We start from the raw sequence: 72,089 nt of genomic DNA on the forward strand, positions 1-72,089 counted from the left end.
TTACAATTTTAAAGAAAATAAATAAAACGATCTACAAAGCAACGAGCTAAGCATAGGAACAAATAGCTTAGAAAGAAATATAAGTGACTACTAGATTTTGAAACATATTGTTTTATGTTTGTGCATACAAATAACCAAAGAACTACATATAAAACAAGGATGACTTTCCAGTAATGAGTTCTGGTTAGATTTATTCCTTTATACTGAACTGGAAAAGACTTAGGATGGATAACAAAGTTCACTATTGCTGATCAGAAATAGGTCTTGGTGTTTTTGGAAATATAAATTGCCATAACCATCTGGATGGAAATTTGATGATTCATTTTCAACACATAATTGTTGTGTATATAAATTAAAATTTTAAATAAGCCTACTTTAAAATGAGCATAATTGCTTTAATATAGCAATTGAGCTTCTAAGAATGTAACCCAAGGAGAAAGAAAAGATTTGATAAAGAAAATCATGTAAGGGACTCCTGGGTGGCTCAGCAGTTGAGCATCTGCCTTCGGCTCAGGTCGTGACCCTGGGGTCCTGGGATCGAGTCCCACATCAGGCAGGCTCCCTGCGAGGAGCCTGCTTTCCCCTCTGCCTGTGTCTCTGCCTTCCTCTCTCTGTCTTTCATGAATAAATAAATTCATGAAATTCCTTAAAAAAAAAAAAAAAGGAAAGAAAATCACGTGAATAAGAATGATTACCACAAGAAATAAAAATAATACTAAGAGTTAGAAAAGTTCCAAGATATAAGATCAGAATACAGAATAAGGGATCCCTGGGTGGCGCAGCAGTTTGGCGCCTGCCTTTGGCCAAGGGCGCGATCCTGGAGACCCGGGATCGAGTCCCACGTCGGGCTCCCGGTGCATGGATCCTGCTTCTCCCTCTGCCTATGTCTCTGCCTCTCTCTCTCTCTCTCTCTCTGTGACTATCATAAATAAATAAAAATTAAAAAAAAAAGAATACAGAATAAATTAGATTTATATTAATAGAAATAAAAGATCCAAAATTACAATTTTTAGAAGTTGCTATTTAAAATAGCAAAAATTATAGTATCTAAAATATTAATGTAAAATATTTTTGATAAAATAAGGAGTCTTTACTGAAAGGCATTGCAGAATATCAAAATAGAGATATATCATATTCTTGAATGGCTCAAAAGGAAAATCATGAAAAATATCTGACAATCCTTCACATATCAATGCATATATTTAGCAATATTTCTATCAAAATTCTAAAGATGTTTTCTTTTCCTTTATTTTCATTTGTGACAAGTGACAAGCTGCCTCTAAATTTTATATGAAAGAGCAAAGGTCTGGTAATCACCAAGATAATCTTAAAGAGGGGAACAAAGTTATGGAACCTATGTGATATCACAATAGATTACACACCTATAGTAATTAAGGCAGCAGGATATTCTCACTGGGACAAACAAATTGGCAGTGAAAAGAATGATCAGGCCAACTATAGAGCTGTACAAATGTGGAAACTCAGTTATGATTGAGGAGGTATTTCAAATTAGTGGGGAAAATAAAATATTTGATTATCATAGACAACTGATTTTTCATTTGGAAAAAAATGTCAAAAAATATAAAATGTACAAAAATTCCATTCTTAGTTAAAAAAAACCCTTAATTTAAAAAAGAAAATGAGTTTTTACAGCTTTTTAAGGAAAACAAAATTCTGAACAGATTTCTGGGCTTACGGATGGTTGAGACTTCTTAGAGTCATGAAAAGTGCAAATAGCATTGTAAATGTTGCAGAGATAGAGCTATATTAAAAAGTGAAATATCTGCTCATCAAATGACACCATTAAAAAGCAAACAAGAGGAAAGATGTTCACAATTCATTTAATAATAGTGCCTTAGAAACCAGAATATTACAGATTCTAACAAAAAGAGACAAATGGAAAAATTTTAAGAGAACAGATAATTCACAGAAAAGGAAACCAAAATGATCAACAAACATTAAAAGATGCTCATGATCATTACTAAGCAGAAAACACATATTAAAGGTACAAGTGTACATCAATTTATATACATCAAATGGTAATAATTTAAGTTTAGCAACGATGTACAGAAAGAGTGATTCTTATAAACCCTAAGTAGAAACAGAAATTGAAAAGAGCAAATTTGAGGGATGGACATGATTGAAAATTCAACAGTTCCACTTATAGATGCATACCCTGGAGAGTCTCTCCAACACATACCCATGCAGACATGCACACAAATCCCCATAGCTGCAATATTTATACAGCAAATAGTACAAACAACTCGAATGTCCGTCCAAAAGAGACAGGGTATCAAAATAACACTGTACTCATAAGATGGATACTATAAGGTTCTAAAAATGAATAAAATGACAGCTACACAGATCAACTTGAATAATCCACAAAAAGAATTTTTAAAGAAGAGAGCAAGTTGCAGATGAATACCTCAAATATGATGCCATTTCTATAAAGTTGGAACCACGCACATTATAATAATAATGTGTCAGGATTACCAGGACAGAATAAAACATGAAGGAATATAGTAAGAACTTGGCTGGAACCCAGTTGTATGTAACCATTAAATTAACATTTGGGAGGAAAGAAAGGAAATTGGGGTCAGGGGTATGGGTTCCAAGAATGGGAGGCTAGAGTCCTGAGTGGCAGATGGTGGTAGGAATTCACTCTCAAACCCCATTTCTAAACAGCCCTATTACTACCCTGGGCCCTGTGGAAAGAGGCAGGAAGGAGATGCCAGTCGCTACCTGTCACAGGACCAAGTAGGTGGCAGAGGGCTGTCCCCTCATGCCCAGGTCCTATCTCACAGGCGAGGACAGAGCTCAAAGCCAAGATAAAAGGGCCTCAGAGAAGAACCCTTCCATGCACTCCTCTCCTGAGGTGCTGACAGATCCAGTACTGCCTGTGCACTGGTAAGTGTCCTCTGGGATGGAGAGCAGTTCCTTCCACAAAGGGAGCTCAAACCAGAGCAGGGGGTGGGGCAGGGCCTTTGCAGTGTGTGTGTGTGTGTGTGGTGGGTGAGAAGATGAAGTTGGGTTCATGTCACCAAGAAGTCTCAGGGACACTGAGGGAGGGGCAGGGAGCAAGGAAGCCTGGGAATATGAGCAGGAGGAACCATATGAGGGTGACAGTACTTTGGAGAAACCAACTGATCTGTAGTTGTTGGTCTCTGGTGGAAGGATTTGCAACATTGACCACTGTACCGACCTAAACTGTTGTCAGAAGAGGAGAAGTCAGAGCTGACTGATTTATTTTAAATACTGAGATTAAGGACTGCAGAGTTGAATAGGAACAATTCAAATCTTGATGATGAGTGTTAGTTTAAGGTGAGTGTCTGCAATGTGCCACAGCACCATACCCACTTAGGGACCTGGTGCAAGTCCCAGCTTACACTAAATTATCTTTTCCTCAGCTCTTTCAGCCAGTCAATCTCCAACGTCCTTGCAGCTACGAACATCTATGTCCCTACAGGACAAGGTTATCTAGAAAGTTCTCCAGAGGGAATGACTGGTTTCCCTAAGAAATAATTTCATTTCTAAACTGCTACCTAGATAAATTATTTCTGAGATTTTTATATAGATTAACTGTTCCAAGTGTTCTGCTGTAGAAAATTTCCTCTAGATGTTTGATTTTGAGAATGTTTCATAACATTTTTTGGCGGAAGTTCTCCACTTATATAACAGATGAAACAACTCATAACATTCGACTCAAAGAGATGATAGGAGAACATTTGCGGAACTATTAGAAATAATGAACTAGGAGGTAAAAATACTTGATTTCCTTTCTTTGAGAGAATACTTACATTGTGATCTGGTTTCCAGACTGGCCAGTTTGAGAGTTCTGGTTGACAAGATAGAAAAAATTACCACCTTCACTTACCAGATAATTAATCATGATAGATTTTGTTTCATACTGGTTTTGCCTCCATCTCCTTCTTTTTAAAGACAGAATAATCCCTGCCTACCTTAAAATAGAAATTGTGAGACACAAAGGACATAGTGGGAGAGAATATGCCTAAGTATTAGAAATAATGAAACTTCCAGGGTGGAATTATCAAGGACTCCATTTAAACAGTTCATCAAATAAAGGCACTAGAAATGATACTGAGAGCAGGAAGGGGTGGGGCAGGGGGGGCTCTGTGTCCTGGGTTTGACTCACTGTGTGACTCTCCCTCAGGTCCTGACCCTGCCCACTGAGATGTCCTGCCAGCAGAACCAGCAGCAGTGCCAGCCCCCTCCCAAGTGCCCCGCCCCCAAGTGCCCCCCCAAGTGTCCCCCAAAGTGCCCCCCAGTCTCTTCTTGCTGCAGTGTCGGCTCTGGGGGCTGCTGTGGCTCCAGCTCCGGGGGTGGAGGCTGCTGTGGCTCCAGCTCCGGGGGTGGTGGCTGCTGCCTGAGCCACCACAGGCGACACAGGTCCCACCGCCAGAGACACCAGAGCTCAGGCTGCTGCAGCCAGCCCTCGGGGGGCTCTGGTTGTTGCAGTCAGCCCTCGGGGGGCTCGGGCTGCTGTGGAGGGAGCAGCAGTCAGTCGTCTGGAGGCTGCTGCTGAAGTGGACTCTGAGCCAAGAAGAACATACTTGGGGATAGCCAGTGGCCAAACCCTTCCTCTTGGTCCTGCTCCAGCTCCCCCTCTGGGTCAGCTCAAGTGGCTGCGGGGTCTGAGTGCAGCCTTGAGCTCTGTCCCAGAGGATCCCTGTGCCCTGGTGTCCAGGAGCCAAAACCCCGTCTCCTAAAAACCCATTTCCTCACCTCCCCCATATGTGTGGCTACCCTGGGAACCCAAAGCACAGACCCTGCACCCTTCTGTAGCGTACCTTGTTGTCAACCCAGCCTGATGTGCAACAATAAAACTAGAAATCTTCATTCCCTCTTGCCTCGATTGTTGTTTTCTATTCATTCCTACTTTATCTTTCTCATACTGGCCTCGACTTCTGCTTCCCCTGAGGCCTCGGTGTCTACAGAACTTACTCAGATTTGCCCCTTGGCACCACTAATGTCCTTGAGAGCAAAACCAATTTTTATTGGTTCAGAATCCAGTTCAGGAACCAACCTTGCCTTTAGTTGCCAGAATTTGTTAGTCCCCTCCCATCTGTGACAGTCCAGGCTTTTTATGGTTTGAAGATTTTGAAACAGTTTTGGTTTTGGTGGAATGCCTGTCAATTTGGGTCTGTTTGATGTTTCTTCCTGACTAGGTTCAGCCATACATTTTTGCAAGGAGTGTCCTCCTGAGGGCTGATACCATGCCTCATATGATATCCAGTTGTTGCATCCCTGAGTCGCTGAAAATTGAAATAGAGACATTTGGGAAAATCCTGATAAAGCCGAGACTTTGAATTTCTAAATTCAATTCCATCAGGTTGTTGTTGTTTTGTTTTGTTTTGTTTTGTTTTGTTGGTTTTCTTTGTTTTTTGCCAGTAGAAGTACCTTTTCATATCATCTGAGGAGGTTAACCACACATCTCCTGAGGAAGCTGAAAGGCTCCTGGAAGTGGCTGCCTTCCAGTGCACTGTTGGTTCTCTTCAGGTCCCATCCCACCATCTCTCTTTGCTTCTGGAAGCGCACCTCATCTCAAGGCCCCCTAAGCCCCAAAGGTGAAGTACACCTTTTGTTGATAGGGGTGACCTATCAGCAGGTATGCTATACTCCAAAAGAGCTACATGAGTTTTTCCAATTTATACAGATATAAACCCAGGGAATATGTGTGTACTGCATATTAAGGGTATGAGATAATTGTGGAAGGGACATAAAGTTGGATCGAGCCAGATTTATTCCTATAGGTCTGCCAAGCAGATGTCCTAGACTCAAGGCTATGTAGTGTGGTGGCAGTGGTGATGGAGGGGGTTGACAGGGCTCTAACCGGGTGTTTGGTTGGTTGGCTGAATCATGGACCAGAAGGTGGCTGACACTAAATGAAGATGAAATGCCAGGACTTCCTTGGCATATTACAGAGGAAGGGGTCCAAAGGTTTATTGGAATGTTACAGCGGAGTTATCAGTTGGGATCTGCTCGTCTTCTCTGGAAGGGTCCATAGGACACATCTCTCCTGACTATGAGAAATAAATTTGTGAGGAGACCACAGCACCCTTGAAGAGCTAGCTGATAGTTCTTCTCTGTAGGTTAGAAACTACAGTGGAATCTGATGCCACTGAATTGGGAAACCTAAATGCAAGTAGGGATAACTGGACACCATTGGCAGCACTTAGGACCCAAGGACAAAGCGGGTGTGGTTACTATCCTGGAGAGCAGGGTCAAAGCAGCAATCAGAACATTCTGGCTCACAGAGCTGTGGCTCTGGCCAGTTCATCATGGTGGTTTGGAAGTGAAATTGATGGGAACGGTATTAATTTCTTACTTGATAGGTATCAGAGGAAAAACTCTAAGTGAACGAAACTCTGAGCCATAAAAAGAGAATAATGCTCCCTCAATCAATTCCCAACTTTGAGCTAGTTTATAGACACAGAACACCTTGAATGAAGGGGAGGTTGGGTCCTCTGGAGGAAGAACCCTTGTACTCTCCCAAAGACTTAAGCTACTAATATTTCCCCCGGCTTTCCCCAAAGGGAAACTTTTTGGCACTTTTTTCCAGGGAAATTGTGCACTGGGGAAAGAGAAAATAATCAGACTTTGGGGCTAACTGGACACTGGCTGTGGACTGACACTAATTCCAGGAGGCTCAAGACATCACTTTGCTCCACTCTGCTCCCTATTTGGTAGGACGGGAGCTTCTGGAGGTCAGGTGATCGATGGAGTTTTAGCTCAGTTTCATCTCTCAGTGGGCCCAGTGGGTCCTGAGCCCACCTCGTGGTTATTTCTCTGGCTCTAGAATGTGTGATAGTAACAGACACACACAGCAACTGTCAGAATCCCCACATTGGTTCTCTAATCAGTGGAGTGAGGGCTATTGGGATGGGGAGGTCAACTAGGAGCCATTAGAACCATTAGAACTGTCTCTACCCAGGAAAATGATAAATCAAAAGCAACACCACATCGCTGAATGGACTGAAGAGATTAGTGATACTATAAATTTAATCTCAAGGATGCAGGGGTGCTGATTCCCACCACATCCCCATTTAACTCACCTATTTGGTTTGTGCAGAAAACAGATGGATCTTAGAGAATGAGGGTGGGTTATTGCAAGCTAAAGCCAGTGGTGACTCCACTTGTAGCTGCTGTACCAGATGCAGTTTCCTTCCTGGAGCAAGTTAGCACATGCCCTGGTAACTGACATGCAGCTAGTAATCTGGAAAATGTTTTGTTTTGTTTTTTCCTTCATATCTGTCAGTAGAGACCAGCTGAAGTCGTTTATTTTCAGTTGGAAAGGCCAGCAAACAGAAATCAAAAAAACAAAAAATAAGGGGGAGTATCCTCTGATTCTGTATACTGTAAATCCCTCACCTTCCCCTGGAACTTTCCAGTGCTGCTTGGTCAATAATTTGTTTTTCCCCTGTCCGTCTAGCTGGTCTTCTGCGGGAGGGGGCTGCTGTGCTGATTTTCAGGTGTTAGCACTTGGGGGAGCTACTCAGCCCCCTGCCTGGTGCAGGGCTCAATGAGTGATGTTTAACCTGTTTATCCGGTGAGGCCACCGTGAGGTTCAGTGGGGGCCGTTTACCCTGTGAGGCCCCAGGAGGAACAACCGCAGTGGTGGCGGCCAGCTCTGGAGCCCTGGAGTCAGCTCCCGCAGTAACTACAGAGCTCTCGGTCTGCAGGGGCCTGGATGCTACGTGGGTGGGGGCTGCTGATCTGCACAGCTGGTGGCAGGAAGTGTCCTTGCTGTCCTGGGCATTCCTGGCCTCTGCCTGTCCCTGGAGAGCGCTAGATCCTGGGCTGTATCCCCAGCGCCCTGTGCTCCCGGGCCTGAGCTGTTGGAATCGCGCTCCTGGCCTCGCAGCCCCCTCCGCGGAGCCGCCGCCCGAGCCCCTCCGTGCTGCTCCCGGGTCCAGCCGCGGGCTGCAGCCCTTCTTGGGAGATCGGCGGCGGGGTGTGGCGCACTCTCCCAGGGCACAGGTGTCTGTTAGTGCCCCTGGGAACTTGAGGGCATCCCCGCCCTCCTGGGATCCTGCTCTAACTCCCTGCGAGCCCCTTTCTGCCCGGGAAGGTTGGTGCAGCTCCTGCTTCTCCGGGACGGGGCTCTCCTGTCCTGGGGACACTCGCCCCGACCTTAGCCCGGCTCCTCGCGGGGCCCCTCCCCCTTGGAGGCCTTTTGTTTCTTTATTTCTTCTTCCCCGTCTTCCTACCTTGATAGAAGCCCGAACTCTTCTCACTGTAGCATTCCAGCCCTTCTCTCTTTAAATCTCAGGCCGAATTCATAGATTTTCAGGATGATTTGAAGGTTATCTAGGTAATTTGGTGGGGACAGGTGACTTGGGGACCCTACTCTTTAGCCATCTTTCCCCACCCTCTTCCCTAAATTTTGTTTAAGGAGATGTATATGGGTTCCAGGTTGACAAGGAATGAACTGGGATGGTTAATTTTATGTGTGACCTTGGCTAGGCCATGGCACCCAGATTTTAAATCAGACACTCAATCTCGATGTTGCTGTGAAGGTTTTTTTTTTATGTTTCTCTCTCTCTTTTTTGTTTACTGTGTGATAACCTTAAATCAGTTGACTTCAGGTAAAACAGATAACCCTCCATAATGTGGATGGACCTCCACCAGTCAGTTGAAAGAATTAGGAAAAAAGACTGAGGGCTGCCCAGGAAGAAGGACTTCTGCCTGCCGGCTGCCTTCAGTCTGGGGACTGTAATGTCAGCACTTCCTGGGTCTCTAGCCTGCCAGCCTGCTCTGCAGTTTTCCAACTTGCCAACTCCCACAACTAGTTGAGCCAACTCCTTCAAAAATATCTCTCTGGGTATGTGCACACATCTTACTGGTTCTGTTTCTCTGGAAAATCCAGACTAACACAACGTGTGTGGATATGTGTGCCTATGAGGGCAATAACGACACAAGGGGGTTGAGGGATTAGGAATGGGCTCTCTGTATCCTTTACTCATTTCATTGTGTATGTTCATTTAGTTTTGAATTTGTAATATGTATTTGTATACCAGTGGTATCAACTTCTTACCAGGCAAATGCATTGTATCATTCTGTAGTTGTCTTTCTGCCTTATATATGATACTTTATGCTCTATAAAATTTATATTATTTCTGTAATTCAATTGGTCAACTCTTTATATGAGTTTTGTGCCATTCTTATTACACCTTGCCCCACTTAATACTTAAGCAAGAATCATGTCTATGTTCTACTGATTTTAGAATATCGATTTATCATTTATTTTTAAAAGAAAGACTTGCAGAGATGAAGAAAACTACAATTTGTTAAGTGCTCATTTGTAGCTCAGAAGGGAGCAGAGTGGGAAGGCCCAGAGGAAAATTAATTCAGTCTGAAATGCTTCCCATATGATCTCAGCAGTGCCCCCCTCCGGCTGCCTGAGAGATGAGAGACAGACTCCTTGGGTGAAAAGGTAATGTCAGAAGGCCTTCGGTAGTCAAACATGTTTACTGAATGGTCCCAAAGCCATTGATAGCTAATATCCAAGGCCAAAGTGTCAGTCCAAGTGATATGCTTGCAACCACGTGGTTGACTCACCACTAAGTCCAAGCAGCTGGATGGTTAGGGCACTGCCCTGCCTGGAGGCAGAGGCAGGAACCAGATGACCTCCTTACCCCATCATTCTAGGAATCAGGAGCTGAGCTCCCAAGTGAGCCAAGGCATGGATATCCTGGCCACCCCACCCCACCCCCATATGTCAGCCCACTGGAACAACTTGAACAAATGTCATGGCCAGGTGGGACAGTGGCTGACTTCTGAAGAGGGGTGTGGCCATTACATGTCACTAGGCCTATCTTGGAGCATGATCTCTCATGAGGGTGACCGGAATCATCAGGAATGGCTGTTTACACACTTCCAAGTCAGTGCTAATGCTAGTGAAAGGCTTTTAAAGGTCTATTAACCATGCATACATGCACAAGCGTGTACTAGTTGCAGAAGGGGAATGAGAAATATGAGGCATAGTTGTGTTGTAAAAGGATTTATTAAGAACTCCTTTGTAAGACAATGTTACATAAAGGATACTGAGCAAATGAGACTTGAACTGCATCGTCTCAGAAAGGAAATTATCATGGAGTAAAGCCCAGGAATGGGGTAGGGAGAGACATGTTTACAGTATAGCCATGTGCCAGTTCTTGGGAAGCCAACAGAAACTGGAATAGTTGTACAGAGTCATGCTGCACAGAGCCTTGCCTGTCCCTAAAAAATGCTGGCCTTGATCCTGAACACAGTGGAGCCCTGGATGAGGCTATCTTAAGGTCACGGGCAATTTTTCCTGGAGTGGGGGATGGTAGAGAGAAGCATGTGTTCTCCCCAGTGCATTAAGGAGAAACCATGACAGATGAGTGGCAGTGGAGCACCAGGGAAGGCCACGCACTCTGAGATATCTGATGGTTAGAGTAACAGACAAGGTGGATTCTCTCTCTCTCTCTCTCTCTCTCTCTCCTTTTATCTGTATCTGTGTTTATATCTACATCTCTATGTCTACATAATATATAGAATTATCCACATATGTAATACACACATGCATACATCAGTTACAGAGCCTAACATAGTGACAGTCATGTACGCACATACATTTCACAAGCTGTTGGTTCTCCTTGCCTGTTATGACCCAGGGATAGATATTATTGAGTCATGTCGGGTTCATCCCAGGCTCTGGAGAAGTATTGTGGAGACTTCTGGAGGGAGGACTTTCTTCTCACAATTATCCAGGTCTAATTTGTCTTTATCTAATTAATTTGCTTATTTTTTTAGATATGTTGCCCTCTAGACATGGAAGGAACACCTGCTACATGCCACATTGACATTAGTCTTTATCTTACTCTCCTAAAAACGTTCCCCCAAATTCCTTCAAAGAACCTTGTGTCCATGTAGAAGCAAAGCAGTGACACTGGAGATTCCTACTGAATGAGTCCCAAGCCCTCCTGTTCTATAAGGTCTTCCCACCTCCTAGGCCTTGGGGCTTCCTCTCCGTGGGGCCTTCTCCCACATACACCCAGCCTGGAACCCTCTCGCTGTCTCTCCCCCTTCGTGCTTTCTCATCCACAGGCTCACCCTCCTCCGGCCTATAAGACAGATTCTCATCATCCCATGCAAAGCAGTGCAGCTTTTCTCTCTGTCTCCTCCTCAGGAGTATTGCTATATGAAAATGTATGAAAGACCTCAGTGGGAAAAAATGGTCATTTAAAAAGTCAGATGGAAAATAGCTGTGCTCTGAAAACAATCCATTCCCTTTTAATTATTGATGGATAGATAGTTCACATGTGAGTGTCCACTGTGCTTCCCTCCCATGATTCTACTGACCCTCATGACACCATTGAGAGTCATTTCTGTCTCCTGCTTCAACGTTGAGGAAACCAAAACTGAGAAAAGTTAGGTGATTTTCACAAGATCACATGGCTAATGACTGGCAGGACCAGGATTCTGTCCCAGGTGAATCTTACTCACTTCTAATCCAGGCTTTTCACTGTGATGGTGTGAACACGTAGGTACACGCACATGCAGGCACACACCCGTGCATATACACATGCATTTACATACACGCATACACACAGGATCTGCCAGCATGGCAGGGACAGAAGCAGAGAGAGGTAGACGTTTCTGTGGGTCTTCATTCAAAGCAGACACATCAGGGTGTTAAGACAGGAGGGGTTGGGAGGGGGGGAGTTGCTAGACTCCAAGAAGGCTATGTGAGGAACAGGCAGCTATAAGAATGAAGTGGCACTGTTGGTGGCAATGTCCTGGGCCTTGTGGGGAGACTGGGAGGCACTGCCAGTCATCACAGGATCATGAGGATGGCAGGAGGCTGTCTTCTCCTGCCCAGGTCTTGTCTCGCAGGCTGGGGGCAGTACTCAAAGTCAGAACAAAAGTCCTTGTGACTGGAGCCCTTCTGTGCACCCCTTTCCTGAGATTCTGTCGACCTGGAGCTTTCTTTGTACCAATAAGTATGCCTTGGGTCCTTGAGAAACACCTTTTATAGATAGATATTCAGATAAGAAAAGGAAGCTTAGCTGATGGGGCTACTAGGTTTGGGTCTATAGTTTAGTTGAGTTAAAGCTGGAAAGGACAGAGCCAGGAGAGGGAAGCAGGATTCAGGGACAGTTGAGTTTAGAAATGGGTAAGTGTCTACCTATCTGCAGTTTTGTGAGACACCCAGGATGAGGGAAGGAAAACAATGGTGGCTCAGATATTCTACAAGAGTTTTCAAAAAAGGTGTTTACCTTGGAGACATCATGGTATCCTCAGGCATGATTTCAGGTGCAATTCTCAAAGTGAGAGAAGATTGGGTCATTTTGGGATGTGAATCCAGGGCCTAGGAATACATTTTAAAAGCTCCAGAATTGGATAAGCACCAAAAGTTTAATAATCTCTAGGCCATGGTATTGGTATAAGAGGTGGTTTTCAAAGAACATCAGAGTACCAGGCTCTGGTCTACCTGAGAAGGAGTGTTTAGCAAACCAGCTAGGAAATCACCATGGCCCTTTCTGTTCTAATGAAGTGTCTAAAATAAGGAACTATTTAGGGTGTGGTTTTAACAGGATATTGTTTCTGTAAAACAAAAATCTATGTCGGTTAGTCCATGTATGTATATATTTGAAATGAAGGAGAGAGAGAAAGAAATGGAGTTGGGGAGGGGAGGGGTAGAGAGAATATTAAGCAGGAGCTGGAGCTACACCCAGCATGGAGCTGATGCAGGGCTCCATCTCACAACTCTAAAATCATGACATGAATTGAAATATAAAATCAGAGGCTTAATCAACTGAGCCACCCAGGTGCCCCTATTTCAGTTCTAGTCTAGTCTCTATGGATAATTTGAGTATTTGGGTGACATAAATTAAAAAAAACATTTTTAAAAAAGATTTTATTAATTTATTTATATGAGAGAGGGAGAAAGCACAGGAGCACAGGAGAGAGGGAGGGGAAGAAGGAGAAGTAGACATCCTGCTGAGCAGGGAGCCTGACCTGGAGCTGGATCCCAGGACCTTCAGATCATGACATGAGCTGAAGTCAGATGTTTAACGGATTGAGCCATCCAGGTGACTCCTAAAATCTATTTTTCTTTTTTGTTAACAGTTTTTGGTCTCAAATCTCTAATTGGTAAACCAGATGATGATTCCTTCCTACTTTGAGTACTATGAGAGTGGTTAGTTGGGTATTAGAAGTGACAAAAAATCAGGGATTTGTTTTCTCTGACTAATCCTAAAGAGGTTAGTTAAATATAAAGAGTAAAATGATGCTGAGAACAGAAAGGGGCAGGAGGGCTCTATGTCCTCCTGTGTGTCTGACTCACTGTGTGACTCTCAGCTCCTGACCCTTCCAGCTGAGATATCCTGCCAGTAAAACCATTAGCAGAGCCAGCCCCCTCCCAAGTACCCTGCCCCCAAGTTCCCCCCCCAAGTGTCCCCCAAAGTGCCCCCAGTTTCTTCCTGCTGCAGTGTCAGCTCTGGGGGGGGTGGTGGCTGCTGTAGCTCCACCACAGGTGATGCGGGTCCCATTGCCACAAACACCAGAGCTCAGGCTTCTGCAGCCAGCCCTCTTCAGGGGGCTCAGGCTGGTGTGGAGGGGGCAGCAGTCAATTGTCTAGAGGCTGCTGCAGAAGTTGACCCTGAGACAAGAAGAGAAGACTTGCAAGCAACAAACCACTGAGAACATCATCTTTTTCCTCCTAGGCCTGCCTCAGAGTCTGAGAGGTCTCAGAGAACACTCTGAACATGCAAAGACAATATGGCCTCCCCGGGGTCTAGAAACCAGCCTTCTCCTGCATCCCTGTGCACTGGCCTTAGACTCTATGCCTATGTCAAAGCCCCAAGTAACTCCATGTCTTATCTTCTTACACAGTGCTGTCTGACTGATACAAAACAATAAACCAGGAATCTGCTCAGCATCTTATTCTGGAAGGACCATTTCCTTCTTGGTTTGCCATTGTATTCCTCTTCCTCATCTTCTACAGGCAGTGGCCTTGGAATCTCAGGGGCCAGAGGGGTACTCCTTCCTAAAATGTGAATGAATGGAGGTGTAGCATGAAAGACAAATGCTCCCCAATCTGCTACTGAATCATCTGGGCCCTGGAGCAAATTGTTGTGAATAAGTCTTTGGTGTCTTTTTGTAAACATAAATGTTGAGTTTCTGGTCACTTTCAGGGCCCCAACTCCACCCTCCATGTTTTCCTTCCTCTGTATCCTCATTCTGCTGCTTTTGAGCTACCCACCAAATATCCTTCCTCCTCCACCATACACATACACACACACACACACACACACACACAAAGAAAAAAATTGAATTATAAAACAAAAGAAGCTGAGTGAAGTAAGTCAGTCGGTGAAGGACAAACATTATATGTTCTCATTCATTTGGGGAATATAAATAATAGTGAAAGGGAATATAAGGGAAGGGAGAAGAAATGTGTGGGAAATATCAGAAAGGGAGTCAGAACGTAAAGACTGCTAACTCTGGGAAACGAATTAGGGGTGGTGGAAGGGGAGAAGGGCGGGGGGTGGGAGTGAATGGGTGACGGGCACCGGGGGTTATTCTGTATGTTAGTAAATTGAACACCAATAAAAAATAAATTAAAAAAAATAAAACAAAAGAAGAAAAAATAGACATATTTTGAAAATACACGTTCCCTACTCACTACTTCTGTAATCCATTTAGGTACAGACACATTTGGGAGTAAAAATTGGTGTTGTACTCACCCTCCAGCAACTCTGCCTCCATTAAATCCTCTATGCCTTTTTCCTCCAAGCACATTCCCTGTGCCACATTTATGAACTTGTCACTTTACTTCTGAGAAGCAGGAACTCTCTACAGAATAATGCACATGCTTCTTAAGTCCTACATTTAAGAGCTAAAAGACAGTGTTTCCAACTAACTTTCTAAGGTTTGCTCTTCATATAAGAAACCTTATACTCCTGACACACTGAACAATTCACTCTTATGTAGAGATAACTCAGACTTGTACATTTTGATGACTTTTTATCTGTAGAAGTAGTTTACTATCTGTAGCTCAGTATCCAGATAATTTTACATTGTCAATAAAGGGTAACTCCTAATGTTATTGTTAAAGTATTGGCACTGCTGTTACTGTTACTACTACCACTATCACCATCACTACTACTGCTGCCATCACTATTCTTAGCAGCATTATTTCCTTCATCTGGAGTCCAATTCCATTTCTGCCACCTGAACATTTTGCAACTCTATCCCCCCTGCAAGGCCCTACCCCAAATATCCTCCTGTAAAGTCTTCTTGGGTCAGCTAAGCATTTCCTCATGCAGGTGCAGGATAAATAGTCTGACTATAACCATCAGATTGAGCAAGTGTAGCTTATAGGATGCTATAAAAATAGAGCTTTTTAGTACTATGCTACTGTCTTTAAAATTTTATTCATTGGGGTGATCTTTTAATTCCTAAAGACCTGAAAAGGCCTACTGACTTTACAGTTCTTACCAAGTAAAGAAAAGCAATTTAATTTGTCATTTTGAAGCACAAACCCAGTTTCAGTTCAGAAATTAGAATATCCAAGGGCCCCTGGGTGGCTCAGCTGTTGAGTGTCTGCCTTCTGCTCAGGGCGTGATCCCGGAGTCCCGGGATTGAGTCCCACATCAGGCTTCCTGCATGGAGCCTGCTTCTCCCTCTGCCTGTGTCTCTGCCTCTCTTTCTGTGTCTCATAAATAAATAAATACAATATTTTTAAAAAGAAATTAGAATATCCAGTGTGAGAAAGAATATAAATGCCAGACTGGATGTAATGACACATTTGTTAGTCCTTGGACTTGCTGACCACAGCAGAGAAAGGGAGACTGATCCTCCCCATTTCCTGTCTGACATTTGTTGTTTCCTCTAGTCTTCCAAAAGCACTGCTGACCACTGCATGGCCACTGAGGTAAAGGGCACAGTCTCACATGGGGGTGCAGTTTTCTCCTGATATTGGATGTAACTAGTTAGCAGATTCAAGTCTCTGACTTCTCCTCTCCTGGGCATTTTAGTGTCTTCCCTTTATCTAGGATGTGAGTGATGCCTCTCCTGTAGTAGATCTCACCAAGGGCACACTTAGTTCCAGAATATTCTCTTAGACAAGGGATGAAGTGGCTGACTAGTTGTTCTTTCCACTGTGTTGGATGTTTGGTCACAGAAAGCTGTAGTACATCATTTAACCCACACCTGCAGAGGAAACTGCTTAGGTGACACAGCTGGTCTCATTTCCTCACCATTTTCTGTGCAAGACTTGGGTCCTGCTTTCTATCCCCCAAGTAAGGGAGACATCTAGCTGGTTCCTCCCTGAGGAAGAATTAAGAGAACAGGGTCCTGAGGTCCTAATCCTAGGAAATTCCTTATTCCTTTTGTCTCCCAGTACTCAGATTATCTTCCCCACCCATCACAGGTCCCAGACAAAGTACTTAAGCTCTCTGCCTGTGACTTTCACACAATTAAACCCAAACCTTGAGATTGGTGCAAATCAGATAACTGCATATAATAGAATTCATACAAGGATTTAAAATTGATAAAGCAGGTGCCAATCAAAAAATAAAAGATGGTTGTTCAATATCCAGAGCTAGGGGATTTGCTTAATTGAGAAGAAAATATAAATCCTCATTTAGCATCATATGCCAAGATGAGTTCCATGGGACTAGTTAAATATTTGGGGGGAAAATTAAGTAATAAAGGGAAAAGTATCTATAGCCAAATGTTTATTTTATTTCAGGGTAGAAAAAAATATTCTTGGGATAAACACAATTAAAGAAATTATAAAGAAAAGTATATATAAATACATACATATGAAATAAGATATTTTTGTAAGACAAACAAAATACGAAAGCAATTTTTTGAAATTTTAACATATGTGGAGTATGAGGAACTAATATTATATATGTATGTATAAAATTTTACTTGTATATAATTTTTTAAATAAAATATTTGTTACAGATAATGCTAAATATAACAGCATAATGAACAATGTGTATATATCCTCCAATAAAATTAAAAAATAAAACATAAAGATAACCAAGGGCAGCCTGGGTGGCTCAGCGGTTTAGTGCCTGCCTTCGGCCTAGGGCGTGATCCTAGAGACCTGGAATCGAGTCCCATGTTGGGCTCTCTGCTTGGGAGCCCTCTGCCTTGCCTGTGTCTCTACCTCTCTTTCTCTCTGTGTCTCTCATGAATAAATAAATAAAGTCTTAAAAAAAAGAAAACTAAAATCATCCTCTTGTATATCTCTTCTACCCAGAGATGCTCACTATTCTGTGTTTTTAATTCTTCCTTCCTGTATTTATTTATCTTTAACTTATAATTTATTTATAATTAAGTTTAAAAAGTATAACTTTCACTTAAATATAATTTATTTGTGTTTAACTAAACTATACTTTATTTATAGTTTATTTTAGGCATTGATTAAAACATATTCTTTACTTTCTAAATGTGAAAACATATCCCATATCTTTGTTACACATCTATATCGATATAGCTGACTCTATCAAATTTCATTTATTTTCCCTATTATATAATATTCTAATGTAACAGTACTCACACTTCACTTATGCATTCACCTGAAGTTGGGTATTTACCTGGCTTCTGGTTTGTGCTCTGTAAATAATCCTATTTTTTGAACATTCTCACACATGCTTGTTTTTTTTTTTTTTTTTTTTTGTATTCAGTGTGTATAATTAGGAGTGGAATTGGTGGGTTTTCAGCCTGAATAGATATTACCAAATTGCTCTTTGAGGTCGTGCAGATGCATATTCTCATCAGAGGTTATGGGAATTTCTGTCTTTCCACACTGGTGCCAATAATAAATACTGCTGATTTTAGATTCTTGCTAATTTGATGGATGTAGAATTGTGTACCATTGTGGCTTTTTCTTGCTTATCTCTGATTCCTCTCAAATTTGGAAAGTTTTTTCATAATTACTGGTTATTTATTTTTTCCCTCCTGGGAATCAACCTTTGTGTCTTGCTCATTTTTTTCTTTTCTTTCTTCTTATTGGTTTGTAAGGTTCTTTACATACTAATTTGTTGTCAATTTTATGTGTTGCACATATCTTCTTATAATCTGTATTTTAGATTTTCACTCTTTCTGACATTATTTAATAAAATAAGACTTGAGTTTTGTATAACCAAATATTATTTTTTTCTGTTTATATTGTATTTGTCTCTGACATGCACTTGTTTGTATTATTTAGGAAACCCTTTCCAAAAGTTTATAAAATTATTCTATAAAATAATTTTTGAATTTTTTCAAAAATGTTTAATGTTTTTTTTCCACCTTAGGTCTTCCATTTATGGAATCTGACTTTTGCATATATGGTGTGAGGAGCATGAAATTAATTTATTGCCCAGATGGATAAACAGTTGGCACAGCACCATTTTTTGAATTGCTTATCTTTACCTCACAATTCTGTAATCCTGCCTGTGACATGGTTCAAGTATTATTATATGTGTAAGTTAATTTTTAGTTACAACACCCTGTGATATCATTCTTTCACCAATAGCCCACAGTCTGCATTTCAACTGCTTTGTATTGCTTGTTATTTTGTGAAGCAAGTTCTCATGTTTTGTTCTCCTTCATGGGTATCTTGTCTATTCTTGGCCTTTTGATGTTTTATGTTAGTCATAGAATCGGTTCATGAAGTTTCTTTAAAATCCGTGTGGTCATTTTATTGGAATTACAAGGAATCCATAGATTGAGTTGGAGAGACTGACATCTTTAAGACAATGTCACCTTTAATTCATGGCATCTCTTTCCATTTGCTGTGGCAGCTTTAATGTCTTTCAATAGAGTTTTCCAATTTTCCCTACCTACACATCTTTTGAACATCTGTTCTTAGATATATCATGTTTTTGTTGTTATTATAGTTTTACTTTTAAATTATATTTCTTATTGTCATGGTATAATGTATGTGTTCTATAATATAACAGCTTCAGTTAAGAAATACTTTTCATGAATAAGTATAGAACCACAAAATAATTTCAATCACTATATATTTCTTTGCATGCTCATATTACAATCTATTATAGGTATTGAGGTTTTTCCAAATTCTCATATTATAAATATAATAGTTAACATCCTTGAGTATTGAGATATTCACATTTTTGTAATAATATCCACATTTTGTGATAATATTCACATTTTTTGTGATAATAAAAGCCCTAAAATTGAAATTGCCTGGCCAAAATGTATGTACATTCTATGTTTTGATCATCTGCCTTCGACCCACATCAGGCTCCTTGCAGGGAGCCTGCTTCTCCCTCAGCCTATGTTTCTGCTTCTCTCTCTCACTGTCTGTCATGAATAAATAAATAAATAAATAAATAAATAAATAAATAAATAAATCTTTTAAGAAATATTATCTGAATGAATGGACCAATAATTTGCCCTTAAGAAAGGTAAAAGATAACCCCTAACACCTATTTACATTCTATCCACATCACCTTTTTCCTCTCACATCTACAATCAGTTTATAAAACTTTTAAATCTTTGCCTATTTGATATGAATGCATGTATTTGATAGGAAAAATGTCTTTTTCCCTAGTTTTTCCCAATATTTATGGGTCATATATAAATGTAGCATTTTGTATTGCCTATTTATCACTTTGGTCTGTTATTTACATTGAGATTTTCTCCTTATTTATTTGTAAAACATAGTTGTGTATCAACTATTTTAATCTATTCACAGAAATGTGTTGTAATTTTATTCTCAAGTTGTCATTTCCCTTTTAAATCTGTTTACATGTTGCTCTTTTCCAAATAAAACTATTCATGTTTTATTTGGAAGTGGATAAACATCAGATTTTCCTTTTATATCATGGTTTTAAGGGTCACCAGGCATAAGAAATAATCAACTACCTTTACTACTTTAAGATTATTGTTTAATAATGTGTATTACAAAAAGAATTAGATGGGTGAAAAAATAATTCATGAGTGTACTGGGTGCTGGTTCAGGAGCATACAAGTAAAATAAGGCAGTATGAAGCTCAAGGTGATTCTAGAAGAATTGAACACTTTTAATAATTTATTAAGCAGCTACTGGATTATAGATAGTCAAAATAAATTAGAAAATAAATGGTCACAGTTATTTCTATAATTTCTAATGTGAAACATAATGCATTACTTTAAATTTATCTTCTATTTCCACCATAGATCTCACACTCAATCCCTGATAAGAGAAGACCTAAATGTCAATCATCTGCTTAATAAATTTTTCTCTTATTAAATTGAATATCAGTCATTGACATCACATAGTCAAGGAAAATAGACAAGTCCTTATGAAGTTCCAAACAAACTGTCAACTTCTCACCCAGATCTTAATCAGATTGATGGATGATTTGGGTATCACATCACTAGAGGCGTGGGCTATATGAACCCTCAATTACCTTAAGAATCAGTACTCAGCTCCTGAGTAAGACTTAACTATGTGAGCCAGGGAACTGACATCCTGACTGCTCCCTTATATGTAAGCCTTTTAACAATGTGAGCAGGAAGACAAGAGTCACTTCTAAGGCAACATAGAGCCAGACTTCTGCAGGGTGAGGTATTCACATGTGCCTGCATGTTCCAGCATGTTCCAGGTCTTATGCTGATGGCCTAAGTCATATGGAAAAACTATCTGCAAACTCTGAAGTCTTATGCAAATGTTGGCTTTGCACTTGACAAAAAAAGAAAAAATAAATTGATCACCACAGCATGCATATAGAAGGTGATTAAGGAAAATGATGATAATGTTTTTTGGTGTGCATAAAATGTGCAAAGCAAAGTTCTATGAGCTTCATGTGTTTTATCTCATTTAATACTTCTAGAAAACTCATGAAATAGAGGTTATTAAAGTCACCGTTTCGTAGATGAGGAGACTGGGACATAGAGGTTAAAAGATTTGCCCTAAGTTATATAAATAGCATCAGAGCTGGAATTTATACCCCAGATGTCTGACTCCAGAGCCCCAAACCCAACTCCTAAATTTTTCCAAGCTCGAGTTGATTTGAAGAGGTAAAGTGATTTTTAGGGATGCTTGGGTGGCTCAGTGGTTGAGCACCTGCCTTTGGCTCAGGGCATGATCCCGCGGTCCCGAATTGAGTCCCACATTGGCTCCCTATATGAAGGTGGTTCTCCTTCTGCTTATGTCTCTGCTTCTCTCTCTGTGTCTCTCATAAATAAATAAATAAATAAATAAATAAATAAATAAATAAATAAAATCTTTAAAAAAGGAAACATATACAGACATAGACACGTGTGTATGCATGCACACGTATACTCACTCCCAATGGCAAAGTGACTGAAACGCATATGAGAAATCTTGGAAGCATCTGTTTTCATTGTTCAATCCAAGAGCCTAGAGCTAATGAATTAACACTGCAGGAGGGAGAAGGGGAAGGTTTGGGGGACCAAGCTCCAGGAGAGAGTGTGAGAGGCAGAAATCACTAAGGATAATAAGGTGACAGATGATGGTAGGAATTTACCCCCTGCCCCATTTCTAAGCAGTCTTAATCCTTGCTGGGAACAGCAGCCCTGGGCCCCATGGAAGAGGCAGGGAGATGCCAGTCACCACCTGTCATAAGACCATGTGGGTGGTGGGAGGCGGTGTCCTTATGCCCAGGTCCTGTCTCACAGGCTGGGGGCAGAGCCCAAGGCCAGGATAAAAGGGCTTTGGGTCAGAGCACCTCCATGCACTCTTCTTTCGAGGTGCTGATAACCTTGTACACCGGTAAGTGTCCCCCAGGACCAACAGTAGCACCTTCCACAGAGGGAGCTCAGATGACAGCAGGGGGCAAGCAGGACAGAGCCTTGGGAGCAGAGGAGATGGAGAGGAACAGAAAGACCAGAAATTCTGATGAAAGGGAATGAGCTATGAGACGAGAGACAGGAGACAGCAGGATGATTTGTGTATTGTCCTCTAAATAAAATCAATTCTGGTCTTTTAAAGTTACTCAGGTTTTTGGTAACTTAAACAATTCTTCCTTTCAGAAGGAAGAGGTTACTTTGGAGAAATCAACTGTGTCCCTTCCCCAAAGCTTCTATGGGAGTCACAGTGAGTCTCAAATAGTGGGACAGAGGAAGCATAAACCCAGACATGCATAGATAGGTCTTATCCCCAGCAGGTGTCACTAGCAGTTCAGAAGAGGTGTCTGGGCCTCTGCACCAGAAGACCCAAAGTTGCATAGTGAATAGTGAATAGAAATTCACGGTGCAAATGTGTGGAAAAGAAAAGAGGCTGTAGAGGGTACCTAGCATGACCCAGCTTGCCACAGTCAGGTCTGGCTTCACTTCTACCTTTATAGGATGATTTGGGTAACCTGTTTATATATATGTGTATATATGTGTATATATATATATATATGTAATATATATATATACATGCCAAGGGTCATCATATGAACTGGTTAACCCAAATACATATATGTATGTATATATTATATGTAATTATGTGAGATGGTTACATATTATTTATATGATATTATATACAGTATATGATATATGAATATGTATCTATTGAAAAGCTAGCTGCAAAGTTCCTCCAAAAGGGAAATCTTATTTCTTGCTTAGTAAACAGCACTGTCACTAACCTGACTTCTAGAGGGGGACATGTTCAGAATTTGGAATGGCGCAGAGCATGGACTCAAGTCACACTTTATGAATGCACATTTTGCCTCCTCTATTTGAAGGATACTGACTTTGGATAACTTTGTTGATACGGCTGTCCTCTGTGTCTTGCTTTGTTCAGAGAAGGTCACCATATCTGTTTTATGAAAAACTCCTAAGGTTCAAATGAGATAATGTGAAAGCAATTGACACGTTATTTTAGAGATAGTTTTCCTATAATTTATCTTGAATAGGCTATAAAAATGTAGGGAAAATAAATGATGGTTAAACAACAAAGGAGACTTGTGTATCCTGGATCTGACTCACTGTGTGACTCTCCCTCAGGTCCTGACCCTGCCCACTGAGATGTCCTGCCAGCAGAACCAGCAGCAGTGCCAGCCCCCTCCCAAGTGCCCCACCCCCAAGTGCCCCCCCAAGTGTCCCCCAAAGTGCCCCCCAGTCTCTTCCTGCTGCAGTGTCAGCTCTGGGGGCTGCTGTGGCTCCAGCTCTGGGGGTGGCGGCTGCTGTGGCTCCAGCTCCGGGGGTGGAGGCTGCTGCCTGAGCCACCACAGGCGACACAGGTCCCACCGCCACAGACACCAGAGCTCAGGCTGCTGCAGCCAGCCCTCAGGGGGCTCGGGCTGCTGTGGAGGGGGCAGCAGTCAGTCGTCTGGAGGCTGCTGCTGAAGTGGACTCTGAGCCAAGAAGAAGATACTTGGGGATAGCCAGTGGCCAAACCCTTCCTCTTGGTCCTGCTCCTCCTGGGCCTGCCCAAGGGATTAAGTTGTCTCAGTGAAGGTTCTGAGCTCTGGGCTGGCGGGTTCCTCTGCTCTGGGATTCAGAAGGCTAATCCTCTCCCATATTCCCCCTGCTGACCTCTGACACCAGTTGTTATCTGGCCTGGGATCCCCAAACCACAGACTCTCCCAGCTACTCTCCTTGCTGTCTGCTCCTAAAGTGAAACAATAAAACAAGAAATCGGCTCACCATCCTGTTCCAACTTGTTCCTAGCCTACTTGTGTCCCAGTATTTTCTTCCGTTGCTATCCATTCTCTTGCTTCCTGGAGTTCTTGGAAATCAAATGTGTGCTAGTCATATGGTTGGTGATGGGACAAGGTGAGAGAAAATGGCTATGCCATGACTTCTCAGACAAATCCTATGTAGCTCTGCTGGAACTTGGACTTTCCCTGGGGTCCAGCCAAGTCACCAGGGCAATGCATATTCCATCCCTTCATTGGTCTCCTCCTCTTTCTCCTTTGTGACACTGTCACAACTCACCCTCAAATTTCTCCTTCAGCTAAAAAATTTGTTTAGAAAATTATTCGTGAATTTTCTACAAATAGCCCAGGAATCTTGGTTAATTCTAACTAAAAACATCCATATAGCATAAAACAAAGATTGTAAAAATTAAAAATCAGGCATTTTTCGGCATTCCAAAAAAGGAATCAGGGAATTAAAAAAAAAAAATCAGTCACTTCTTCCTTTTCTCTACCTGAGCCCTAAGGTTAGTTTCTCTGGTCAAATATTTCATCTTTATGTCTTATTAAAAAAAATCTTGATTTTTTTAATCAAAAATTTTTCCTATGCTGTACTTTTCATCCTTGTGTTTTATTTACTCTATAAATATGTTTGTACCTCTTAATCCCCTTTTCCTATTTTGCTTATCTCTCACTGCCCTCCTCTCTAGCAACCATTAGTTTGTTCTCTGTATTTATGAGTCTATTTCTGTTTTTATTTGTTTTTTAGATTCTACACATTACTGAAATCATAAGGTATTCATCTTTCTCTGTCTCTTATTTCACATAGCATAACAGATCCATCCATTTTTTCGCAGATGGCAAGATTTCTTTTTTTTTTTAAGATTGATTTTTTTATTCATGACGGACACGGAGAGATTGAGAGGCAGAGACACAGGCAGAGGGAGAAGCAAGCTCCACACAGGGAGCCCGACACGGAACTCAATCCTGGCTCTCCAGGAACACACTCAGGGCTGAAGGCGGCGCTAAACGGCTGGGCCACCGGGGCTGCCCAGATTTCTTTTTTTTAAAGATGTATTTATTTGAGAGAGAGGGTGGGAGGGGCAAAGGGAGAGGGAGCAAGAGAATCTCAAGCAGACTCCACGCTGAGTGTGGAGCCTGACATGGGGTTCAATTTCATGACCCTGAGATCATGAATTGAGCCAAAATCAAAAGTTGGATACTTCACTGATAGAGTCACTGAGGCACTGCAAGTTTTCATTTTTTAATACATACCTTGATAGTCTTTCTATGAACTGAATAAACAGCCAAAAGCCTAAATTTATATTTTAATTCATGTAAAAACACAACTGTCTGGTGGAACAGACAGTAGAAACCCATCATGACTGCTGTGATTAATATGACCTCTAGATGCTCCTATGTCTTTAGTTAGTCATTCAAGATTCAAAGTCCCATGAAGAGTCATCCATATTGCTGATCCTCAGCATGTCTGCTCCTTGGCTATTCAGGAAGCTAGAAGTCTGTATATTCCCTTGGTGTCAGTAACAGGAGAGCTCAAACATTACATGTATTGGGGCTCCCTTCCAGAAAGTCAACTATCATACCAACAAGTATGGAATTGGTTGTTGGCCAAAGTGACACAGGACCATTAGGTTTTCTTTTCTTTTTTTAAAGATTTTATTTATTTATTCATGAGAGATACACACACAGAGAAAGAGGCAGAGACACAGGCAGAGGGAGAAGCAGGCTCCATGCAGGGAGCCCAACGTGGGACTTGATCCCGGGTCTCCAGGATCACACCCTGGGCTGAAGGCAGCGCTAAACCGCTGAGCCACCTGGGCTGCTCACCATTAGGTTTTCTAAGGAGGAATTCTCAGACAAGAGGATCTTATATCTCCAAGAATGTGCTATTGTAGTTGGGATCAGGTCAAGGTTTTGCTCTTCTCTCTGACACCGGATGCCTTCTTAGGCCCAGTGCTATAAATACCTACTTCAGACTAATTTCCATGAAAGCAGAGGTTGTGCTTTCCCACAAAGGCATGAAGATTTTCTCACATATTTTCTTGTCAGAATTTTATATTTTTAGTCCCTCAGTTAGGTTTTGATCTGAGTTCTTTCCTAACTGTTGTAGGTAGGGGACAACTTCATTCTTTAAATGTGGATATACAGCTTTCCCAGAACTATTTGTTGAAAAGATTATTGTTTCCTCAGGGAAATAAATATCTTGACACATTGTCTAGAACCTACTGACCAAATATTGATGGGTTTATTTCTGAACTCTCAATTCTCTTTATTGATCAGATCCAATTAAGTCGAGGCCCCATTACAGGGTTAGTTTCTGAGGGAGTCTGAAGTTGTTCTGAATGCAGGTGGGCTCTACTTAGCCCTCACTTTCCTTGGTTCTCTCTGGTAAACTAGCTGACAGGTGCTCTGGTTCAGTATATCATTGTCATGAATCAGCAGCCTCTTATTAGTTGCTTGCCAATAATATTTCCCTTATTTTCTAGAGTGTTTTTAGGTCTGAACTTCTGCAAACTCTGTTCTGAATAAAGACAGTTCCTTTGATGAGAACCTCAGAGTCCTCTCCTCTTTTGGCCTGTCCCTTCCTCTCATCACAATCTTGAGCCATTGCTCTGGAGCTGGGGGTGGGGACAGTTGTCTGGTTCTCTTGGAGTGACTACCTTGCTGTATAAGCAGGCTGTTCACTGGGCTGACCACTTCTAATCTTCTTATTTTTTTTTATTTGAGTTCAATTTGCCAACATATAGCATAACACCAGTGCTCATCCCATCATGCCCCCCTCAGTGCCATCACCCAGTCACCCCATCCCCCTGCCCACCACCCTTCCTCTCCCCTTGTTGGATTCCCAGAGTTAGGTGTCTCTCATGTTCTGTCTCCCTTTCTGATATTTCCCAGTCATTTTATCTCCTTTTCCCCTTTATTCCCTTTCACTACATTTTATATTCCCTGAATGAATGAGACCATATAATGTTTGTCCTTTTCTGATTGACTTACTTCATTCAGCATAAGACTCTCCAATTCCATCCACATTGAAGCAAATGGTGGGGATTTGTCGGTTCTAATGGTGAGTAATATTCCATTGTATACATAGACCACATCTTCTTTATCCATTCATCTTTCGATGGGCACCGAGGCTCCTTCCACAGTTTGGCTATTGTGGACATTGCTGCTAGAAACATCGGGGTGCAGGTGTTCCGGAGTTTCATTGCATCTGTATCTTTGAGGTAAATCCCCAAGAGTGAAATTGCTGGGTCGTAGGGTAGATCTATTTTTAACTCTTTGAGGAGCCTCCACACAGTTTTCCAGAGTGGCTGCACCAGTTCACATTCCCACCAACAGTGCAAGAGGGTTCCCCCTTTCTCCACATCCTCTCCAACATTTACTTTTCACCATTCTCACTGGTGTGAGGTGGTATCTCATTGTGATTTTGATTTGTATTTCCCTGAGGCAAGTGATGCACAGCATTTTCTCATGTGTTTGTTGGCCATGTCTATGTCTTCCTCTGTGAAATTTCTGTTCATGTCTTGTGCCCATTTCTTGATTGGATTGCTAGTTTCTTGGCTGTTGAGTTTAATAAATTCTTTATAAAAATTGGATACTATCCCTTTACCTGATATGGCATTTGCAAATATCTTCTCCCATTCTGTAGGTTGTCTTCTAGTTTTGTTGACTGTTTATTTGCTGTGCAAAAGCTTTTTATCTTGAGTAAGTTCCAATAATTCATTTTTGCTTTTGTTTCCCTTGCCTTCATAGATGTACCTTGCAAGAAGTTACTGTGGCCAAGTTCAAAAAGGGTGTTGCCTCTGTCTCCTCTAGGATTTTGATGGAATCTTGTCTCACATTTAGATCTTTCATCTATTTTTAGTTTATCTTTGTGTATGGTGCAAGAGAGTGGTCTAGTTTCATTCTTTTGCGTGTGGATGTCCAATTTTCCCAGCACCAATTATTGAAGAGACTGTCATTTTTCCAGTGGATATTCTTTCCTGCTTTGTCAAATATTAGTTGACCATAGAGTTCGGGGCCCATTTCTGGGTTCTCTGTTCTATTCCATTGATCTATGTGTCTGTTTTTGTGCCAGTACCACACTGTCTTGATGATCACAGCTTTGTAGTACAACCTGAAATCTGGCATTGTGATGCCCCCAGCTGTGGTTTTTCTTTTTTAATATTCCCCTGGCTATTTGGGGTCTCTTCTGATCCCACACAAATCTTAAGATGATTTGTTCCAACTCTCTGAAGAAAGTCCATGGTATTTTGATAGGGATTGCATTAAATGTATAAATTGCCCTGGGTAACATTGACATTTTCACAATATTAATTCTGCCAATCCATGAGCATGGAATATTTTTCCATCTCTTTGTGTCTTCCTCCATTTATTTCAAAAGTGTTCTGTAGTTTTTAGGGTATAGATCCTTTACCTCTTTGGTTAGGTTTATTCCCAGGTATCTTATGCTTTTGAATCCAATTGAAAATGGGATAGACTCCTTAATTTCTGTTTCTTCAGTCTCATTGCTACAAAAATGCCACTGATTTCTGGGCATTGATTTTGTATCCTGCCACACTGCCAAATTGCTGTATGAGTTCTAGCAATCTTGGGGTGGAGTCTTTTGGGTTTTCTATGTACAGTATCATGTCATCTGCAAAGAGGGAGAATTTGACTTCTTCTTTGCCAATTTGAATGCCTTTTATTTCTTTTTGTTGCCTGACTGCTGAGGCTAGGACTTCTAGTACTATGTTGAATAGCAGTGGTGAGAGTAGACATCCCTGTCATGTTCCTGATCTTAGGGGAAAGGCTCCCAGTGCTTCCCCATTGAGAATGTTACTGTGGGCTTTTCGTAGATGGCTTTTAAGATGCTGAGGAATGTTCCCTCTATCCCTACACTCTGAAGAGTTTTGATCAGGAATGGATGCTGTATTTTGTCAACTGCTTTCTCTGCATATATTGAGAGGATTCTATGGTTCTTGTTTTTACTCTTGTTGACATGATCTATCACGTTGTTTGCTTTATGAGTGTTGAACCAGTCTATCACCCTGGGGATAAATCCCACTTGATCATGGTGAATAATCTTCTTCATGTACTGTTGGATCCTATTGGCTAGTATCTTGTTGAGAATTTTTGCATCTGTGTTCATCGGGGATATTGGTCTATAATTGTCCTTCTTGGTGGGGTCTTTGTCTGGTTTTGGAATTAAGGTGATGCTGGCCTCATAGAAAGAGTTTGGAAGTATTCTATCCCCTTCTATCTTTCCAAACAGATTTAGTAGAATAGGCATGGTTTCTTCTTTCAACGTTCGATAGAATTCCCCTGGGAAGCCATCTGGCCCTGGACTTTTGTGTTTTGGGAGGTTTTTGAAGAGTGCTTCAATTTCTTCCCTGGTTAGTGCCTTTTCAGGTTTTCTATTTCTTCCTGTTACAGTTTTGGTATTTTGTGGTTTTCCAGAAATGTGTCCATTTCTTCTAGATTGCCAAATTTATTAGCATTTAGCTGCTCACAATATGCTTTTAAAGTCGTTTGTATTTCCTTGGTGTTGGTAGTGATCTCTCCTTTTTCATTCGTGATTTTACTAATTTGAGTCTTATTTCTTTTTAATAAGGCTGGCTAATGGTTTATCTATCTTATTAATTCTTTCAAAGAACCAACTCCTGGTTTTGTTGATCTGTTCTACAGTTCTTCTGGTCTCTATTTCATTGAGTTCTGCTCAGATCTTTATTAACTCTCTCCTTCTGTTTGGTGTAGGTTTTATTTGCTGTTTTTCTCCAGTTCCTTTAGGTGCAAGGTTACCTTGTGTATTTGAGTATATTCCAGTTTTTTGAGGAATACTTGTATTGCTATGTATTTCCATCTCAGGACTGCTTTTGCTGTATCCCAAAGATTTTGAATGGTTTGTATCTTCACTCTCATTAGTTTCCATGAATCTTTTTAATTCTTCCTTAATTTCCTGGTTGACCCTTTCATCTTTTAACAGGATGGTCTTTAACCTCAAAGTGTTTGAGTTTCTTCCAAATTTCTTCTTGTGATTGAGGTCTAGTTTCAAAGCATTATGGTCTGAAAATATGCAGGAGAATCCCTATCTTTTGGTATTGGTTGAGACCTGATTTGTGACCCAGTATGTGGTCTATTCTGGAGAAAGTTCCATGTGCACTTGAGAAGAATGTGTATTCAGTTGCGTTTGGATGTAAAGTTCTGTAAATATCTGTGAAATCCATCTGGTCCAGTGTATCATTTAAAGCTCTTATTTCTTTGGAGATGTTGTGCTTAGAATATCTGTCATTTGCAGAAAGTGCTGTGTTGATGTCTCCCTGTATAAGTGTATTATTATCTAAGTATGTCTTAACTTCGGTTATTAATTGATTGATATACTTGGCAGCTCCCACATTCAGGGCATAAATATTCATGGTTGTTAGGTCCTCTTGTTGGATAGATCCTTTAAGTATGATATAGTGTCCATCTTCATCTCTTACCACAGTCTTTGGGATAAACTTTAATTTATCTGACATGAGGATAAGTACCCCTGCTTTCTTTTGAGGACCATTTGAATGGTAAATGGTTCTCCAACCTTTTATTTTCAGGCTCTAGGTGTACTTACATCTAAAATGAGTCTCTTGTAGACAGCATATAGATGGGTCTTGCTCTTTTATCCAGTCTGAAACCCTGAGTCTTTTGACGGGATCATTAAGCTCATTCATGTTCAGAGTTACTATTGAAAGATATGAATTTAGTGTCATCATGATACCTATTCAGGTTCTGTTCTTGTGGATTATTTCTTTGGGTGTCTTCTTTCTTTTATACAGTCCCCTTTAATATTTCTTGCATAGCTGGTTTGGTGGTCACATAATCTTTCAGTTTCTGCCTATCTTGGAAGCTCTTTATCTCTCCTTCTATTCTGAATGAGAGCTTTGCTGGATAAAGTATTCTTGGCTGCATGCTCTTCTCATTTAGGACCTTTTCTGGCCTGCCAGGTTTCTGTGGAGAGGTCTGCTGTTAATCTAATATTTCCCCCCATATAAGTTAGGGATCTCTTTTCTCTTGCTGCTTTAAGGATTTTCTCTTTCTCTTTGGAATTTGCAAGTTTCACTATTAAATGTCAAGGTATTGAACGTTTTTTATTGATTTTGGGGGGGGGGGATCTCTCTATCTCCCAGTCCTGAATGCCTGTTTCACTCATCAAATTAGGGAAGTTCTCAGCTATGATTTGTCAAATACATTTTCTGGTCCTCTATTCCTTTCAGTGCCCTCTGGAACCCCAATTAAATGTAGATTTTTCCTTCTGAGGCTGTCATTTATTTCCTTGAAGCTTTCCTCAAGGCCTTGTAATTGTTTTTCTCTTTTTTCCTCAGCATCCTTCCTTGCCATCAACTTGTCTTCAATGTCACTCACTCTTTCTTCTGCCCTATTTACCCTCGTCGTTAGGACCTCCAGTTTGGACTGCATCTCATTTAATTAAATTTTAATTTTGGCTTGATTAGATCTAAATTCTGCAGTCATGAAGTCTCTTGATCCTTTATGCTTTTTTCCAGAGCTACCAGTAGTTTTATAATTGTGCTTCTGAGTTGGCTTTCTGACATCAAATTGTAATGCAAATTCTGTAATTCTGTGGCAGAGAGAACTGTTTTTGATTCTTTCTTTTGTGGTGAGTTCTTCTTTCTAGTCATTTTGCTCAGTGCAGAGTGGCTAAAAATGACTTGTACTGGAAAAAGGAAGAAAAGAAAAGAGAGAAAAAAGAAAAAAACAAAAACAAAAACCCTAAAACAAACAAACAAAAAAACCAAGGAGCGGTATCCTCTGTTTCTATATGCTGTAAATCCCTCGACTTCCCCTGGAGCTTTCCATCACTGCTCGGCCAAGAACTTGCTCTTTCCATGTCCTTCCAGCTGGTCTTCTGGAGGAGGGGCCTGCATTGCTGATTCTCACATGTGTGCATCTGGGGGAGCTGCTCCCCCCCCCTGCCAAGTGTGCAGCTCAGTGGGAGCTGTTTATCTTGTGAAGCCCCTGCTCCCTGGTAGCCCTGCTTTGTCCCAGGTACAAGGTGACACACGGAGGAACAACAACAGTGGCAGTGGCCAGCTCTCCAGCCCTGGAGTCAGCTCCTACAGTAACTACCGCAGTTTCCCAGTCTGCGCTGGCCGGGATGCTCCAGGGGCAGGCGGTGCCAATCTGCACAGCTCGGGGGCCTTGGCGGCAGGAGCGTCCTCGCTGTCCTGTGCCCTCCCTGCCTCCACCTGTCCTGGCGGGAGCACCGAATCCTGGGCTGTGTCTCTGGGCGCCTTGAGATCCCAGGCCTGTGCCACTGGAATCTCGCTCCTGGGGGCATGCAGCCCCCTCCCCGCAGAGCCCCCGCCTGCGCCGCTGCCTGAGCTGCTCCTGGGGCCCCGCTGGGTGGCACTCCAGCCCTTTAGGGAGCTCGGCCCGTGGTGTGTGTTCACTCCCCCCCGGGGTGCACTTCCTCTGGTAGGGACTCCGGGAACCTGGGGGCCCCACTGCCCCTCCTGGGGTCCTGCCCGAGTTCCCTGCTCAGCGCCTTTCCTTGGTGAAGAATCCGGTGCAGATTTTTAAAGTTCCTGCTTCTCCGGGACTGGGCTTTCCTGTACTGGAGGCTCTTGTTGCCCGGCTTTAGTCCGGCTCCTCCAGGGGCCTCCCTCCCCCACTTGATTCTTATTTATTTATTTATTTATTTATTTATTTATTTATTTATCTGTCTTTCTACCTTGTTAGAAGTGCAAACTCTTCTCTCTCTAGCGTCCCAGCTGTTCTCTCTTTAAATCTCAGGCTGAATTTGTAGGTTTTCAGGATGATTTGAAAGTTATCCAGGTAAGTTGGTAGGGACAGGTGACTTGAGGACCCTACTCTTCCGCCATCTTGCCCCGCCCCCGCGCCCCCCCCCCCCCAGTCTTCTTAAATTGCCTCTCCATCATGGATTTTCTATCCTACAAGTGAGCTGGGGCAAAGGTGATTAGGATCCCAGTATTCTAGGCTCCTTGTTCCCAAGGTAGAATCTTTGCCTGCCTTTCCAGTGGGAGCTGGGTGGAAGAAGGGAGCTTCCATGTCTTGGCCTCATTGTCTTAGGGTATAGCCTCTGCAATGTAGAGCTGGAGATGTAAAGCAAAATGTTGGCTTTACTGAAACTTAGTAGATTTCCTTGAATAAAAAATTCTTCATTTGTGGGGCACCTGGGTAGCTCAGTCAGTTAAATGTCCGACTCTTGATTTCAGCTCAGGTCATGATGTCAGGATTGTGAGATCAAGCCCTGCATGTTCTGAGCATGGAGTCTGCTTGGGATTCTCTCTCTCACTCTCCTTCTGCTCCTCCCTCTGCTTGTGCACTTGCTCTCTCTCTCAAAAAGAAAAAAAGTTTCTTTATTTGCTAGGTGTATGTGCTTAGGATAATTTATAGGGACTATAAATGTTTTTCTTTTCAAATAATTGTCAACAGTTATGGTTGTTTTGCTGAGGAGAGTGTCCAAGTAGCTCTTCATATTGTCATTCTGTAAGTCATCTTATAATGTCTTTGGTTCAGTTTGGTTTAGATTTTCTTTGAGACTTAAAGATTCTTCATCCCCAAATTTCATACATCTTAAATTAATTGACTCAGGATACAACATATGGAAAGCATTCTGTAAATTGTTTTTGTAAATATTGGTGACAGGGATTTTTGAATACCTAATAACTGATATGTGTAATGAACTACTGCACACACTGAAAAAGGATAGGACATATATGAGACATCGCCTCATGCTTGAAATGTTTATAATCTTACTTTAAAATGTGCACAATAATAAATTACATGTAAGACAAGCAGTAAAACCTCCAAAAGATTTTCTTGTTCAGGCATTGTCAGGGAACCCATTACAGAGGACATAGATAGGATTTAGATTGGTCCTTGGAAGATTTTTCAAAGGCAAAGAGAAGAGGGGAAGGATGTTATCAAAAGAAGAACCAGCACAAAGAAAGAAAAAGACAGACATCCAGAAACAAAGAAAGAATGGAGGGAAGGAAGGAAGGAAGGAAGGAAGGAAGGAAGGAAGGAAGGAAGACATCTGTTGCTCAGAGAAACAGTCACATATTAGGACTAGGAATGAGAAGGGGTGGATAATTCTCAGGAATGGACTCCGGTCCCCAGACTAGGATGAGATGCTAATAATAGCAAGAGCAACAGCATTCAAAATATTATCACTCTGATTTGGTACATTTAACCTGGCTAGTTCCATTTTCAACCCACAACCAGAATTTACCTGCCTCTGTTTGCTTATCTTTCACTTACTGTCTTGTGTTATCTATTAATGTATAATGTGTCTGCATTATCTCTAGAGTGAAAGCTCTAAAGAATGAGGTGGGGCTCTTACTGTACCCAGGACACAGTAAGTGCTTAGCAAATATCCAATTATAGAATCATGCCCGTAGACACCTGAGCCAGAGAAAAATGGAGTGGCACTGTAGGGAGGCACATGTCTGGGGTCCTGAACTGGAAATCACTGAACTTGGAGGTCTAGTAAGAGGGTGGACCACTCAGGGTCCTCAAGTAGGCCCACTTCAGGGAATAGGCAATGCTAAATTCTGCTCTCCTGCACAGAAAGTGTTAATTCCGGTCAGTCAATGCCCAAAACCATGATGAACTTTGTTATGCTGAAAATGACTAGGATCTGAAACTTTAGGGGGCAGGAATTATGAGGAGTGGTCTGGGGGAACTGGAGAGAAAGCAGGGATCTTCACCCAGAGAAGACCCTTCAGGAAGAGCCCTTAGCCCTTGGGTAGGGGCAGTGAGGGTTAGGCAGTTGTTTGTTAGTTAACCTCAAGGAAATGCATTTGAGATGCATGAGGTATCAGAGCATGGGCTTATGTGGTATGAATCCAAGTGGGGAAAAGGAATCCCTGGTATAAGACCCTCTCAGGACTTAGTGTCTGTGACACCTTTCTGAGGAACAGTTAGGACTCCTTCTGATGCCTGACAAGGAGAAAAGGAGAGGAGGAGGAGAGAGAAGTGGGAGAAGGAAGTAAGGGGAAAAGGGCTTGGATCTCTGAGGCTCCATAACTCAGGCGCTTTTTCCTGAGGATCCTGTTCTAACAGGCTGAGAAAGACTTCATACCATCTCCCACCTTCTATTTCACTTAAACGGACTCCTCCCTTCAACCAAGCTACATGTCAAAGCCTACTTCCCCCGGGGACCTTCCCAGATGAAGCAGGTAGGCCCTGAGAGTCTTGTCCTGCTGGGTTTGCTCCAGCAGCTGCTCCTCTGGCCTTGTCTCACCCTCTATCCTGATTAGTTCCTTATCTGTCCCCCCCACACCCCAACTTTGCCTACCTTTGTCCTATGTATGACTTCAAGTCTTTAAGGACAGCCCCTATAATCAGAATATCCCTGTAATTACTCATCTATTTAACTTACTCACTTGTTTCCTGAGTCCCTACTGTGTGTTAGGCACCAAGAACACAGAGGTAGGCAAGACATTGTCCCTACCATCAGGAGTTTAACAGACCTTTTCACTCTGCTGGCATGTAGGCTGTGGTTCTGAGACAGATGCCTCTAGAAGTGAGGGACTATATTCCAATGAGAGTTTTCCCACCCTAAGCACAGCCCACATGTGCTGATATCAATTTTCATAAAAGATAAATGAACATTTTTCACTCTGTGGAAAGCTTTTCCTTAGATTTTCTCAATAATTACATAAACAATTCCCCTTTACATTAACAGGTAGCAGGGTTTACGAATGTTTTATTCTCCACACTTCTTAGCCTGCTCTGTAAGGTGCAGTCTGCCCACCAATTTCTCTGTACTATTTATGAAAGGGTGTTCCCAGAAGACTTTAGGTATGGATGGTAAATGCAAGAGGCTGGGATTTGAGCCACAAAACAAAAATGAGTCAGGTTTTTTTTTTCTTATTTTTTATTCTCACAAAATGAGAAATCTATTTTAATGGCACAAAGATTATTCCATTCTACAAATATTAATGAGTATCTTCTTTATGTTAGGGACTGTATCAGGTCCTAGGAATTTAGAAGTGATAAAGACAAGGTCCTATCATGAAGGAACTGTGTAATAAAGGTGATAAGACAAATATGTAGGTCACCTTGGTCACGAGCAGCTAGAAAGGCTGTGAGAGGTGCCTCTGACATTCGGAGGAGGGAGGACTTGGATGTGGCCTGATGGACCAAGCAAATTACCATGGAGGTGGTGGCCTTAAGCTGAGTGATAGAAGGCATGGATGAAGGGTGGTAGTGTGCAAGAAGGGTCTTCATTAGAGTTGGGTAGCATTGAACTTGGTCTTTCCCTACCAAACCTAGAGAGACCTCCACAGTAATCATATCCCTTTCAGGTCCCCAGAGATATCATCTAGACTTCGCCAGTGCACACACCCCATTCAGGCCACTCTGAAGGCCACAGCCTCTGGTCGCTCATTCACACAGGATTCCCTTTGGCTCACATCCTGTTGCATGACCCTGAGGAATTCAGCCCTGGGGATTGTGAAACATCAGTATAAATAGTCCACTCACAGCTGCCCTCCAATAATGTGTAGCTTGAAGGCTTCACTGGCGGATGTATAAAAGGCCTCCAGAGTCCTGGAATGATTTGTCCACACATCCTCCTCTAGGGTGAGGCTACCTCTGGGTAGGGAGACACTTGTATATCCCTCACTCTGATGCTGCCAAGACCAGCCTGATCTCTCCTCTTGCCTCTGTCCCAGGAGTAGACAAGCCAGGTAAGAGAGCTATGTGGCAGGGAGAAGGGAAGGGAGGTGGTCCCCACAAAAGATCTCAAATGATTTAAAATGGGAGAAAGCCAGAGGGCTGAAGAAACAGAGAAGATACACCCAGACTTAGGAATCTGGGGGCAAAGTAAGACTGAGTGAAGAAAGAGCAGAGATTTGTTTCTCCTTTACACTTGACCATGGTGGATCCTGGTCTGGGAAAGTAGGCAGCTGTATTTTGTTTAAGAAGAGGAGTAAGTTATTAGCTGGGTTGTTGGTGAGTGGGTCTCCTGTTACCTACTCAGGTCCATTTCTGTCCCTTCTAGGATGGATTTTGCAGATTGTAAATGCCAGCTTTATCTTGACAGCTCTAGCCCAGAGAGAAAGAAACATATCGAAGGCCCTGACTTAATTGAATGCTCTTTTTCCTTCCAGCTTCCCACTGATGTCACAGCAGAAGCAGCAATCCTGGGAGCCCCCTAGTGCTCCCAAATACTCACCTTCCCAGTGCCCAAACATCTCCCTGGCTGCCTGTGACCTCTGTTCACGAGGGCGTGATTCTGGTTCCCTAAAACCCGGGGGTAAGAGCCCTGGCCACTCTCAGAGGGCTCACTGCAAGAAGCCCCGCTGCCTCAGTGGTGGCACAGTCTACCACATCAAGGAGAAGGAGTGCTGAGGGGACCAGGTACAGCTGCTCTCTCCCGTCCAGGTTTCTGCACTCAGGTGGCTGGGAAGCTCAGGCTCTCCCCCTCTAGCTTGGGCTGGGAAATACTTCCTGGCCCCCATAAGCTGCACCCCTGCTTCTGTCTTGTTCCCCTTCAGCTCAACAACACTGTGCAGCCAGAGCTGTGGCTGCTACAAACCCTGAGGTCCCCGGAGAGACTGAGGTCTCCACAGGTGGATACTGCCCCTCTTTCCTCCCAAGATGCTGACAGGTGGTGTTTCAGAGACACACAGTTTGAGATTTCTGTCTCAGCATCCTCATAGCCATCAACCTATGTCATGGTGTAATCCTCACACTGAAAGATTTTGTGTGACAAACATGTTGAGTACCTACTGTGTACTGTGCTCTGTGTTCCCAGATGTAATAGGAGGTTTATCTCTGTTCTAGAAAAGCTTACAGTCTAGTGGGAGAATCAATGTACATTGTAGATTGAAATATGCAGACTAATAAATGTAATTCTAAGGTGACTGACATACTTTTTTCCCTCACTTTTTGTGAACTCAAAGGGGGAAAGAGTACAAAAGTTAGGACAGGAGAGAGAGACTCATCCTGATGGTTTAGATCAAAAGTGGTTTCATTAGAAGGAGAGATCTGAAGCAGAGAGCAGGCCTCCAAGGTAGGTAACATTTCAACAAGGCTTTTAAAGACAAGCTGACTCTGGTGTTGGGGATGGAACAAAGATGAGCAACTTTCCAGGTAGAAATGATACTTTTCGTGTACAACTGGGATACTTGCCAATGATGTGGATTTTGACTTAGCTAGACTGCCAGGAGTAAGATGATTATATGAAATAGCTCTTAAGCCAGGTATGAAATCTCAGCTCCCAAAGGACTGTCCCTCTGGGGACAGTCTGGGCCCATGTTTAGGGTCTGTTGTCCTGGGGTGGGGAGGACCTGAGGTAAAGTAGAGGGGCCTGGTGGGCTTGAGGCTCAACACAGTTGTATATCAATATAAGTTCCAGGTAATAATATTTAGTTGATTCTCATTTTCAGGTGGAAACTGAAAATATGTTATTAACTAAGTACCCAGTCCAATGGATTCTATTGCCCCAGAAGATGCCCATTTCCAGAGCTTAGCAATCCTCCTGGCTGCTGGAACCTGGTTGTGCCTTTATGATGATATATCTCTCTATATAGACATATAGATAAAGCATAATTTTATATAAGTATAATTTTGAATGTGTAATTTTTCTCATTAAACAAATGATGAATGCCATGTATAAAACATCTTTATAGATATTTTAATGCATAAGGAAGATGATTAAGACCAACCAAAAATCTTATCACCTAAAAATAACCACGGCTAATAACTTCAGGATTTGGTTCCAAACTTTATTTAAAAATCACAAAATGGGATCAGTTCAGAATACTTTGCAATCTTATTTTTTACTTGACAGTACAGTTGTCAATTCTCTTCCATGCTAATTAATATTGATCAACACTATTATAGTCCATTGTGTGAACATACCATGAGTTGTATAAGTAGTTCCTTGATTTGGGGTACCTATATTGCTTCCACTTTTTTACTGTCTAAACAACAGTAAAAGAAATGTTCTCATTGGTGATTATTCTTAGTAACTTTCCTAAGATAAATTTTTAGATTTGGAATTCTAAAATTGTCAAAGACTATGAAGATTTTTTTCACCCTCTCCAGGAAGATTGCATCTTAGAGGCAATGAAAATGCCTCCATTTAAGAAAATCATTTTGGGGAAAAGGGTTTCTTGCTCAAGAACAAGAGTGAGTACTGTATTTAAAAAAATATTCTAGTTAGGGACAGCTGGGTGACTCAGTTAGTTAAACATCTGACTCTTGATCTCAGCTCAGGTCATGATCTCGGGGTCCTGGGATAGAGTCCTGCATGGGTTTCTGGGCTTAGCAGAAAGTCTGCCTGAGATTCTCGCTCCCCCTCCCCGCCCCCGTAACACCACCACAGGTTCACTCTCTCTCAAACAAACAAACAAATAAATAAATAATTTTTAAAAAATTACTCTAGCTATAGGAAAAATCTATCTTGTTGGGGGGGTACGCTTTTTGAGAAACTTGCCAGGTATCAATCTATTTTGCTGTCATGAAATCTATACTTTAAAAAAATATATTAAATGCCTTCTCCTTTTGAGGGAAAAAGGATGTTATTTATTGTATAAAGCACTGCCTTATGAATTTTGATATACCATTGATAGAAATTCTATATTTAGCTAATAAGTTTTAAATATTCTTGATTTTAGGTGTTCAGTTATATTTGTGTGAGAGAATTCTGGGGTAAAATCTCATTTCCCTAAGAAAAAAACTAAATATCAATATTTGTTTGATTGTGCAAAGCTTAATATATGAGTCTCTTTTGTCTATTTTTTAACTTCTGTTCTTTATTGAAAATGGATATTCACCAAACAATTAAAAGAAAGAAGTTTTGACAGAAAAAATTTTCTTTAACAAGAGTACTACTTAATAATTGGCCTATTCAGATTCCCTAATCAGTGCTTGGATTCCCTTTGCTAATTATTCATCTTATGTATTATTGCATACTACACTATTTAGTCTGTATCAAATTGATTCTGAATTTTCTACTGAAAAAACAAAAAACAAAAAACAAAAAATGGGATGCCTGGGTGGCTCAACGGTTGATCATCTGCCTTCAGCTCAGGATGTGATCCCAGAGTTCCAGGATTGAGTCTTGCATCAGGCTCCTGTATGGAGCCTACTTCTCCTCCCTCTGCCTGTGTCTCTGCCTCTCCCTCTGTGTCTCTCATGAATAAATAAATAAAATCTAAAAAAAAAAAAGAAAATAAAAACCCCAGTGATTCATTCTATCATTATTTTTCTTCACAGAGGTCTACATTTGACATCTTCACATTTTCTAAAAACGTCTGTGCATCAGAAATGTCAATATTATGCATGTCTTTTTGGTGTGGCTTCAGTATAGTTTCATTTTAATATTGCACATTTACCTTTGTTTTCTAAGAAATAATTAAAAATGCAAACTTCATATTTTGTGCAAAATGTCCTATATCCAACATCTTAAATTTATATGGACGGCCAAAATAGGTTTGTGGCACTGCAAGGACTGATTTGTTTTGTTTTGTTTTGTTTTTTACTATATATAACTTCACACTTTTAATAAATGTTAAGTAGTTACACATTTTTAACATTTTATAATTAGAAAATTTCATTTTGATGGAGCATTTGATATTTAATATGCTTTTGTCCAATTTTTTAAAAATGTTACTGCAATATTGTATGGATTAAATGAAGAACATGTGCATTTTTTTAGAAAGCAAGTTGTGACATGTTTTAAAAAGCTCTCTGAGGTACTTTGAAAGAGCCCTGTTGAATCCACTTGGGGAAATATTAGGTGAACGATTCAAAGGGCTTAGTCCTCACCATTCTCCACTGCAGCTTTCCAGAAGGGATTTTTTTCACCTGGGAACTGAACTGAGCTCAGTGACCTCACACCAGGTCAGCCCTTCCTCAGAGTGCCCCATTCCTCCTAGGTCTCCAGTTGGGACAAACATGCCCTTGCCAGCCTGGCCAACAGTTACTACTCAGCCCACACCCTAGGCCCAGTATATTTTCAGCAGCTTCCTTTACAATGTCTGACAGATCCTACTTTACTATATATTATATCCTCCATGATATAGTATGGATAGTAATAAAAGTTGTTGCTTTCACCCAGTAACCCCAATCCCCCACCCACCTTCCATTCCACTACCCCTTGTTAATTTCCCAGAGTTAGGTGTATCTCATGTTTTGTCACCCTCACTGATATTTTCACTCATTTTCTCTCCTTTCCCTTTATTCCCTTGCACTAATTTTTATATTCCCCAAATGAATGAGACCATATAATGTTTGTCCTTTTCTGATTGACTTATGTCACTCAGCTTAATACCCTCCGGGTCCATTCACGTCGAAGCAAATCGTGGGTATTTGTCGTTTCTAATGATTTTTCGCACTCATTTTCTCTCCTTTCCCCTATAAACCCTTTCACTATTTTTTATATTCCTCGTCTGAGTGAAACCATATAATGACTGTCCTTCTCAGATTAATTTACTTCACTCAGCATAATACCCTCCAGCTCCATCCACATAAAAGCAAATGGTGAGTATTCATCCTTTCTGATGGCCGAGTAATATTCCATTGTATATATACCACATCTTCTTTATCCATTCAACTTTCGATGGACACCGAGGCTCCTTCCAGTTTGGCTATTGTGGACATTGCTGCTATAAACATTAGGACGCAGGTGTCCTACCATTTCATTACATCAGTATCTTTGGAGTAAATCTGCAGCAGTGCAATTGCTGGGTCATAGGGTAGCTCGATTTTTAACTCTTTGAGGAACCTCCACACAGTTTTCAAAAGTGGCTGTATCAGTTCACATTCCCACCAACAGGGCAAGAGGGCTCCCCTTTCTCCACATCCTTTCCAGCATTTGTTGTTTCCATTATATGGTCTCATTCATTTGGGGAATATAAAAATTAGTGAAAGGGAATGAAGGGATAGAAGACAAAATGAGTGAAAATATCAGTGAGGGTGACAAAACCTGAGAGACCCCGAACTCTGGGCAATGAACAAGAGGTAGTGGAAGGGGAGGTGGTTGGTGGGTTGGGGTGACTGGGTGATGGGCACTAAGGGGGGCACTTGGCAGGATGAGCACTGGGTGTTATGTTATATGTTGGCAAATTGAACTCCAATAAAAAAAATTTTTTAATTGTTGTTTCCTGTCTTGTTAATTTTCACCATTCTCACTGGTGTGAGGTGGTATCTCATTGTGATTTTGATTTGTATTTCCCTGAAGCAACTGATGCAGAGCATTTTCTCATGTGCATGTTGGCCATGTCTATGTCTTCCTCTATGAAATTTCTGTTCATGTCTTTTGCCCATTTCATGATTGGGTTGTTTTTTTCTTTGCTGTTGAGTTTAATAAATTCTTTATAAATATTGGATACTATCCTTTTACCTGATATGTCTTTTGGAAATATCTTCTCCCATTTTGTAGGTTGTCTTCTAGTTTTTGTTGACTGTTTCTTTTGCTGTGCAGAAGCTTTTTATCTTGATCAAGTCCCAATAATTCATTTTTGGTTTTGTTTCCCTTGCCTTCATAGATGTATCTTGCAAGAAGTTACCGTGGCCAAGTTCAAAAAAGGTGTTTCCCGTGTTCTCTAGGATTTTGATGGATTAGTGTCTCACATTTAGATCTTTCATCCATTTTGAGTTTATCTTTGTGTCTGGTGTAAGAGAGTGGTCTAGTTTCATTCTTCTGCATGTGGATGTCCAATTTTCCCAGCACCACTTATTGAAGAGACTACTTTTTTCAATGGATATTCTTTCCTCCTTTCTCGAATATTACTTGACCATGATCATTCATCTATTTTGAGTTTATCTTTGTATATGGTGTAAGAGAATGGTCTAGTTTCATTCCTCTGCACATGGCTGTCCAATTCCCCAGCACCATTTAATGAAGACACTGTCATTTTTTCAGTGGATATTCTTTCCTCCTTTGTAGAATATTAGTTGACCATAGAGTCTGGGTTCTCTATTCTGTTCCATTGATATATGTGTCTGTTTTTGGGCCAGGACCACACTCTCTTGATCTCTTGATGATCATAGCTTTGCAGTACAACCTGAAATCTGGCATTGTGATGCCCCCAACTTTGGTTTTCTTTTTCAATATTCCCCTTTGGGAATATTTGGGGTCTTTCTGATTCCACACAAATGTTAAGATGATTTGTTCCAACTCTGAGGAAGAAAGTCCATGGTACTTTGATAGGGATTGCATTAAACGTGTAAATTGCCCTGGGTAACATTGACATTTTCACAATATTAATTCTGCCAATCCATGAGCATGGAATATTTTTCCATCTCTTTATGTCTTCCTCCATTTCTTTAAGAAGTGTTTTGTAGTTTTTAGAGTATAGATCATTTAGCTCTTTGGTTAGGTTTATTCCTAGGTATCTTATGCTTTTGGGTGCAATTGTAAATGGGATTGACTCCTTAATTTCTGTTTCTTCAGTCTCATTGTTAGTGTACAAAAATGCCACTGATTTCTGGGCATTGATTTTGTATCCTACCACACTGCCAAATTGCTGTATGAGTTCTAGCAATCTTGGGGTGGAGTCTTTTGGGTTTTCTATGTACAGTATCATGTCATCTGCGAAGAGGGAGAGTTTGACTTCTTCTTTGCCAATTTGAATGCCTTTTATTTCTTTTTGTTGCCTGACTGCTGAGGCTAGGACTTCCAGTACTATGTTGAATAGGAGTGGTGAGAGTGAACATCCCTGTCTTGTTCCTGATCTTAGGGGAAAGGCTCCCAGTGCTTCCCCATTGAGAATGATACTTGCTGTGGGCTTCTCGTAGATGGCTTTTAAGATGCTGAGAAATGGTCCTTCTATCCTTACAGTCTGAAGAGTTTTGACCAGGAATGCTGTATTTTGTCAAATGCTTTCTCTGCATCTATTGAGAGGATCATATAGTTTTTGTTTTTTCTCTCGTTGATGTGATCTATCATGTTGATTGTTTTGTGAGTGTTGAACCAACCTTGCATCCCACTTGGTCATGGTGAATAATCTTCTTAATGTATTGTTGTATCCTATTGGCTAGTAGCTTGTTGAGAATTGTTGCATCTGTGTTCATCTGGGACATTGGTTTATAATTTTCCTTTTGGTGGGGTCTTTGTCTGGTTTTGGAATTAAGGTGAAGCTGGCCTCATAGAAAGAGTTTGGAAGTATTCAATCCCTTTCTATCTTTCTGAACAGATTTAGTAGAATAGGTATTACTTCTTTTTAAACATTTGATAGAATTCCCCTGGGAAGCCATCTGGCCCTGGACTTGGGAGGTTTTTTATGACTGCTTCAATTTCCTCCCTGGTTATTGGCCTGTTCAGGTTTTCTATTTCTTCCTGTTACAGTTTTGGTATTTTGTGGTTTTCCAGAAATGTGTCCATTTCTTCTAGATTGCCTAATTTATTGGTGTATAGCTGCTCATAATACGTTTTTAAAATCATTTGTATTTCCTTGGTATTAGTTGTGATCTCTCTTCTTCCATTCATTATTTTATTACTTTGACTCTTTTCTCTTTTGTTTTTAATAAGACTGGCTAATGGTTTATCTATCTTATTATTTCAAAGAACCAACTTCTGATTTTGTTTATCTGTTCTATAGTTCTTTTGGTTTCTATTACATTGAGTTCTGCTAGAATCTTTATTATCTCTCTTCTGTTTGGTGTAGCTTTTATTTGCTGTTCTTTCTCCAGTTCCTTTAGGTGCAAGGTTAGCTTGTGTATTTGAGTTTTTTCCAATTTTTTGAGGGATGCTTGTATTGCAATGCATTCCCTCTTAGGACTGCTTTTGCTGCATCTCAAAGATTTTGACCAGTTGTGTCTTCATTTTCATTAGTTTCCATGAATCTTTTAAATTATTCTCTAGTTTCCTGGTTGCGCCATTCATCTCTTAGTAAGATGCTTTTTAACGTCCACGTGTTTGAGTTTCTTCCAAATTTTGTCTTGTGATTGAGGTCTTGTTTCAAAACATTGTGGTCTGAAAATAAGCAGGGGACAGTTCTAATATTTTGGTATTGGTTGAGACCTGATTTGCAACCCAGTATGTGGTCTATTTTGGAGAAAGTTCCATGTGAACCTGAGAAGAATGTGTATTCATTTGCATTCGGATGGAAAGTTGTGTATATATCTGTGAAATCCATCTGGTCCAGTGTAATATGTAAAGCCCTTGTTTCTTTGGTGATGTTGTGCTTAGAAAATCTGTCATTTGCAGAAAGAGCTGTGTTGAAGTCTCCTACTATTAGTGTATTATTGTCTAAGTATGCCTCTACTTTGGTTATTAATTGATTGATATACTTGGCAGTTTCCACATTAGGGGCATAAATGTTCATGATTGTTAGGTCTTCTTGTTGGGTAGACCCTTTAAGTATGATATAATGTCCCTCTTCAACTCTTACTACAGTCATTGGGATAAACTTTAATTGATCGGATATGAGGATTGCTAATGCTGATATGAGGAAAACTCAACTTTCTTTTGAGGACCATTTAAATGGTAAATGGTTCTCCAACCTTTTGTTTTCAGGCTGTAGGTGTCCTTAGGTCTAAAATGACTCCCTTGTAGACAGCAAATAGATGGGTCTTGCTTTTTTATCCAGTCTGAAACCCTGCATCTTTTGATGGGATCTTTAAGCCCATTCACGTTCAGAGTTACTATTGAAAGATATGAATTTAGTGTCATTGTAATGCCTATTTAGTCCCTGTTTTGTGGGTTATTTCTTAGGGCTTCCTCTTTCTTTTACAGAGTCCCCCTTCATATTTCTTGCAGAGCTGGTTTGGTGGTCACATAATCTTTCAGTTTCTGCCTATCTTAGAACACCTTTATCTCTCCTTCTATTTTGAATGAGAGCCTTGCTGGATAAAGTATCCTTGGCTGCATGTTCTTCTCATTTAGGACCCTGAATATATCCTGTCAGCCCTTTCTGGCCTGCCAAGTCTTTGTGTAGATGTCTGCTGTTAATCTAATATTTCTTCCCATGTAAGTTAGGGATCTCTGGTCTCTTGCTGCTTTAAGGATTTTCTCTTTGTCTTTGGAATTTGCAAGTTTCACTACTAAATGTTGACGTGTTGAACAGTTTTTATTGTTTTTAGGGGGGGATCTCTCTATCTCCTGGATCTGAATGCCTGTTTCCCTCCCCAAATTAGGGAAGTTCTCAGCTATGATTTGTTCAAATATGCTTTCTTGCCTTCTGTCCCTCTTGGCACTCTCTGGAACCCTAATTATACGTAGGTTCTTCCTTCTGAGGCTGTCATTTATTTCCTTTAACCTTTCTTCATGGTCTTTTGTTTTTCTCTCTTCCTCAGTTTCCTTCTTTGCATCAACTTGTCTTCTATATCACTCACTCTTTCTTCCACCTCATTAACCCTTAGGCATTAGGATTTAATTCATTTTACTATAATTACATATATTTTAATATAATTAAATATGATTCATTAATTATAATTATAATTATATTAATAATTAAATTTAATTATAATTAAAATTAAATATTTTAATTAAATATAATTAAATATAATTCATTAAATATATTAATTAAATTTAATTAAATTAAATATAATTCATTAATTATATTTAATTGAATTTTAATTTTGGCCTCATTAGATCTAAATTCAGCAGTCATGAAGTCTCTTGAATCCTTTACGCTTTTTTTCCAGAGCCCCCAGTAGCTTTATAATTGTGCTTCTGAATAGGCTTTCTGACATCGAATTATAATCCAAATTCTGTAACTTTGTGGCAGAGAGTACTGTTTCTGATTCTTTCTTTTATGGTAAATTCTTCTTTTTAGTCATTTTGCTCAGTGCAGAGTGGCTGTTTGAGTGGCTTGAGTCAAAATATCAACCACAACCTAAATATATTTCACCCTAGATGATTCTGACAAGGTCAGAGACCATAAAATGGGAAAAAAAAATCAGAATGTAATAAAACAAAAGGACCACTAGTTTTAAAAAACATTTAAAACAAAATAGTAAAAAATAAAATGCCAAGAATCCCAAAGAAGAAGAAAAAAAAGAAAAGAAAAAAAGAAGAGAAAAAGAGAAAAAGTAAAGAGGAAAAAAAAGAAAAAAGAAAAAAAGTGGAGGACTGGGAAATGATGGTAGTGATGAAGTTGTGGTGGAGAGAGAATGTAGCCTACCTGAGTGGACTTAGAGGGTGATCCTCTTGGTTCTGAGTGTATTAAGTTCTGTATGTTAGAAAATGATCACCCCAAATTTATATAAACCAGAAATATTTGTAGAGAGCTCCAACATTGACCACCAAAACATAAATGAGAAAAAAGAGGGGGGCAGAATGGGAAAGAAAAGAGAATATAATCTCACAGAATGAACCAGCACAGTGTTCCACTTGGTTCTGGATGCATGCTGGTCATGTTTTAGAAGGTATTAACCTCCTCCATTGTGGAACAAATGAGACAGAGAAAACAAAAAAAACACAAAACAAAAATCATATCTCATATATCTCCCAAAATTGAATTGAGTATGTTGAAGGGACTCTAGAAGTGGAAAATATATCTAAGACATGTAATTGTAGAATTATGAGAGCCAAAAAGGAAGAAAACTTAAAAATGAAGAGGTGGCAAAATATTGTAGTTAAGGTGGGAAAAGAGAAAAAAAATGGAAATTTACAGTCTGATATAAAAATGAGTTGCCCTGGAAAAAGGGAATTAAAAAAAGGAGGGTACCCTCTGGTTCTATATACTGTGAATCCCTCAACTTTCCCTGGAGCTTTCCAGTGATGCTGGGTCAAGAACTTGCTCTTCCCCTGTTCTTCCAGCTGGTCTTCTGGGGAGGGGCCTGCTGTGCTGACTCTCAGGTTGTGCACCTGGGGGAGCTGCCCACCCCCAGCTGGGTGCACGGCTCAGTGGGAGCTGTTTACCCCGTGAGGTCCCTGTTCCCTAGCAGCCCTGCCTCTCTAGGCATGAGGTGACACCAGGAGGAACAACAACACTGGTGGCGGCCAGCTCTCCAGCCCTGGAGTCAGCTCCCCCAGTAACTACCGCAGTCTCCCAGTCTCCCAGTCCGTACTGGCCAGGATGCTCCCTGGGCGGGTGGGCTGACCTGCACAGCTTGGGGGCGCCTGATGGCAGAGAGTCCTTGCTGTCCTGGGCCTTCCCCACCTCCGCCTTTCCTGGAGGGAGTGCAGGATCCTGAACTGTGTCCCCCGGTGGCCTGAATCTGGGGCCTGTGCTGCTGGCCTCGCGATCCTGGGGCGCAGCTCTCGAAGGCAGCAGGGCGCAACCGCTCTGTCCGGAGCCACAGCCTGACCCACCGGCTTCTCCCCTGAGGCCCTGCGGGGCTCACGCTCCAGCCCTTTACCCAGATAGGCCAGTGGTGTGCGGTGCGCTCTGCCCCGGGTGCACTTCCTCTGTTAGTGACTCTGGGAGCCTGGAGGAGTCCCTGCCCTCCTGAGGTGCTGCCCGAGTTCCCTGCTAAGTGCCTGTCCGATGAGGAAGAATCCAGTGCAGATTTTCAAAGTTCCCACTTTTCCGGGGCTGGGCTTTCCTGTCTGGAGGCTTTCACTGCTCTGCTTTAGCCTGGCTCCTTGCGGTGCCCCTCCCCCACTTGATTCTTTTTTATTTTATTTTTTTCCGCCTTCCTATCTTGCTAGAAGGGAAAACCCTTAGCGTTCTAGCTGTTCTCTCTTTAAATCTCAGGTCGAATTCATAGGTGTCAGGATGATTAAAAAGTTATCTAGGTAAGTTGGTGTAGCCAGGTGAGTTGAGGACCCCTACTTCTCTGCCATCTTGCACCCAGAAAAAAAAATTCTTCAAAGATAACAGTCTAAAAAGAAATGGTTAGGTAATGAGTTCTTCAAATAAAAGCGTTTCAATTTAGCACAGAAATTTCATCATTAGGCATATGGGAGAGGGCATGGAAGCACCAGGTAAGAAACTGCACTAGATTTTGCTAAGACTTCTCCAAGGCTGAATAATATTATGAGTTGTCTGTACTCCCTTATGTCTTTTAACTGTCTATGAAGATCTCTGGAAGAACTTGGAGGAATGTAAGAGGCTGTGGAAATGTTACTAGAATGTTCTGTGGACTGCAATTCTATGGTACTACAAGAACACTCTAGGACTATGGTTCCTAACCTAGCAGAATCCCCTGGGGATTTAAGCATTGCATTGTTTAGGACTTATTCCATGGAGGTGATGACTCAAAAAGTCTTAGTTGGAGACGGGAATCTGAATTCTAAAAATGCTTTTCAGGTGGTACAACCAGGTTTAGAGTCCCTGATCTAGAACAGCACTGAGAGCAAGACTGAAAGAACAGTTTTCTTATTTCATGCAATCCTTGCTGAGTTGGCTCTATTGCTCCAGAACAGAGAGACTATGTAATCTGCACCTGCTCTTAAACTCTCCAATGCTCAACTTTTCCATATGTGATGATATCCACTGGTCAGGGTGGTTAAGAGAAAACAAAACATGAAATTTAGTACAAATGTGGGGGGCCTGTCATGAGTGACCACTGTTTCCAAAAGTATGAAGACTGAGAACTCTAGGTTCATAGAAAGTCAGTCAGAGAAGGACAAACATTATATGTTCTCATTCATTTGGGGAATATAAATAATAGTGAAAGGGAATATAAGGGAAGGGAGAAGAAATGGGTAGGAAATATCAGAGAGAGGGACAGAACATAAAGACTCCTAACTCTGGGAAATGAACTAGGGGTGGTGGAAGGGGAGGAGGGCGAGGGATGGGGGTGAATGGGTGACGGGCACTGAGGGGGGCACTTGATGGGATGAGCACTGGGTGTTATTCTGTATGTTGGTAAATTGAACACCAATAAAAAATAAATTTATTATAAAAAAAAGAATGACAGAGCAGAAGGTCCTGATGTCACAGATAAGAGTGCAGGTCCAAAAAGTCTGAGGAACTTGCCTAAGTCTTCTAAATACCTGTCCCTATGCTCATATTTTATAGTACTGGCTTTCCTAGGTAAAGATAACACTACTGAGCCAACTGGAAGCAGGCTTTACAGTTTCATAGTCCCTATCTTTTCTCTGAAGATTCTGAAGATGTGTTAATTATGGGACAAAAGATGCAGTCTACTGAGTTATCTCCCTTTGGCACAATGGAGAGAATGATAGTGAAGTCATTAGCGTGGCATTGTGATGAGTCAGAGATATTATCAGTATAAGCAGTCTTTAAGAATGGGAGGATGATGGAGCCAAAAGCCAGTCCTTCTCACTCTGCTGGGGGGAACCGACCTCTAACATCAGAAGAGAGGAATGAAGTTACACAGGAGCAAGAAAGCTCTGTCATTATAGGCTGTGAGGTCTTCTTTCTTGGAAGATTTAGAAATATCTTCTTAAGATCAATGTCTAGAGGAAGAGGATAGGCAAAGGACTTCTCTTCAACCCTTCCTATCTTAACACTGAAAGGTATTGTTTGATGGTGACTTATGTAGACACAAGACAAAATAGGATGTTTTAGCTATTGCCCCACTTACCGAGGTCAGCTGAGGGTCCAGAGTGAAGCCTGAGATTGAAAGAGGGAATCTTTACATTTGTTACATAGTGGAAGGATCCTCACGACTGTCAAGGACAATAGCTCAGGAAGTCACCTATGTTCTCGTGTGATCTGGCAGCCCTGAGCACAAACTCTCATCATTACATCAGGGATAAAGAAAAAAACAACAAAGGCAAACTCTCATTTCACAAGTGGAGACCCCGAGGCCCAGAAGAAGCAAGTGACCCATGGCTAGTCAGTGTCAGGACTGAGCCTGTGTTCCAGGGATGATATGCTACTTCAATCCAAGGGAGTTTTCTGCAGTTGAAGATATTACAGAAAAGAGGGGCTGTAATGCCAGAATCAGATGATAATGGTGATGATAATGGTGGATATCCCTCCAGTCCCAAAGGAACAGGACTCACAAGCTGGGAAATACCTAGGACCAAAGTGAATCATTATAATGCTTATATTGTAACTACAGCTTATAGAACACTTGGTATTGATTTCTTTGCTCATAACATTTGTTTTAACCACCACATTATACATGATGGGCCTATGTCTCTACCTACACTATACAGACAAAGGAGGGTGATTGCCTTTTGAGGTTAACTCATGCAAGTGTTGGGAATGTGTTATTCTGAGTTGGTGTTGTCCTCTTTCTTTTATTCACTAATTGGGATAGCTTAAGGCCCATAGGGCCAGGTCATTGAACACATATCATGACTCTTCCCTCCACCTCAAGAGAAACACAAGCTGTATCAGCCCTTCAACTAGCCAGTTATAAATCCCACTGTCCCAAAATGGATGGAAGACCTAAATGTGAGACAGGAATATATCAAAATCCTAGAGGAGTACATAGGCAGCAACCTCTTTGACCTTGGCCACAGCAATTTCTTGCTAGACAGGTCTCCAAAGCAAGAGAAACAAAGTAAAAAATGAACTATTGGGACTTCATCAAGATAAAATACTTCTGCACAGCAAAGGAAATAGTCAACAAAATGAAAGACAACCAACAGAATGGGAGAAGGTATTTGCAAATGTCTTATAAGATAAAGGGCTAGTATCCAAAACCTATAAAGAACTTATCAAACTCAACACCCAAAGAACAAATAATCCAATTGTGAAATGGGCAGAAGACATGAACAGACATGTTTTCTCCAAGGAAGACATGCAAACACATGAAAAAATGCTCAACATCACTTGGCATCGGGAAATACAAATCGAAATCATGAGACTTCACACTGGTCAGGATGGCTAAAATTAACAAGTCAGGAAAAGAGAGATGTTGGCAAGGATGTGGAGAAAGGAACTCTCATATACTGTTGGTGGGAATGCAAGCTGGTGCAGCCACTCTAGAAAAAAGTATGGAGGTACCTCAAAAAGTTAAAAATAGAGCTATCCTACGACCCAGCAATTGTACTACTAGGTATTTACTTGAAAGATACAAATGTAGTGAAGGGGCACCTGCATCCCAATGTTTATAGCAGCAATGTCCGCAATAGCCAAACTATGGAAAGAGCCCAGATGACCATCCACAGATGAATGGATAAAAAGAAAATGTAGTGTATATATATATATACAATGGAATACTACTCATCCATCAAAAAAATGAAACCTTGCAATGATGTGGATGGAACTAAAGGGTATTATTATGCTAAGTGAAATAAGTCAATCAGAGAAAGACAACTATATTATCTCACTCATATGTGGAATTTAAGAAACAAAACAGAAGATCATATGGGAATGGAGGGAAAATAAAACAAGCAATCAGAAGAGACAAACCATAAGATACTCTTAATCATAGGAAACAAACAGGGTGGCTAGAGAGGAGAGGTTTAGGAGGATGGGGTAACTGGATGATGGACATTAAGGAGGGTACATGATGTAATGAGCATTGGGTATTATATAAGACAGATGAATCACTGAACTCTACCTCTGAAACTAATAATACATTACATGTTAACTAACTGAATTTAAATTTAAAAAGGAGAAAAAACTCATTGCCCTTGGGAGGACCCTGAATTCTCTCCCAGTGATGTTTGCCAGGGTCAGAACCACGTGTCTGCTTGCCCTCTGGGATTCTGGCCCATAGGAGTATTGTTTAAAAGGTCTGACTGTTTGGGCAGAAGGAAGAACCTTGTTTTTCTTTCTTTCATCACTTGGGAATTAGCTTGATAAGAATCTCATGCATACCAATGCTGCCCTCACACTTCTATTAAAGGGCACACCTAAGGCAGGAATCCATAGCATGCTTGTATCCTGGAGCAGGCAGGATGGTGAGGAAGTGTTTGAGCAGGTGAGAACAGAATCCAGGAATGCATGGGCTGTGTGCAGACTGGATTCATCCAAGTAAAGACCCTCCAATCACCTTCCAATTGATCCATTTGTCTAGAAGCTTATTAACAAAGACCTCACTTGAGTCCAGATATGCTCCACACATCAAACTTGTATCCAGGCCATTCACCATGGACTTCAGTTTCTTGAGTATCCAAATCACAGCACCTAAGGCTACCTGAGCTGAATGACCCTTCTGAAATGTAAATCTCATCAGGTTCATCCTTTGCAATTGTCCCAATTGTCCCTGGTCAAACCTTTCAAAGAATCACAATTCTGTTTTTAAGTTAAATGGAATGTATACCTTCGATACATAAAGCTGGCACATTATTCTACAGCAGAAGGTAAGAGGGAGGCCCAGAGTGTTGTCTTCTCAGGTCTCCCATCCCAGGCAGCCCAAATAGTTTAAAATACCAAAGGATTTGTAGCATTTTAAAATGTGACTCAAAAAATTTAGGGTCCCTCCATGTGTTGATAGGGGAATGATGCTGGAAAAGGAAGGAAATTAAAATGTATTTCCAATCTACTATCTGTCAAAAATTATCTGCATTATCACATTAAAATAGCTCTATGAGTTTCTTATTTTTAATCTCATTTTACAGATTTAAAAGAAAAAAATGAGGCTCAAAAAATATCGAATAACATACCCATGGTTCAGATGCCAGTATCCTGACTCCAAGACCTATCTTCCAGACACCATGATGTGTAAAGACATGGAGTTGATGCAGTAGACAATGGGGACAGGCATGGAAAGTGGCTAGAAGGGCAGCCACACAGAGTAGCTCATACTGCCCAGAGAAGTAGCTCTTGGAAGAGCTGATATCTGAACATCCCTGACAACAGGGTTCCGAGGAATATAATTTGGAAACCTTTAATCTACAGGCTAAAGTACATATGCCAACAAGTAAAACTCTAATGTTCTGGGCCCTTCCTTCCTTTCTGTCTAGCTAATGTCCCAATACTATGCTCTTACCAAATATTATGTTCACTCTTTTTCCAGAAAAGATCATGCCCTACACATCTCCATGTCTCCACCTGTACTCTTCTTCTCTCTGTCTAGAATGCTAGCTCCCTGTCAGCCTTCTGCTGACTCCCACTGTTTCTGAGCTTCAATCTTTTTAAATCTGTAAAATGGGATTAACAATAAGAAACTGATAAAATTGATGTATTCTGATAGTGCAAATAACATGTTTGATGGGTGGGAGATTGAGAATAAATTTTAATTCCCTGTCTTTTCCTCGTATTATCTCACTTGCATCCTAAGACAGAGAAATATCTTAATCTCTGAATTCACAAAACCCTGCACATAACCATCATTCAGTAAATAAACGTCTTTTATGTGATATTTGCAAAGTTACTATAAGAAAGGCATTTTTGAATAAATAATTTTCCTCATTGAACCAGTGATTCATTGATGTATTGGATCAATACAATAGAATAATGTTTTACAACCTTTAAAAATTATTTCTAATATTTTAGTGGGGGCCGAGCAGGGAAAGAGCATAACGTTGCCTATCCCGGCTGATCTGGGCTTTAGGAGCTCACATTCACAGCTAGGAGAGATACAATTAGGTGAGTCACATACATACACAATGCTCTACTAAGGGCATAACAAGACAAGAAGTTAAGTAAGTAATTTCCTCTGTCAAGTGATATTGACTAAGTAGACTAAATGGAGTTGCTACCTCATAGTGTGACTTACCTTCAGATATTCCACATCCTCAGATACACACCAGCGATCTCCTCTTTGTTGAGTTCACTCCCACTCTGACTCCCAGATAAAATAACATTAGGGAAAAGAAAAACCAAGAAAGGTGGCACTTGGGCTGAGTGTTAGTTCCTTGGAGTTCTGATGCTCATAAATGCAAATATGGACTTGATTATGCACTGAGATGATCTGGTTCAGTATCCACTGAAACCCACAGGCAGCAGCAGAGGGGAGCCAGAGCCCTGGCTCCACTGCAAAGTTCTTGAGGCTGGTCAGTATGGATGACTCCATCTACTGCATGTGGTTGCCTCTGGCCTGGCCTCCTGAACTACTCTCTCTCAAGATGTAAAAGGAGAGAGACCTTTGTTTCAACCACAAATAACTCATTAATTCAGAAATATTTTTTGAGCACTTACAAGATGTCAAGCACTGTGCAGGTGCTGAGGAACATGGAGATTTCATCGTATCTAGGATGAGTGATAATGAAAAATAAATACAAGAATGGTGTTATAGGAATATGGGACATCATGACAGCATTTCACAAGAAAAATTAATATAACCATATAACCAAGGCTGAACATACAAGGATCCAGAGCAAGGTAGCAAGGACAAGCATTAGAAAAGAGGCTGTTTCTCTTCTAACACGGAGATGATAAAGAATGATTGCAGGCATAAGTAAGTAGAAGTGCCTTACATTTGACAGCTACTCTCTGCCCCTTGGAGTAGAGAGCAGTATCATCTATATAGAAGCAAAAAGAGTATTTGGAAGGTTCCAGAGAAGAGAAAAGGCATGCTGTGTGTGTGTGTGTGTGTGTGTGTGTGTGTGTGTGTGTGTTGAGCACAGAAAAAAATATATGGAATCACCAAGCAGTGTTTGGGCTCAGCCTGAGTGAATGGTCATGATCTTATCATCCTGCCAAGCTGCCAAAATGCTTTTTTAAATTTTGTTTTCATTTTTATAGCAACTAGGCATAACAGGGAGGAGTCAGCCATGGTTGGGGTTTTGTTAATCAAGTGCATTAATAAGCCAAAGGAGCAAGAAAGTTTATTATATTGATAAAAAAAAGTAGTTGAAATTATAAACTAAGCAAAATGGGTGGGAAGTGGCTTGAAGAAGGGATTCCAGTGGACATGGCCAAGCAGGTTGAAAAGAAGGGATTAAGGTCAAAGAAAGGGGTGCCTGGCTTCCAGTTCAGGCACTGTACCAACTTTGAGCAGTCCTCTGTTCTCTCTGGCACTCAGTTCCTCATTTATGCATAGAGTGTAGGTACTGGGTTGAAATCCTTTCCATCTGGGCCTTTCTATGATGCTATATTGTTAGTCAATGTCTTATGCACTCTGGGATCTGAATCAGTACTGATCCAGGGGTACTTAGATTATTGATTCCAACTTGTTATAGAGCCTACATAAACTCCCATCTATGTCCTGGGTTGATCCAACATTTGTAGCCTTAGATTTTCATCTAAAGCTTGCATTGGATTCCTAGGGAATCCCTAAGTTTAGTCCCCAACCATACCCATTGTAAATTCCCTTGTAGATCATGAGCTTCTTATCTTTATGGAAATAATTCTAAGTTTTACAGAGGGAAGGGATGTTCTGGGAAGATATTCATGAAGATCCAGTGGTGACCCAGTATGACAAAGTGGCAGAATGACAGAGCCACAAGAATGTGGGAAGTTGCTATCATAACTACCTGGTTGGGAAGAGCTTTCACATCATCATGGCTCATTCACTTTATTTGGGTGTAGGATGTGTATAAAAGGCCTCCTCACTTTGCTTCACCTATCCATTGCTTTCCTGACTTTGAGAAAACAAGGTAAGTGTCCTTACTGATCTGATGGCAGTTTGGGGATCACTGGGATTGCCACAACTCAGCTGAATGGGACAAACCACTCCAGGTTGGAGAGAATGGAAACTAACTGGTAATTGTGGAAAGATCAGGTTCATGGAAATCATCAGGTGGCTCAGAAGTAGCAATCCCAGAAGGGATGAATGCTAACTGAGATTAGGGTTGGGGTGAGGGAAGCTAGTTTGTAAGACAAGAGATACCTACACAGGGCTGAAATAGAACTGAAGACAGAGCCCATGATGTAAGAAAGAAAGAAAGAAAAAAAGGAGGTGAAAAAGACAAGTGGTGTAACCACAGACTCAGGCTAACCAGGTGGTTTATAGAATGCATAAATGATAGCATGTCATAAAAATAATTTAAAGCTTTAGAAACTACCCAACTTGCTGCCTTGGAAGTCAGGAGTCTTGGAAGAACCAGGACAGGTAAGAGAAGGTGTTACCAAATTAGAATTGGCCCCTGCCTGATTTCTCCTATGCCAGGAACGTAGGGCTTCTCCATTTTAAAGATATGGATCCTGGAGCTATAGGATCAGTTACAGAACTCAGACTCTGGAGAAAAATAGTGATACAAATAAAGTTTATAGTCACTGAACTTTCAAAATATCTGCATTGTTTTTTAGAGTAACTGAACTTTTGCCAAGATGTCCTGCCAGCAAAACCAGCAGAAGTGCCAGCTACCTGCCAAGTGCCTCCCCAAGTGTCCACCCAAGCGTCCACCTCAGGCCCTGCAGGCCCCACAGGTGCCACAGGCCTCAGCTCCATGTCCAGCTCCCTGCCCAGCCCCCTGCCCCCCGCCTGCCCCCTCCTGCTGTGTCCCCAGTTGCTGTATCACTAGCTTCAGAGGCTGCTGCTCTCTAGGGTCTCACGGGTTTCCAGGAGTCTGTCTAGGCCAGCCCCAGCCTTCCAACTGCTGGGAGAGGGAGCCTTCTGGGTGTTCTAGTTTTTGCCATAGATTTGGGGGCTGCAGCTGACCTGAAGGTTTTGAGGAGCTAAAGATCCATAGCCAAGGATGAGCCTGGAGTTGACAACTTTCCTTACTCTCACACTATTCTCCATTCTCCTCCTGAACTAAGCTGCCTAGATGTATACCTAGGATTCCTCTTTTTACTGAGAACCTCAGACCACTTAGCCTTAGCTTTGGTTCTATATCAAGAAGACCTGAATGCTGCAGAAAACTCTGCTTCTCAAAGCTTTGTCAACATGCAAAAATAAAGCCTATCTTCCCTACACTCTGAGCTTCTTGGTGTTTGTTGATGCCTCCATCCTCAGCTCTGGGGAGCTCCCATTAACCTGGATTCTTTTTTTTTTTAAGATTTTTAATTTATTTATTAGAGAGAGAGAGAGAGAGAGAGAGAGAGAAGCAGGCTCCATGCTGGGAGCCTGACGTGGGACTCGATCCCAGGTCTCCAGGTCTCCAGGATCACACCCTGGGCTGAAGGTGGCACTAAACTGCTAAGCCACCAGGGCTGCCCTAACCTGGATTCTTCAAATAGAATCCACAATGAGCCAGCCAGATGGGAAGTTCCCACCAAGGGAGGTCCTAGACCTGAGCCATTTGAGAGGAAAGATCCAGAGGGGAGTAATGGGGTACTCCCAAAATATCAGTGACCCTGTTCCACTGCTGCTGCTGTTCCACTGCTGCTCTGCTCCCCAGCCCTGAAATTTAGCCTCCAGATCCTTCTGACTTGAGAGAATCCCATACTCAAGAAAGAAATGGGTACTTGTCATTTTCGGATCTTAGTTCAAAAAGCCACAACAAATATTCTCCTTGAGCATATCTCACTACTTCTATTTACACAGGAGCCAGAGTCTACCCAGTGACCCAGTTAGCACAATTCTCTTGACAGACTTTTAATATCTACCCTTTGTGGTTTCTTTTCTCCTTGTATTCAATGGGGCAAATGGCAATGTGCTCAGAGGCAAGTTCTTAAAGCTCTGTCTTTTCTTTTTTTTTTTTTTTTGTATTTACCAATTTTTTATTCTCAGTGCATGTCATTGTACTATGCATGAGTATTTGTTTATTAAAAAAAATAGCATAATCTTGAATTGCAAAGATTACATCTATCCCACTGATCCCTTTGGAGAGTACAGATCAGGGTTAAATTGCTAGGTTGAAGGAGAAACTATCAGAAAAGTTTCTTTTTTTTTTTTTTTTTTTTTTCTGATTTTTTTTTTTTATTGGTGTTCAATTTACTAACATACAGAATAACCCCCCGTGCCCGTCACCCATTCACTCCCACCCCCGGCCCTCCTCCCCTTCTACCACCCCTAGTTCGTTTCCCAGAGTTAGCAGTCTTTACGTTCTGTCTCCCTTTCTGATATTTCCCACACATTTCTTCTCCCTTCTCTTATATTCCCTTTCACTATTATTTATATTCCCCAAACGAATGAGAAGCATAAGATACCTAGGAATACACCTAACCAAAGATGTAAAGGATCTATACCCTCAAAACTATAGAACACTTCTGAAAGAAATTGAGGAAGACACAAAGAGATGGAAAAATATTCCATGCTCATGGATTGGCAGAATTAATATTGTGAAAATGTCAATGTTACCCAGGGCAATATACACGTTTAATGCAATCCCTATCAAAATACCATGGACTTTCTTCAGAGAGTTAGAACAAATTATTTTAAGATTTGTGTGGAATCAGAAAAGACCCCGAATAGCCAGGGGAATTTTAAAAAAGAAAACCATATCTGGGGACATCACAATGCCAGATTTCAAGTTGTACTACAAAGCTGTGGTCATCAAGACAGTGTGGTACTGGCACAAAAACAGACACATAGATCAGTGGAACAGAATAGAGAATCCAGAAGTGGACCCTGAACTTTATGGGCAACTAATATTCGATAAAGGAGGAAAGACTATCCATTGGAAGAAAGACAGTCTCTTCAATAAATGGTGCTGGGAAAATTGGACATCCACATGCAGAAGAATGAAACTAGACCACTCTCTTTCACCATACACAAAGATAAACTTAAAGCTCTGTCTTTTCTAACCCAACAGTGGGCCAGAAGCAACAGCAATGCTTGTGCCCATCCTCCAGGCCTAGGGTTCTTAGCCACAGGATCAAGACACTGGTGTCTTGCAGCCAGTGGGAGACAAGGGATGGAACCCTTGTCCATGGTCTGTACCCCAGAAGTCACACATAACCCAGACCTTAGATCAACCAAGCCAAGGCTATGTGAACAACTGGGCTCATGTAGTTGAGTGAGTCTCACACGTGAATGGAATCTGCTTAGTGTGCTTTAGCAGAAGAGATCGAAGGCCCTTGCTCTCACATCAAAATAAATTATTAAAAGTCATGGCTGGCCAGGGGCATCCATATTCACTGAGAGCTTTGGGTTTTAGCATGAAGTTGGACCTGATCACCTTCTTTTATATTCCAATCAACCCTCAGTCTGAGGGAGAAAGTTGTTTGATCAGTAGTTTTCAACCTCTGACAAAGGCAGCAGTAGGCTTCTAGAGAGGTATTTCAGAGCTTCTTGAGCAGTCTTTGAGAGGGAAACTGTGTGTGTGTGTGTGTGTGTGTGTGTGTGTGTATTTATTTATTTTAAATGCTGTGATAATATTCAGCATGCTTACTTAGAAGTGTTAAATAACCAGTGATAAATGGTAACACCTTGGAGTTCATCAGGCTTTCCAGGCAATCTGGGCCATTAACACAACTAACAAATGTCAGAGCAAAAATGTTGTAATAAATTAGTATGCTTTTAAGGTCTTGGTCATATTTATTGATTTAAGGGGAAATTCTTTCCCCCAACATTCTAACTTTATTTTTTGAAATAGCATCCTCTATCTCAAACTCACTTCTTACCTCTAGAGGAAGAGCAAGTGATCTGATAGGTGAGATGGTGAGACCTTTACCTTATATGTGCGCTTTTCTGCTGTGCTCACTCTTGGTAGCTGGGGGAGTGTCTCTGTGAGCAAGTTCTGTCCCAATCCAGGTCCCAAGGCTTAGACTTTGGAATAAATATTATGGCTTCCATTTTGACATGATACGAGTCACATTCTTCAATGCTTAACCAATCCCCTGTTTACACGGATGTCTCTCTCAATTTATTCAGAGTTTGGAGAAGGAAGGAAGGTGATTAATTAACCCTCTCAAAAATTAAGAAGAGTATAACTCTGTGTTGTATCCACCCTAATCTTTTATATACTATATTTAGTTGCACAAAATTTTACTCACACAAAATTGTACTACATCTCATTGCATTAAATGTGATACCAAGTAAGTCCAAGTGCATCAATGTCTCATGGTAAGTTATTTTAATACCTAGTAAACAAGTCATATGCCATATATAATAATATAATGCTAAAGCTAATCTTAGCACTATATAAGTTTTCTTATCTGACTTTATAAATGCTTATTTTACATAAAGATAAAATAGTATTACAAATGGATCACTGATTAAACAGAGAAAAATTTAAAAGAATAGTTACTGCTATAATTAATAATTACTGCTGTACCCAATAGAATGTTAAGACTTAAAATAGGACAAGTTATAGTACTAGTACTGGGTGATTTTCAAATAGCAATAACCATATTAATTATAGTATACAAAATTAATGCCATGTGCATAAAATTTGACCTTAATCTACCCTAAGATAGTATATTATAATTATGTTTCTTATCATCAGGATTCACCTTTTACAGTGATTAGGAGTAGGTTAAATGTCTGACATATTTTGTGCTGCAAAATTTCACAAGATAGATTATGCCAGCTACTTACAATATAATTTTGCTATAAAATATAACATGCATTTACTTGAAATAGTTAATGCTGATTTTAAAAGTACATATAAATTTAAATATGGCAATGAAAATGTATTTATATTATATCAAAAGTGAGTTTCCACATTTAATATGAGAGAAAAACATATACCACTACAGAATATCTTGTTAAAGTCACATGCAATTGACACTGTAAGTAGGATATTTTATGACTGACTGATTTAGAAATTCAGTTGGATCATTTACTCATTAAGAAGTTCCAGTATGGGCAGCCTGTGTGGCACAGTGGTTCAGTGCTGCCTTCAGCCCAAGGCGTGATCCTGGAGACCTGGAATCGAGTCTCATGTTGGGCTCCCTCCATGGAGCCTGCTTCTCCCTCTATGTCTCTGTCTCTCTCTCTGTCTCTCATGAATAAATAAATAAAAATCTTTAAAAAAGAGTTCCAGTGTGACATCAGCCATTGAATTATCCTAAAGCTTGAGATCATAAGATATTTACAACAAAGCTCAACAGGAGTACAGCTGTTGATAATCTTTTCATTCTGCTTATTTTGCTACAGTATGATTAGGCAAGTAAATATAAAGATGATTGACACATACTCAACAGAAGAAAACAACTTTATATTATATTGAGATCAAATTTTTAGCACATTGTTAAATACATAGGAAAAATGTGATGTTCATACTTATATTGCAAAAGTAAAGGCAGGAAAAATTATATGTGCTTTGTATAGAAATTATTGCCAATATATGTTGAAGTAATTGTGTGTCACATGAAAAATAAATGGATTTAATAAAATGCTGACACATTGTAAAACAAGATCTGGCAAGATCATTCAAAAAATTGGCTTTAACTTGCAAATTTTCTTTTCTTTTTTTTTTATAAATTTATTTTTTATTGGTGTTCAATTTGCCAACATACAGAATAACACCCAGTGCTCATCCCAGCAAGTGCCCCCCTCAGTGCCCGCATCCATTCCCCCCCACCCCCCGCCCACCTCCCCTTCCACCACCCCTAGTTTGTTTCCCAGAGTTAGGAGTCTTTCATGTTCTGTCTCCTTTTCTGATATTTCCCACTCATTTTTCTCCTTTCCCCTTTATTCCTTTTCACTATTTTTATATTCCCCAAATGAATGAGACCATATAATGTTTGTCCTCCGATTGACTTATTTCACTCAGAATAATATCCTCCAGTTCCATCCATGTCGAAGCAAATGGTGGGTATTTGTTGTTTCTAATGGCTGAGGAATATTCCATTGTATACATAGACCACATCTTCTTTATCCATTCATCTTTCAATGGACACCGAGGCTCCTTCCACAGTTTGGCTATTGTGGACATTGCTGCTAGAAACATCCGGGCGCAGGTGTCCCGTGTTTCAATGCATCTATACCTTTGGAATAAATCCCCAACAGTGCAACTGCTGGGTTGTAGGGCAATCTATTTTTAACTCTTTGAGGAACCTCCACACAGTTTTCCAGAGTGGCTGCACCAGTTCACATTCCCACCAAGAGTGCAAGAGGGCTTCCTTTTCTCCACATCCTCTCCAATGTTTGTGGTTTCCTGCCTTGTTAATTTTCCCCATTCTCACTGGTGTGAGGTGGTATCTCATTGTGGTTTTGATTTGTATTTCCCTGATGTAATTTGCAAATTTTCAATAGTATTTATATGAAATGAGAAGAAGTAACATTTACTTTTTTATACCACAGATCATTTTGCCAATACAGAGGCAACATTCTGGTGTAGATATTTCAAATGCAGTAAGAAATGGCCATTTTGTTTGTTAATAAACATAAACATCATTATAGTTGGCTAAGTTCTCATGAACCTGTAATAGTTGTATTAGATGCCAAAATTTTCTTATTAGCTCAAGAAACTAAAAAGCTCCACACACACATTATTGCAACATCACTATGGTTTTTTTTTTGGGGGGGGGGAGGGGGTTTGGGGGGGATTTTTTTTTTTTTTGCAACATCACTATGTTTGAAATGGTAAATCAGGTACAAACAATGAAATGAATGTGTTTTTTCCCAAAATTTATAGTGCAATTAATAGCATTATATTAGTTTCAGGTATAAGGTATAGAGTATAATGATTCAACGCTTTCATATATTACACAGTACTCATCAAGATAAGTGTAGTCTTAGTGAAATGAAAGCTTTTGACTTAACATAGAAAAAAGTAAATTCAACCTTTTTAGCATTGAATTCTAGTAATTCATTAAATGAATATTTATTAAGCACCTACTGCATGCTAGGCATTAGTCTAGAGTTTGAGGATATAGCTGTAAATAGAAAGAAAATAGTCTCTGCTATCAGGGAGCCCAGAGTCTAGTGGCAGAAGCAGACAACAGCTGCATACTGGTTAAATATATAGCATATTACACGCTACCAAATGGTATGGAGGTGGAATAAAGGAAGGTCCGGGGCATGTAGAATTCTGAGGGAGGCCTGACCACAGGGTGGTCAGGGAATGCCTGTGTAATAAAGCCTTCTTTTCAGGAAGTGAAGAAGTGAGTGAGTCACATAAATATCTAGAGTAATAGCATTTTAGGCAGCAGGGACCATGAGCGCAGAGTTCGGATCCCTGGGTGGCGCAGCGGTTTAGCGCCTGCCTTTGGCCCAGGGCGCGATCCTGGAGACCCAGGATCGAATCCCACGTCGGGCTCCCGGTGCATGGAGCCTGCTTCTCCCTCTGCCTGTGTCTCTGCCTCTCTCTCTCTCTCTGTGTGTGACTATCATAAATAAATAAAAATTAAAAAAATTAAAAAAAAAAGAAACATGATAGATGCTAGATATAGGGATGGAGTGGATGCATGGGTAGAAAGAAGTAGGATCATAGAAATAACTTGTATTCAGCTGATGATGAGCTCACAGGAATTGGGCTCTTTTATAATGAATGGAATGGGTATGCATCAGGTTTGGAGTGGAGGAGTGTCATTACCTGAGTTTATGCTTTAAAAGCTTAATGGTGCTGTGGTGCCTGAAGAACCAGGTGTTGGTACATACTTGACCACAAGAGGGCAGTGATGGAAAGACCACAGGCTCTGGGGGCAGGTCCCCTTACAAGCCAGCACTGTGACCATGACCTTGCCGCTGAGCCTCATCTTAGACTTCTGAAAATGGAAACAACACCATCACCATGACAACACATACTAGGTTGGTTTAGTTTAAAGATTAAATGATATAATATGGGAGACCTTAGTGGCTCAGCAGTTGAATATCTGCCTTTGGCTCTGGGAGTTATCCCTGGTCCTGGGATGGAGTCCCACATCGGGCTTCCTGCATGGAGCCTGCTTCTCCCTCTGCCTATATCTCTCCTCCCCGCCCCCCCCCCCCATATCTCTCATGAATAAATAAATAAAATACTTTTAAAAATAATTAAAAATGATATAATATGGGAGGAGGGGCAAGATGGCAGAAGAGTAGGGTCTCCAAATCACCTGTCCCCACCAAATTACCTGGATAACCTTCAAATTATCCTGAAAATCTATGAATTCGGCCTGAGATTTAAAGAGAGAACAGCTGGAACGCTACAGTGAGAAGAGTTCGCACTTCTATCAAGGTAGGAAGACGGGGAAAAAAGAAATAAAGAAACAAAAGTCCTCCAAGGGGGAGGGGCCCCAGCGAGGAGCCGGGCTGAGGCCGGGGCGAGTGTCCCCAGGACAGGAAGGCCGCGACCCGGAGAAGCAGGAGCTGCACCAATCATCCTGGGCTGAAAGGCACTCCAAGGGAGTTAGAGCAGGACCCAGGAGGGGCGGGGATGCCCTCAGGCTCCCTGGGACACTAACAGACACCTGCGCCCCGGGGAGAGTGCGCCGAGCTCCCTAAGGGCTGCAGCGCGCACGGCGGGACCCTGGGAGCAGCTCGGAGGGCTCGGGGGCGGCTCCGCCGAGGGGGCTGCGGGGCGGGAGCGCGAATCCAACAGCGCAGGCCCAGGAGCACTGGGGGCCGGGACCACAGCCCAGGATCCGGCCTCCCGACGCGACAGGCAGAGGCCAGGAAGCACAAGACAGCAAGGACGCTCCTGCCCCGAGCTGAGCGGATCAGCGGCCCCGCCCCGGAGCCTCCAGGCCCTGCAGACCGAGAGCTCCTAGTTACTGCGGGGGCTGAATCCAGGGCTCCAGAGCTGGCGGCCCCCCTGTGGTTGTTCCTCCTGGGGACTCACGGGGTAAACAGCCCCCACAGAGCCCTGCACCAGGCAGGGGGCAGAGCAGCTCCCCCAAGTGCTAACACCTGAAAATCAGGACAACAGGCCCCTCCCCCAGAAGACCAGCTAGACGGACAAGTTCCAGGTGGAAGTCCAGGGACTTAAAGTCTACAGAATCAGAAGATACTCGCCGTGGTTTTTTTGTTGTTGTTGTTGCTGTTTTTTTTTGTTTTGCTTTTTGATTTGTTTGCTTCCCCCACCGCTTTTTTCCCCTTTCTTTCTTTTTCTTCTCTTTTTCTTCTCCCTTTTTTCTTTCTTTCTTCCTTTTTTTCTTTTTTCTTTTTCTCTTTTCTTTCCTTCTTTCTCTCCTCTCTTTTTCTCCTTTTCCCAATACAACTTGTTTTTGGCCACTCTGCACTGAGCAAAATGACTAGAAGGAAAACCTCACCTCAAAAGAAATAATCAGAAACAGTCTTCTCTCCCACAGAGTTACAAAATCTGGATTACAATTCAATGTCAGAAAGCTAACTCAGACGCACTATTATACAGCTACTGGTGCCTCTAGAAAAAAGCATAAAACTCAAGAGACTTCATGACTGCAGAATTTAGATCCAATCAGGCAGAAATTAAAAATCAATTGAATGAGATGCAATCCAAACTAGAAGTCCTAACGACGAGGGTTAATGGAGGTGGAAGAACGAGTGAGTGACATAGAAGACAAGTTGATGGCAAAGAGGGAAACTGAGGAAAAAAGAGACAAGGAATTAAAAGACCATGAAGACTTTTAAATTAAAAGACTTTTAATTAAAAGACCAGAAGATTAAGGGAAATAAACGACAGCCTGGGGAAGAAAAACCTACGTTTAATTGGGGTTCCTGAAGGCACCGAAAGGGACAGAGTTCCAGAATATGTATTTGAACAAATCATAGCTGAAAACATTCCTAATCTGGGAACGGAAACAGGCATTCAGATCCAGGAAATAGAGAGATCCCCCCCTAAAATCAATAAAAACCATTCAACACCTCGACATTTAATAGTGAAGCTTGCAAATTCCAAAAATAAAGAGAAGATCCTTAAAGCAGCAAGAGACAAGAAATCCCTGACTTTTATGGGGAGGAGTATTAGGGTAACAGCAGACCTCTCCTACAGAGACCTGGCAGGCCAGAAAGGGCTAGCAGGATATATTCAGGGTCCTAAATGAGAAGAACATGCAACCAAGAAGACTTTATGGAAGGAGAGATAAAGATCTTCCAAGACAGGCAGGAACTGAAAGAATATGTGACCTCCAAACCAGCTCTGCAAGAAATTTTAAGGGGGACTCTTAAAATTCCCCTTTAAGAAGAAGTTCAGTGGAACAATCCACAAAAACACGGACTGGAATAGATATCATGGTGACACTAAACTCATATCTTTCAATAGTAACTCTGTACGTGAACGGGCTTAATGACCCCATCAAAAGGCACAGGGTTTCAGACTGGATAAAAAAGCAGGACCCAATACAAGCATCCATTCAAAAACTGGAAAGAACTCAAGTACAAAAGCTAACCTTACACATAAAAGAGCTAGAGAAAAAACAGCAGATGGACCCTACACCCAGCAGAAGAAGAGAGTTAATTAAAATTAGAGCAGAACTCAACGAAATTGAGACCAGAAGAACTGTGGAACAGATCAACAAAACCAGGAGGTGGTTATTTGAAAGAATTAATAAGATAGATAAACCATTAGCCAACCTTATTAAAAGAGAGAGAAGACTCAAATTAATAAAATCATGAATGAGAAAGGAGAGATCTCTACCAACACCAAGGAAATAAAAACGATTTTAAAAACATATTATGAACAGCTATACGCCAATAAATTAGGCAATCTAGAAGAAATGGACGCATTCCTGGAAAGCCACAAACTACCAAAACTGGAACAGGAAGAAATAGAAAACCTGAACAGGCCAATAACCAGGGAGGAAATTGAAGCAGTCATCAAAAACCTCCCAAGACACAAGAGTCCAGGGCCAGATGGCTTCCCAAGGGAATTCTATCAAACGTTTAAAGAAATCATACCTATTCTACTAAAGCTGTTTGGAAAGATAGAAAGAAATGGAGTACTTCCAAATTCGTTCTATGAGGCCAGCATCACCTTAATTCCAAAACCAGACAAAGACCCCACCAAAAAGGAGAATTACAGACCAATATCCCTGATGAACATGGATGCAAAAATTCTCAACAAGATACTGGCCAATAGGATCCAACAGTACATTAAGAAAATTATTCACCATGACCAAGTAGGATTTATCCCTGGGACACAAGGCTGGTTCAACACCCGTAAAACAATCAATGTGATTCATCACATCAGCAAGAGAAAAACCAAGAACCATATAATCCTCTCATTGGATGCAGAGAAAGCATTTGACAAAATACAGCATCCATTCCTGATCAAAACTCTTCAGAGTGTAGGGATAGAGGGAACATTCCTCGACATCTTAAAAGCCATCTACGAAAAGCCCACAGCAAATATCATTCTCAATGGGGAAGCACTGGGAGCCTTTCCCCTAAGATCAGGAACAAGACAGGGATGTCCACTCTCACCACTGCTATTCAACATAGTACTGGAAGTCCTAGCCTCAGCAATCAGACAACAAAAAGACATTAAAGGGATTCAAATTGGCAAAGAAGAAGTCAAACTCTCCCTCTTCGCCGATGACATGATACTCTACATAGAAAACCCAAAAGTCTCCACCCCAAGATTGCTAGAACTCATACAGCAATTCGGTAGCAGTGGCAGGATACAAAATCAATGCCCAGAAATCAGTGGCATTTCTATACACTAACAATGAGACTGAAGAAAGAGCAATTAAGGAGTCAATCCCATTTACAATTGCACCCAAAAGCATAAGATACCTAGGAATAAACCTAACAAAAGATGTAAAGGATCTATACCCTCAAAACTATAGAACACTTCTGAAAGAAATTGAGGAAGACACAAAGAGATGGAAAAATATTCCATGCTCATGGATTGGCAGAATTAATAATGTGAAAATGTCAATGTTACCCAGGGCAATATACACGTTTAATGCAATCCCTATCAAAATACCATGGACTTTCTTCAGAGAGTTAGAACAAATTATTTTAAGATTTGTGTGGAATCAGAAAAGACCCTGAATAGCCAGGGGAATTTTAAAAAAGAAAACCATATCTGGGGGCATCACAATGCCAGATTTCAGGTTGTACTACAAAGCTGTGGTCATCAAGACAGTGTGGTACTGGCACAAAAACAGACACATAGATCAATGGAACAGAATAGAGAATCCAGAAGTGGACCCTGAACTTTATGGGCAACTAATATTCGATAAAGGAGGAAAGACTATCAATTGGAAGAAAGACAGTCTCTTCAATAAATGGTGCTGGGAAAATTGGACATCCACATGCAGAAGAATGAAACTAGACCACTCTCTTTCACCATACACCAAGATAAACTCAAAATGGATGAAAGATCTAAATGTGAGACAAGATTCCATCAGAATCCTAGAGAAGAACACAGGCAACACCCTTTTTGAACTCGGCCATAGTAACTTCTTGCAAGATACATCCACGAAGGCAAAAGAAACAAAAGCAAAAATGAACTATTGGGACTTCATCAAGATAAGAAGCTTTTGCACAGCAAAGGATACAGTCAACAAAACTCAAAGACAACCTACAGAATGGGAGAAGATATTTGCAAATGACATATCAGATAAAGGGCTAGTTTCCAAGATCTATAAAGAACTTCTTAAACTCAACACCAAAGAAACAAACAATCCAATCATGAAATGGGCAAAAGACATGAACAGAAATCTCACAGAGGAAGACATAGACATGGCCAACATGCATATGAGAAAATGCTCTGCATCACTTGCCATCAGGGAAATACAAATCAAAACTACAATGAGATACCACCTCACACCAGTGAGAATGGGGAAAATTAACAAGGCAGGAAACAACAAATGTTGGAGAGGATGTGGAGAAAAGAGAACCCTCTTACACTGTTGGTGGGAATGTGAACTGGTGCAGCCACTCTGGAAAACTGTGTGGAGGTTCCTCAAACAGTTAAAAATATACCTGCCCTACAACCCAGCAATTGCACTGTTGGGGATTTACCCCAAAGATACAAATGCAGTGAAACGCCGGGACACCTGCACCCCGATGTTTCTAGCAGCAATGTCCACGATAGCAAAACTGTGGAAGGAGCCTCGGTGTCCAACGAAAGATGAATGGATAAAGAAGATGTGGTTTATGTATACAATGGAATATTACTCAGCTATTAGAAACGACAAATACCCACCATTTGCTTCAACGTGGATGGAACTGGAGGGTATTATGCTGAGTGAAGTAAGTCAGTCGGAGAAGGACAAACATTATATGTTCTCATTCATTTAGGGAATATAAATAATAGTGAAAGGGAATATAAGGGAAGGGAGAAGAAATGTGTGGGAAATATCAGAAAGGGAGACAGAACGTAAAGACTGCTAACTCTGGGAAACGAACTAGGGGTGGTAGAAGGGGAGGAGGGCAGGGGGTGGGAGTGAATGGGTGACGGGCACTGGGTGTTATTCTGTATGTTGGTAAATTGAACACCAATAAAAAATAAATTAAAAAAAAAGAAAATTATTCACCAAGACCAAGTAGGATTTATGCCCGGGACACAAGGCTGGTTCAACACTCGTAAAACAATCAATGTGATTCATCATATCAGCAAGAGAAAAAACAAGAACCATATGATCCTCTCATTAGATGCAGAGAAAGCATTTGACAAAATACAGCATCCATTCCTGATCAAAACTCTTCAGAGTGTAGGGATAGAGGGAACATTCCTCAACATCTTAAAAGCCATCTACAAAAAGCCACAGCAAATATCATTCTCAATGGGGAAGCACTGGGAGCCTTTCCCCTAAGATCAGGAACAAGACAGGGATGTCCACTCTTACAACTGCTATTCAACATAGTACTGGAAGTCCTAGCCTCAGCAATCAGACAACAAAAAAAGACATTAAAGGCATTCAAATTGGCAAAAAAGAAGTCAAACTCTCCCTCTTTGCCGAAGACATGATGCTCTACATAGAAAACCCAAAAGCCTCCACCCCAAGATTGCTAGAACTCATACAGCAATTTGGCAGTGTGGCAGGATACAAAATCAATGCCCAGAAATCAGTGGCATTTCTATACACTAACAATGAGACTGAAGAAAGAGCAATTAAGGAGTCAGTCCCATTTACAATTGCACCCAAAAGCATAAGATACCTAGGAATAAACCTTACCAAAGAGGTAAAGGATCTATACCCTAAAAACTACAGAACACTTCTGAAAGAAATTGAGGAAGACACAAAGAGATGGAAAAATATTCCATGCTCATGGATTGGCAGAATTAATATTGTGAAAATGTCAATGTTTCCCATGGCAATTTACACGTTTAACGCAATCCCTATCAAAATACCATGGACTTTCTTCAGAGAGTTAGAACAAATTATTTTAAGATTTGTGTGGAATCAGAAAAGACCCTGAATAGCCAGGGGAATTTTAAAAAAGAAAACCATATCTGGGGGCATCACAATGCCAGATTTCAGGTTGTACTACAAAGCTGTGGTCATCAAGACAGTGTGGTACTGGCACAAAAACAGACACATAGATCAATGGAACAGAATAGAGAATCCAGAAGTGGACCCTGAACTTTATGGTCAACTAATATTTGATAAAGGAGGAAAGACTATCCACTGGAAGAAAGACAGTCTCTTCAATGAATGGTGCTGGGAAAATTGGACATCCACATGCAGAAGAATGAAACTAGACCACTCTCTTTCACCAGACACAATGATAAACTCAAAATGGATGAAAGATCTAAATGTGAGACAAGATTCCATCAGAATCCTAGAGGAGAACACAGGCAACACCCTTTTTGAACTCCGCCACAGTAACTTCTTGCAAGATACATCCATGAAGGCAAAAGAAACAAAAGCAAAAATGAACTATTGGGACTTCATCAAGATAAGAAGCTTTTGCACAGCAAAGGATACAGTCAACAAAACTCAAAGACAACCTACAGAATGGGAGAAGATATTTGCAAATGACATATCAGATAAAGGGCTAGTTTCCAAGATCTATAAAGAAATTATTAAACTCAACACCAAAGAAACAAACAATCCAATCATGAAATGGGCAAAAGACATGAACAGAAATTTCATAGAGGAAGACATAGACATGGCCAACATGCACATGAGGAAATGCTCTGCATCACTTGCCATCAGGGAAATACAATCAAAACCACAATGAGATCCCACCTCACACCAGTGAGAATGGGGAAAATTAACAAGGCAGGAAACCACAAATGTTGGAGAGGTTGCAGAGGAAAGGGAACCCTCTTACACTTTTGGTGGGAATGTGAACTGGTGCAGCCACTCTGGAAAACTGTGTGGAGGTTCCTCAAAGAGTTAAAAATAGACCTGTCCTCCGACCCAGCAATTGCACTGCTGGGGATTTACCCCAGAGATACAGATGCAATGAAACGCCGGGACACCTGCACCCCGATGTTTCTAGCAGCAATGTCCACAATAGCCAAACTGTGGAAGGAGCCTCGGTGTCCATCGAAAGATGAATGGATAAAGAAGATGTGGTGTATGTATACAATGGAATATTCCTCAGCCATTAGAAATGACAAATACCCACCATTTGCTTCAACGTAGATGGAACTGGAGGGTATTATGCTGAGTGAAGTAAGTCAATCAGAGAAGGACAAACATTATATGTTCTCATTTATTTGGGGAATATCAATAATAGTGAGAGGGAATAGAAGGGAAGGGAGAAGAAATGTGTGGGAAGTATCAGAAAGGGAGATAGAACATAAAGACTCCTAACTCTGGGAAACGAACTAGGGGTGGTGGAAGGGGAGGTTGGTGGGGGGTGGGGGGGGAATGGGTGACGGGCACTGAGGGGGGCACTTGACGGGATGAGCACTGGGTGTTATTCTGTATGTAGGTAAATTGGACACCAATAAAAAATAAATTTATTAAAAAAATAATATAATATATTTGAAATTTGCTTCTAAATTGTAAGGTAGTGTATAAAATGTTATTTTCAAAAGTCAGGGAACATTGATTAATGAATCTGCCTTGTATTTTGCTTGATGTATGCATGTTCACATTTCTCCTTGCCTTTTGTTCTATGTGGCAATTTTCTGGTTTATTTTACTTTTCTGGCTAATTTTACTTATCTGACCTATTTCTTTTCTTTCTCTTGGTGCTTCCCTCTCCTTAACTGACAAATCTAGCAATGCTTGCTAACCCT

At 41.1% G+C, this 72,089-nt stretch overlaps 2 protein-coding genes and 2 long non-coding RNA genes across 4 annotated transcripts; all 4 read left to right on the forward strand.

The window, feature by feature from the left end:
* The first annotated feature begins 2,741 nt into the window (after nucleotides 1-2,741).
* On the forward strand, nucleotides 2,742-4,854 carry LOC119874809. Its single transcript, XR_005371925.1, has 2 exons — nucleotides 2,742-2,907; nucleotides 4,172-4,854. It is a non-coding gene; the product is annotated as an uncharacterized LOC119874809 (long non-coding RNA).
* Nucleotides 4,855-21,713: 16,859 nt separating this feature from the next.
* On the forward strand, nucleotides 21,714-23,608 carry LOC100685511 (late cornified envelope protein 1A). Its single transcript, XM_038560623.1, has 3 exons — nucleotides 21,714-21,733; nucleotides 21,994-22,057; nucleotides 22,954-23,608. The coding sequence occupies exons 2-3, from the start codon at nucleotides 22,046-22,048 to the stop codon at nucleotides 23,293-23,295; spliced, it is 354 nt and encodes a 117-aa protein (XP_038416551.1). The 5' UTR covers nucleotides 21,714-21,733; nucleotides 21,994-22,045; the 3' UTR covers nucleotides 23,296-23,608.
* A 12,512-nt stretch (nucleotides 23,609-36,120) lies between these two features.
* Nucleotides 36,121-37,273, forward strand: LCE6A (late cornified envelope 6A). The gene is given in 3 exon segments (XM_038562419.1): nucleotides 36,121-36,298; nucleotides 36,722-36,971; nucleotides 37,109-37,273. Coding segments are annotated over 2 exon segments (405 nt in total). The 5' UTR covers nucleotides 36,121-36,298; nucleotides 36,722-36,731.
* A 12,440-nt stretch (nucleotides 37,274-49,713) lies between these two features.
* Nucleotides 49,714-57,127, forward strand: LOC111090734. The gene is made up of 2 exons (XR_005371926.1): nucleotides 49,714-49,938; nucleotides 56,519-57,127. It is a non-coding gene; the product is annotated as an uncharacterized LOC111090734 (long non-coding RNA).
* The last annotated feature ends 14,962 nt before the right edge of the window (nucleotides 57,128-72,089 follow it).

Source organism: Canis lupus, chromosome 17 (assembly GCF_011100685.1).
Source record: "Canis lupus familiaris isolate Mischka breed German Shepherd chromosome 17, alternate assembly UU_Cfam_GSD_1.0, whole genome shotgun sequence".
Taxonomy (NCBI): Eukaryota; Metazoa; Chordata; class Mammalia; order Carnivora; family Canidae; genus Canis; species Canis lupus.